The 72,089-nt window shown below is 46.9% G+C and overlaps 1 protein-coding gene across 1 annotated transcript; it reads right to left on the bottom strand.

The window, feature by feature from the left end:
• Positions 1 to 3,712: 3,712 nt before the first annotated feature.
• LOC123111606 (RCC1 and BTB domain-containing protein 1) lies at positions 3,713 to 9,946 on the bottom strand. The gene is made up of 9 exons (XM_044532428.1): positions 9,688 to 9,946; positions 8,684 to 8,942; positions 7,470 to 7,663; positions 7,320 to 7,367; positions 6,440 to 6,512; positions 5,808 to 5,979; positions 4,690 to 5,121; positions 4,391 to 4,582; positions 3,713 to 4,069 (listed from the first exon to the last, which is right to left on the bottom strand). The coding sequence occupies exons 2-9, from the start codon at positions 8,934 to 8,936 to the stop codon at positions 3,991 to 3,993; spliced, it is 1,443 nt and encodes a 480-aa protein (XP_044388363.1). The 5' UTR covers positions 8,937 to 8,942; positions 9,688 to 9,946; the 3' UTR covers positions 3,713 to 3,990.
• Positions 9,947 to 72,089: the final 62,143 nt, after the last annotated feature.

Genomic DNA, 72,089 nt, shown 5'->3' on the forward strand with positions numbered 1-72,089 from the left:
CTGGCGAGTACATCAATACTGGTTATGACGGAGGAATGGGTCTATATGATTTAGGCTACGACCGTGACTGTGATGATCGGGATACTTAAATGGATGATATATCAGAGAAGGAACGTCCTCCTATTGAGTGCAATAAGTCTCTATTCAGGCAATCCTCCCATGACACACCTCTAGATGCCTGCACCCAGGATCAACCAGCCGAGCATCGTGCAATGTTGAGCCCGACCACAGCGGGGGTGGCTGTCAGGACGGATTTGCCAGGATCACTACCCTGTGCCCGCGAAGAAGCAAAGGAGGAGATCGAAGAAAGGCGTTGCTGCCAAACCTTCCAACAGCCAACCGCCTCCAGCAGTCCGGGTTCAGGACATGAGACCGATCTGAAATGCACTGCTGCTCCATAAATCGGGTCGGTCAATTCTACCGCTAGATGCACTTTGTTGTACAACTGAGGGTTTCAGGAGCCTGTTTGACCATGTGTTGTCGAAAGAAATGAGTCTTCTCCGATCAAATGATCTGGTATACCCGCTTTACGCGGTTAAGGTGCCGAAGGGCTTAGGCTTCGTCGACATATCCGCCGCGGACATCTTTTTCCTGCGGTTTGATTACATCTTCGAGATGTATCACATGAGGCGGCTCGATTTTACGTCCGTCCGTCTTTTTGCACTCCATTTATCCTACGTGGTCAGAAAAGAGCAAATCTTGGCCATCGCGGTAGTAGACCCCTACTTCATGTATGAGAACTTCTTGAAGGCCGGCAGAGTGGAAGTGATGATGTGAGTAGGTACCTTGAAGACTTCATGGTGGCGAATAAGGACAGGGAAATGATTCGTGTGCCTTATTATCCCTTGTAAGTCATTCGCTAGCCACTATACACATCCTTTCGTACATTTCAGTAATGCATTTCCATCTATGGAGGTTAATTTATTTTGCATAGTGAGTGATGCATCCTTATCGTTCTGTACCCGCAAGTATGCCACGCTCTCAATTTGGACTCGTCCAAAAACACTGAGAAGAAAGACTACACTCACATGAAGAGTGTTCTGGATACTACTCTCTTAGGCTTCAGAGTTAGGGGAGGCAACGTCAGGCCAAAAAACGCAGGACGGGTGTGCTGTGTTTCGGCCATAACACTAACTTTTGCTGCGTCCAGCAACCAGAAACAAGTAGGAGGGATGAATTATATGTCATCCATCACATGCCGGAGTTCACAAGAGATCATCAAAGACTTCGCATGCCAACTAGAGCCGATTCCCATCTCCGTGAATGGGCCGCAAACTTAGCATCCGAACCTGATGATAAACTCAGAGTTGAGTTCCATCGCATCCAGCAGTCGCTTGCGCCAATCATCTACAAAGATGTTCTCCCAGAGGATGGAATGTTCTTCGCCGACCCACAAACGCGGGATGACATGGAGACTCGCATACAACTACAGGGTCAGGACCTCACGCCTTTCACAAAGCTAGGTGACATTCTCCCGGAAAGGCCGAAGGTGACATGTAAGAAGTGATTGACGATGAAATTAACAGTAATAGTGCAGGGCCCATGCTACAGCTAAGTAGTAGTAGCGTGGGGGCACACCCGTGCTTATAGATTTTTGAGAAGTCAAATTTTAATCAAATTTAACATAACAATTATTTATATCTATAATACCAAACATATATCACCCAAGAAAAAAAAATACCAAACATGTATAATAGTATTTTCTGCGAACCTGGTCAAAGTTTGTAAAGTTTGAGTTCTAAAAAGAATATGTATGCACTACATTGTGAAGTGGAGGAAGTGAGGGTGTGAGCATGTGCAATCCCCATATGTAGCAACTCATTGAAAAAAGGATGTGGCCTATCGCTAGCTCTCCTCTAGACGAGAACAAACTAAATCTCATCCAACTCACAACATATTCTTCTTCCTTCTCCTCTTCTTTCACTTTTATTTTGTCCTCTTATTTACTTTATTTTATTGATTTTTATTGTATGTTACTTTACAAAAAAATACATTTTTGGGCAAGCATGCAAGTGTAGTTGCACGTGGTTGGTGTACATGTAGTTACACACACGTGTGTGGGTGTGCAACTGTTGCTGCGCGCCGCTGGTAGAAATGTAGTTGCACACAGCTGGTGGGCATGCAACTGTTGTTGTGCATAGATGCACAGGTGTGCAACTCTGGTAACGCATGATCGGTGGACATGTAGTTTCACGTACATGGCAGGCATGCAACTACAGTTTGCGGGTGGTCGACAGACATGTCGTTGCAGGCCGGAGTGCAACTACAAATGCATGTTGATAGCCTGGTACGCAAACAATGTGCAACTATATACATGTGCACAATTGTAGTTGCGGTGTGAACGAGCATGTAGTTCCAGTTGCACATGATCGGATAAGCCAAAGGGTTGAGATAAGAAAACAAGATGGACAAATGTAAAGACAAGCATCCACCAAGCGGACGGCTTGGAGAGTATCACCCGGGAAACATGATGACCATGTAAGCAAAGCTTAACAGAAAGAGGCCCTTACTAGACACTTGCTCTTGTAATGTGTTCTCGTAAGGAAGGACGTACTAAATAAGTCCATCACCATCATCATCAATCCCCACCATCTCCGAGGGCGTTCGCTCCAAAGGGCTCCCCGCCGACTTGGGTCCAGCGAAACTTATCAAAGCCCCAGCCTCAAACGTTGAGGGTGGGGCACAATCTCCACCTCACAAAAGCGTCCAAGCACCAAGTGAATAATGCCTCCCATATGCGGCATCAGAAGATCAAGTGCCTTTAGGTCAATGATTGGGGACTTCGTCTTCTCTTCAACCACGGCTTGGTGACCGGAAATTTCCTTTAGGACCACCTCGGCCTCTTTAGCAACAAGTCTCGACTCCACTTTCTTCAAAGGCTTTTGAGGGCTTCACGTTGTCAAAACACAAGCCTAGCACAACTCTAGGAATCACCGACCCAAACCATTTCGATGTCAGAGACATCACTGCGAGCATGGAAGGAGTCGCCAGGTGTGCAAAGCACCCCATGGCGAGGGCACCCTATGGTCCGAGTCGTGGATCATGGTGAGGAGGGAGCACCAACTTGAGACATTTCACCGCTAAACTATGGCACACAATCTTCGCCGCCACCTTTGCCATACCTCATGTATTCCCTCCGTCTCAAAATAAGTGTCTAAACTTTAGTACAAACTAAAGTTGAGACACTTATTTTGGGACGGAGTACTCAGCATGTGTGAAAGGTCCACTCAGCTGCCATCTCATACAGGAACGCTGCTATCAAAGTGAAGGATGAAATATCAGCTCAGCAAGGCTAAGGAATCCAAACGGGAACGCTGCTGCCAACAACACCATCTTCTAACATGTCTCACACACTCCTCTTGCCCCTCACTCAGATGACTACCAAATCTTCCACCCACAGGCAAATGAAGGCTCTGTCCACGACACTTACTTGTGTACCACCAAGGCATCATCCCAAGCAACTGACATGGTTAAGTGAAGACGGGATCTAGGGCAAGAGAGGTAGAACCACGCCGCCTTCCGCTCATTCCATTCGGCTCGTAGGTCTTGGAGCCCATGAATGGGTATTAGTCGACAAACTTAAGACAATGCTTCAAGTACACCGTCCCGAAGATGCTCTCGATCAAGCCATCGGAGACAGTACCACAGTTATCACCACTTGAAAACGAACAACCGCCATATCCTAACATTTGAACAATAAAGCACGAAGTTGTTGAACAATAAAGCACGAAGTTGTGCGGCTTATCGAATTTACCGACCTTCTAGTTTGCAGGTATAGTTTCATGCAGTTCCCAACGTATACATGTTTAGGCTTGGAAGTTCATGATACACGGAGCCTTCACTCCTTTGTTACACACTTGGGAGACCACCAATGAGGTTTCAGGCAAGCAGAAAACAATTGCTACTTCCCGTGAAATAATACAACAGCGCCAATGCTTGAATCAATGTGTATGGCAAATGGAACCAGGACCACATCTATTCACTACGAGTCTACCTGGCTTTGGCCTCGATCTCTTCAACCATGTGCATTTCCATAAGTTCAGAGTCTCCTTGCTCAACCAAATGTTCCCTGCAAAATGCCAATAATAAGAAACGCCGATGCACAAAAATAAATAAATCAGGAGACCGTAAAAGAAAGGCTGTTCCAAAAAACTATGCACTTTAGTAGACAAAAAAGCAACGTCTCATTTCCGTCTGTTCCAGAAACTTATCCTTGGCAGACTATGCACTTTACTAGACATATGCTTGCTCTAGTTCTTGTAAATTGGCTCGCACAAATAGATTGTGCTTAAGTACTCTCACCCCCTTTTTGTACTGGATCGCAGAACAGATTGCATGAGAATTCAGCCACACAAAACACTAATATGAGCCAAAAAGAAAGTGTCCATACCTTAATTTCTCACACAGGCGTGCCAATGCATCAGCCCCGGTTCGTGATGCAACATCTTCTATTAGCCGAGCGTTCGACCTATTTACAGTCTCTGCTAGCTTAAACTCGCATAGTTCTTTTAAGGACGATGCATCAGTTAACACAGCTGAATGCCCGCCACCTGCAGCAAGTCTTCTCACCTCTCCAACACACCTACACCGCAGAAAAAGATTTCAGACTTCGCATAATGTGCTAATCAACTACTAAGAATAGTTACACATTTCACACTCAAAAAAGAGAGATGGAAGTAGGCAGCCTACCAATCAACCGGAGAAGGGTACCAAGCATAAGTAGATTTCTCATTAGCTGCCTGACCATAACTATTATAGCCCCATCCATATATACGTCCATCTTTCATAGATACAAGTGTGTGCGAGTGACCACAAGTAACAAGCCGGACACCTGATGGTATGACCAGGACTGGAATGTTACGAAGTAGCATGTCGGATCCATTAAGAGCGCATGAAAAGAAACCGTTCTGAGGTCCAAGCCCCAGTTGGCCCACATGTCCTCCACCCCAACCGTAGAGGGCTCCACCTTCCGTTACAGCACAAGAGTGAACCCCACCACAAGACACATCCCTAGTTACTATCCCTTCAAGGGCAACAACTCGCCTTGGGATCAGCTCCTTATCTCCAGACTGAAGTGAACGATGCCCAAGCTGCCCCAGGCTTCCAAGTCCCCATGTATACCTGCAAAAACCAAAGGTATTTACAACTAGAAATAAATGGGCCTACAAGATGAAAGGCTGAAGATCAGAAGCTGTTACAACAGACTGACTTCACATGAAGGCTTTCAAAAGAACATGCTCCAACCTGTACTGCAATGTCTCCAAATGATGCCATTTATAATTAAAACATACTCCAGCACGCACTTTTACCATTACTTCTTTCCAATATATATCAGCAGAAGTTATAGAAATTATATTTGAGTAATTTTTTATGACAAGTACTGTTGCCTTTTTCATATGAAAAATCTAAAGCATTCCAAGCATGGTTTATTAAACTATATCTATTTGGAAACGGGGGGGGTACAAGATAAAATCCAAGATAGTTCACACAGAATTCAGTAAACCAATAGACAAGTCATGATGTTATACTTTGCAGCTTCTAGCCATAAAGTATGTGACACATTTATTTTGCTTTAAGATGTGGAGAAGTGCAGTGATTTAAGTAATAGCAAAACTGCTTTTGACCGTATCGATGCCACTTATTAGATCACATGACACTAAGCTAAAAGATAACCATTGTGCAATGTTTGCTTCACAGCTGTTAGTCATGGTTAGCTCATCATAAATCAAGCTCTTCCATTTTGCCAACTGAAGAAACCACACCACTTCCACTAACAGCAGAGAACAGCATCCTTTGAGATGACTTACACCTCCCCGTTTTCTGATATAGCTGCTGCATGGTACTCTCCACATGATACTCTAACAATCTTCACTAGCTCGGGTGTGTCATCAAGGAACCTTGCATAAGCATTTAATACACGAGCTCCCTGCAATCCTTCAGAAGTACAACCTCTGCCAAGCTGACCATACTCATTGTAGCCTGGCTAGTAAGAAAATAGTATATATCTTGTTAATAGTGAGAAATGAAATAACTGAAGAACTGGCTCCCGTTTTGATGGAAGAACTGGCTCATGTTGCATGTTTCAATAAAAGAAATAACAGTCACGATAAGCTATCTTGTATATTAAACCTCGAGTTACGGTCACTAATCAAGGTTGTGAACAGCGATTTTGTTGTACGATTCTACGACTTCACGGTCTAAACTGATTGAACTGATTCTACTACAATTTTACGATTCTAACAGTTATTGATCCTACGATTTGCGATCTTACCATGCAGTTCTGATCTGATTCTGAGAACCTTGGTCACTAGCGATTGACAAAGCTAGCACCAACATCCAAAGTTTCAGTCTAGTATGTAGACCAGTACGTCTTTCCTAAGAATTTACAAGTAAAACATGCGGACAGAAGATGGACAAGACTTTTAACATGAAACATTACCCCATGCTTGCAGCAGGCCATCATCCGATAGGGCCACCACATGAACAGCTCCACAAGAAACCTGCCGAATTACCTGTGAATGTATGACTGATATTTTCAGTGCCACGATATCACCTCAAACATACATTAAAAAACAGTGTCAGTAACATTTAAATCTGCCAACAGTTACTATTATTCATTTTGGGTGCTATTAGAGCATCTCCAGCAGGGACCCTTAAATCTGTCAGCTTATCCCCCAAGTTGATCCCCCCTCCTAGGCAAGTAACACAGGCCATATAATAAATTTGCACCCTGAGCTAAAAAGCAAAGCAATAGTTATTCCCTTGCACCCTCTCTTTACTTTCCTAGCAGTAGATGAATTTTAGGGTTTACCATCATCTGGTTTTCCATAACTGTCAGGTTTATTAAGAAAAAGAAACACTTTCAGGGGCACGTGAAAACAGCATACAAGCATATAACCTGCTAGGTGGGAAGTACAAATTCTACTAGAGATCTAATTTGGCAAACTAGGTGAAGTTTCCAAGTCCACCATAGACATTTGTCACTGGGGGAACAAATAGTTCATGGACAACACGAAAAAATATATCAGCACATGAGTATTGTTTAAACATTTGGTGTTCAGCTTCATACAGGAAATTAAGGATCAAGACCACGGGGGATTTGAATAAATACTTTCCTATATGGTGAAATGTATCTATGCATATAGTTGGCATAACTTATCATGTTTACTTCTGGACAGATGAAACAGGGTAAACTAAGAGGAAACATCAAATAAACAGGACTAAAAAAGAAGGCTGCAATGTTTGAGTACACAAACATTCGGTCTCATGAATCTACTTGAACTGTGCGACATAATTGATCCAGTGTAATTGAACTTTACCGTGTTTGGTGCAAAAGCACCCCAGTATAGGCGAGGGTAATCTGAGCCCTGCAAGGATCATTCAAACACAAATGCTAACTATTTTTGTGTTACAAGTTGGTTCTCAATCTACAAGGGACAGATTCAGCAGTACAATTAATTTAGGCAAACCTGATTTTGTCCCCAAACCCATAACCTGCTTCTCGATATTGAGCCATCATTTTCTCGAGGTTCAGCAATAGCAGCTGTACAGTGTGCACCACAGGACACCGATTTCACAAACTCAGTCGCCAGTGCATTGACCTTTTTAGGTTCCTTTGCACTCTCCTCTGTCCCATCTCCCAACTGGCCAAAGTCATTTGCACCTGTACATTTTAAGTCAAATGTAATCTGCTTTTGGAAGATTTCTAATCATGTTCACATATACTTGGTACTTTCTACCAAATTATAGACACAAAAAGGTTGCACAGTAGGGTGGAATCGGAAAAATATTACATAATAACTATCAGAATGTCATGTTATCAGAGGAGGCACCATGCTTCCAGACCTCCAGCTGAGAGGGCCAAGGAATCCTAGTACTACTCGGTTGCAGCATGATCTAGATGCCTTCAGCTCGAGTCCTTGTCCTATATGGTGTCTTAGTAGCTGCACGTTTAGCATAGGGAAGAGTCCTAAGTCCAACTTTGCTTCTGAGTCATATGAGTAAGGACAACCTCTATATAACGAGGCAGCCACCGTTCTTATTAATCAAGCTACAAAGTCTAATCACCGATCTCTATTTCTCTGCTTCTGCCTCCCATAATTTGGATGCCCTGTCCCTTGTGCAACTTCTGCTATCACAGCTCCGCCGACAGGACACCGCAAGGGTACTGGTCCACGGCCTCCTGCCTATCATGATTATCACCTACACGCAATCCATATCGCGACACAGAAGAACAACCGACAAGCCAGTTAAAAGGAGATAAATAAAATTGGTGAGACTGGTCTCAAAATGCCTAGCGAGTATGATGTGCCAAGTATCCATGAATAGTATAGTCCATTCACTACTAGGCAGGAACTTCTCCAAGCATGTAGCACTGACTAGTGGCAGAGCTTGCACCAAAAAACTGGATGGGCTGGGTGGGCCAGGCTGCAAGAGTACTCAAGGATGGCATTCTACGGCTCATGGTCTGGCTGTAATATGATGAAATGCTCCAGAGCTGGGTGGGCCATGCGCATGTAGCACCGCCACTGGCCCCGATGGTAAAAATCATCAGGGATAATAACTCAACTACAATATTTCAGATCCAAATATAACAGCGATGGCATGGCATTAATGGCAACACTCCCGCTTGATGGTTATCTAACACTCCGCAATATACAAGATTTAGTAAAGATGGACCTACCCCAGGTGAAGAGTGATCCGTCAGAAACTACTGCAGCAGTGTGCGCACGGCCACATGCAATATCAATCCATCTGAGGTTCTCGCCATCCCTACAGGTGAATAGTTTGGGAGGTAGGCTCTTGGGGATCCTCAGGTGGCGCTCCTTGCCCTTGCGTGCAGTCTGGCCACTCTGGTTATATCCCCATGTGTATATAGCACTCTTGGTTGGCATGCCAACAACACGCAAGTTGCAGATCACATCATCTATATCCATTGCTGTCTGTTCATCAAATGCAAAACAGCAAACAAAGTGACAAAGCGATGAGGACGAATCTATTCAGGTTGCTGATGAAGCAGTTTAGCTACAAGCGTCCAACTTTGAACAACACTTCAGTTACCCGGCACAGGAAGCATCAAAATTCACATCCCCTTTCAGGTGCTCAATTACGAAACGATTCAACTGGATAATTTGCAATAATTAAGCAGGAAGGCATTAATTAGAGGTGCCACTATTACAAGTAGGAAGCTTTTTACAAAAACTCCATAGTCCCACACATCAAATCAGTAATTTAATGCAAAAACATTGGTTAGGATGTGTAACCTCTGGTCTAGTTGGCCCCCAAAATAATACTACGATCTTTCGAAGTATTTCGAACCGCAGTACCAACTTTAGCTAAAAGGGCAATTCGAATTGCAAATTCAGCCACCAAGATTTCTATTTTATTTCTAACTGATAGTCAATCCAAGGTTAAAAATGTTCCCAACTTGCATAAAACTGAGACCCAGCCCCGCAGTCTGCCCAAACATTAGGACCTTGCTGAGGGGATTGCACAAGAATCAGATGATCAGGGGATGTGGATTGTTTCAATCAATCAATTGAACCCCCATATTTTTCATGAAAATAAGCCTGCTCCTGTTATTAGTACTATGACCAGTTCGTCAGGGTACATACTAAATAGACATTGGCGGCCGCTGAAATGAGAGCGAGAAGAACATGGATCCAAAGAAAGCTAGGGCTTTCTTACCAACAACAAAAGAAGGAACTACGGCCGGATGGATCTTCACTTGGGGCCGGAGTAGCAATCTCGCTTCCTTGGGCGGATGGGGGTAGGAGGTCGCGGGAGGACGGAGCGAGACTGCGGGGCCGACGAGCAGGGGATTCCCGATTTCTCTAGAATAGCTTCCGGATTCCCAAGTTCCGAGCGACAAGGGAAGGGAGAAAGCGAACGGTTCGCACAAAAAGTCACGTGCCGAACCCAAGGAGGACGGCCGCAGCAAATGGTGTGATTTTTTCTTTTCTGCCCGACAAAAGAAGCGTCCAGCTTTATAAATTACTCCATCGATAAAGAAATATAAGAGCATTTATATCACTATTTTAGTGTTGTTTTCTAGATATTTCAACAAATGACTACATATGAAGCAAAATGAGTGAATCTACACTCTAAAATATGTCTATATATATTCGTATGTGATAGTCAATTTGAAATCTCTAAAAAGACAAATATTTAGAAACGAATAGTACCGAAGTGCTATAGAATGGAGACTACTATAGTTCTATAGCGATTCGGCGCTTATCCGGCCATTCCACCACGAACCCGAATCTTGGAGCAAAGGCACCTACCACGTCACACTTTACAGGTGTCCATTTCAAAGATGGCTTAGCGCGAACGCATGTTGATGAGGAACCACCTTTTCCTTCCACCCCCAATCCCACCCCACAACGTACTGTTCCCATCCGCTTTCTTCCTCTCCATTTTTGCCACTATGCCGCAGGTGGACGACGCGCTGCCTGAGGTTAGTGGAGGTGGCATCAGGAGGCTTGTTGTATGGTAATAAACCCCTATGTGGCTCAATCTTTCACATTTGGAGATGGATCAAAAGAAAAGAAGAACACGCAAGACGGGATCCAAATCACACATCCACTCTCTCCACAAATCCATATAAGTACCACAAGATTCACAATCAACAAGGGAAACAAGTAACAATGTAAAGTTCCTTCCAAATCCACAAGGGAGTTGAGGTCTGTGACGCCCCCGATTCAATCGTACACTAATCATACACGCAAACGTGTACGATCAAGATCAGGGACTCACGGGAAGATATCACAACACAATTCTAAAAATAAAATAAGTCATACAAGCATCATAATACAAGCCAGGGGCCTCGAGGGCTCGAATACAAGTGCTCGATCATAGACGAGTCAGCGGAAGCAACAATATCTGAGTACAGGCATAAGTTAAACAAGTTTGCCTTAAGAAGGCTAGCACAAACTGGGATACAAATCGAAAGAGGCGCAGGCCTCCTGCCTGGGATCCTCCTAACTACTCTTGGTCGTCGTCAGCGGCCTGCACGTAGAAGTAGGCACCTCCAGTGTAGTAGGAATCATCGTCGACGGTGGCGTCTGGCTCCAGGGCTCCAGCATCTGGTTGCGACAACCAGGTAGAAGGGAAAGGGGAAAAGAGGGAGAAAAGCAACCGTGAGTACTCATCCAAAGTACTCGCAAGCAAAGAGCTACACTACATATGCATGGGTATATGTGTAAAGGGCCATATCGGTGGACTGAACTGCAAATGCCAGAATAAAAGGGGGATAGCTAATCCTGTCGAAGACTACGCTTCTGGCAGCCTCCGTCTTGCAGCATGTAAAGAGAGTAGATTGAAGTCCTCCAAGTAGCATCTCCAAGTAGCATCTCCAAGTAGCATCTCCAGTAGCATCGCATAGCATAATCCTACCCGGCGATCCTCCCCTCGTCGCCCTGTGGAAAAGCGATCACCGGGTTGTCTGTGGAACTTAGAAGGGTGTGTTTTATTAAGTATCCGGTTCTAGTTGTCATAAGGTCAAGGTACAACTCCAAGTCGTCCTGTTACCGAAGATCACGGCTATTCGAATAGATTAACTTCCCTGCAGGGGTGCACCACATAACCCAACACGCTCGATCTCATTTGGCCGGACACACTTTCCTGGGTCATGCCCGGCCTCCAAAGATCAACACGTCGTAGCCCCACCTAGGCACAACAGAGAGGTCAGCACGCCGGTCTAAATCCTATGCGCGCAGGGGTCTGGGCCCATCGCCCATTGCACACCTGCACGTTGCGTACGCGGCCGATGAGCAGACCTAGCAACCTCCATTACAAAGGAAGTTGCGTTAACGCAGTCCAACCCGGCGCGCGCCGCTTAGTCGCTGACGTCAAGAAGGCTTCGGCTGATACCACGACGTCGAGTGCCCATAACTTTCCCGCGTAGTTGGTTAGTGCGCATAGGCCAGTAGCCAGACTCAGATCAAATACCAAGATCTCGTTAAGCGTGTTAAGTATCCGCGAACGCCGAACAGGGCCAGGCCCACCTGTCTCCTAGGTGGTCTCAACCTGCCCTATCGCTCCGCCACAAAGTAACAGCCGGGGGCCGTCGGGAACCCAGGCCCACCTCTACCGGGATGGAGCCACCTGTCCTTTCAGCCCCCTCATCAGAATCACTTGCGGGTACTCATCGAGCTGACCCGACTTTAGTCATCATCTGTATAGTATGTATGTATGTATAGTATATACCCGTGATCACCTCCCGAGTGATCGGCCCAATAGTATAGCAAGGCAGACTGACAAGAATGTAGGGCCAATGATGATAAACTAGCATCCTATACTAAGTATTTAGGATTGCAGGTAAGGTATCAACAGATGTAGCAACAATGTCAGGCTATGCATCAGAATAGGATTAACGGAAAGCAGTAACATGCTACACTACTCTAATGCAAGCAGTATAGAGGAGAATAGGCGATATCTGGTGATCAAGGGGGGGGGGGCTTGCCTGGTTGCTGTGGCAAGAAGGACGAGTCACCAACACCGTAGTCGAACTGGGGGTTGCCGGCAGTCTCGGGGTCTATCGGAAAGAAGTAACGGAGAGGGAACACAATAAATAACAGAGCAATCAAAGCATCACAAAGTGTAACAAGACAATACGCTGTGTTCGGTGTGCCCTAATGCGGTAGTAGGTGATACCGGTGAAGGGGGGAAAACATCCGGGAAGTATTCCCGGTGTTTCGTGTTTTCTGACAGATGAACCGGAGGGGGAAAGTTGCGGGTTTGATATGTTAGGGGTGTGTGGTGGACGAACGGGCTGCGTATCCGGGTTTGTCTCGTCGTTTTGAGCAACTTTCATGTTGAAAATATTTTAATCCGAGTTACGGATTAAAAGATATGATTTTCTAAAGATTTTATTAATTTCTGGAATTTAATTAATTATTTAATTAATTCGAAAATGATTTAATGACATCAGCATGATGTCATGCTGACATCAGTAGTCAACAGAGTTGACTGGTCAACCTGACTTGTGGGTCCCATTCGTCATTGACTAATTAGTCTAATTAGGGTTTAATTAAACTATCTACTTAATTAGATTAATTAATCATGATTAATTAACTTAATTAATTCATTAACTATTTTAATTATTAATTAATTAATTGTTTATATATTTATTTTTATTTTGTTTTTTTAATAAAAAACGTTTTGGAGTGGGGCCCATTGTCATAGGGCCACTGGAGCCTATGCGGGCGTGCGGGTTACGGGCGCCACCCGAACGGGCGACGGCCCGAGTGGGCGTGCGGGCAGCGGGCGCAGCGCCCGTCGGGACGGACCCGAGGCGACGCGGCGGGCACTCGGCGTCCCATGGCGAAGATGCGCGGGGCGGAGCGGAGCACGGTCGCGGGCGGCGACGAGCGCCGACGCGGGGCCGTATCAGGGAGGCGACAACGCGAGCAGAGGCGGCGGGAGCAGCGGGTGCACATGGCCGCGGACAGGGTCGGAGGAGGGCGGCCAACCAAGACAGGGGCGCGCCCTGGGCACGCGCACGGGCGAGAGGCGACGACGCATGAGCTAGAGGAGCAGCAAACGGGGCTTGGCCCGAGCGACGGCGCGGTCGGGCGGGACGGACAACGTCCGACGGGGGGGAGCAGAGGGCGTGGCCATGCAGGGAAGAGAGAAGGAGGGGCCTCACCACGGGTCGTGGGGTCTGGGCAGTGGGCGCGGGAAGGTTCGGGGAGGCCGGCGGGGATGACACGGCGGAGCGGGAGGCAGTCCGGCGAGGTGGTCCTGTTCGGCGGCGACGGTCGATCCGGGCGGCGTCGGGGGCGGTTGCCGGCGGGGACAACGAGCGTCGATGGGGCGACGAGGCCCGGGGAGGCTGGCGGGGATGAGGCGAGGCGACGAGGCGGTGCAGGTGGGGGGAGGGGTCGGCGAGTGCCTGGCAACGGCGGAGCGCCGGGGAAGGCAGAGGGCGTCGGGCGTTGAGGTGGTTGCCCGATCCAGAAGGGGATCGAGGAGTGGGGGAGGGAGCGAGAGGAGTGGGGAATTGGGGCTAGGGTTTGCGGGTGGTGGGGGGTTATGCGGGGAGAGGTGGGCTGGCCGGGGTGGGCTGGCCGACAGGGCCGGCCGGTTGGCTAGCTGGGTCGGTCGGCCCGGGGATTTGGGGGTTTCTTTTTTTTTCTTATCTTTTTTTTTGCTTTTATTTATTTCCCTTTTCTGTTTTATTTAATTTAAGGCATCTTAGCATTTTCTAAATATGTGTTTTCTTCACAACAATTACCTATGTAATATTTGGCACTAACCGAACATTTTTATTTTAATGTTTGGAAACTTTTATTGTTTGTCACTTAAATTTGAATTTGAATCGGTTTCGATGCGAGATTAGCGACAGTAACGGAGGTGACGTGGCGTTATTAGCAGAGGTTACTGTAGCTTGATTATCCGGGCGTCACAATTCTCCTCCACTACAAGAAATCTCGTCCCGAGATTTAGGAGGGGAGTAAGGGGGAAGGGATTGGGTTACGAAAAATCTAACGGATCTTCTCGGTCTTGGTTGCTCTACTCGAACAGGTCGATCCATTTTATTGACGTCTTCATTCCTTTGCTTCAGGTCATCATGGTGAAGTCGTCCTTTTCTTAGGGAACTCCAACGTACTTACGAGTAGGTAAGGGGTAACTGCGGAAGAACGGACCTTACAAGGTTGGCTATCTAGCAGATAACTCAGGGAATGTGGTAGAAAGTAACTCTTGATTAGATACTTAAGAAAATATTGAGAGTAAACTAAGAAGGTACCATGATAAGTTTCAAACGGATAGGCAATCGTTCGATGTCTGAAACAACATGCGAAAGGGGTCCAGAGCAACGAGATTGAATATTGCGTCTGTTACCAGAATAGATCACTAGGACGGTGGCCCGTGAATTACATACGAGGCCACATGCGGGGAATAGCTTTGGGAATAGGGGGTGTACAGGAGAATCAGGTTTCGATCCTGTGGAACTGTGGGTTATGGGCCCACCATGTGGTTTTTTTTATAGGAGCAGTGTCATCTTGCACGGTCATGATTGCAAGGCATGTCAGAGAGTACCATGTTAGTTATGTCGGCAACAACAGCGATACCAAGGGCGAGGGACGAAGAGAACCAATTCCTGCTCGTTGAACGAGGCGGGCCAATAGGCCAAGTTCTCGTCCATCGGTGGCTACCGGAATGTCATCAACAATAGTAACAGGGTTACACCAGACAAGATGGTACACCGAGGTGTTTACATAAGCAGGGAATTATTACCGCTCATATAGATCACAAGAAGGTTTAAACAAAACAATGGAAAGGAAAATGTGTTTAAATACATAATTCAGGGGTATATCCTTTCCAAGGGCAAATAGAGCATGATATCCATGACAGGATATAAAGTAGAAAACCCTTTTAGGCAAGGGGAGAGAAATTTCATGACATTACCCATACAGTGGTGTTTGGATAATTGAGCAGGAAACATTTAGCATTGGGCTTCAAATGTTCTTAATGAAAATTGGAGTACCACAGGCATGCTTCGAGATAGCATTGACATGGTCATCGGGTGAAGATCAGACTTTGGAAACACAAAGGATCCATCAGGAACAACTTATAGAATAAGTCTTCCAATTTCCTCACAGAAGAATGACTAACACTGCTAAAAGGAAGAACTATAACAATAGGCCCTCCGGGCAGGTGTGTTAGGATGACATCACCTTATCGGGTTAAAGACCAATGTTATAACCCTTGGAAATATGTTCAAACCATCACATCTGATCGAGGTTCAGGTATGATTGGTGTCATGATACCTTAGGCTCAAGATGCCTGAGAAGAAAGGTGCAACACAAATTGACGGGATAACACTGTAAGATTCTCGGGAAAGGAACTATGAAGTGATTTCCGTCAACAAGAGTTCATCATTATCCCAAGGAGAGGACAAGGAGGTGTCTGGTGAACTCAACGGCAATTCATCGAGATTTCCAAAAGATGGATCTCCACAATTAAGTGAACAAGGAGATAACATTTGTCAGATCAAATGATATAAGGAAGTATGCTCGAGGAAAACATACACAATTAAACGTTGGTTGAAAGGTGCGCCCAAAATATGGGTTGGGTTGCACGACCAATGTCAGAATGGTGATTCAATAAGCCATAGTCGTAGAATGAAACTATAGACCAATAACTTCAAAGCAAGAGGGTTGCTCGAAGTTTAGAATTTACACATCACAGACCATCTGTCGGTATTCCGGTTAGAAATATCACGGGGACCAAGAAAAGAATGGTGATGTTAATAAGTATCACTGGTATCAAGAATTCTTAAGGGTGGTGAATTTCCCACGACATCCTTGACATAAAAGATGGTAATACTCGAAGGCAAAGAAGAACAGATGCTGGATAGTAAGGGTCTCCAGGTATAACACAAAACACGAATAAGTTTGTGTTGAACGGAAGGCAATAAAGTGGTCGATGATAACACAAACCATCGAGGGGCAAGGACGGTATTTCTCATCATGAATTCAATTGATATCCAGGAAGGAGTCAAGATGTTGATGATGATCACGACAAATTTTGTCGAGAGGCTCCACGAAGATGTAATAGATCGGCGATGACATCAAGTCAAAGGAATGATGAAGCGAAAGGTTAATGGAACCGAGGGTACGACACAAACTCGAAATCAAGCTTGCTGTTCAAGGCGAAATGATATGATGAGGAAAATTGACATAAGCTCAGCTCATCGTCGAAATTGGTGCTCCAGGAAGAAGGACCAGGTAGCACCGTTAAAATTTAGCACTTTAAGGATATAGCCGATCTGGCTAGGAATGACTTGAAGGATTATTAAACTCATAAGCAACGAAAATTACTTAGAGTATTGAATCAGAGTGCGGAATCGATTCACTTATCGGTGTTCTCGAGTGACTAATAACTCAAAACCCGGCGGGAAATTGGAATCGACGAGAATAATAGTTGACGAAGAACTCATAAGAAGTTATGTAGTTCTGCGATATTCTCGAGATACCAGAGGGTATACTCAAAGGTAGAGCGGAATAGAGGTTGGATAGGTGTAATGATCTGCAGAAGACAAGTACTTCAACTTGTCCGAGAAAAGGAATCAAAGAATATCAATATGGTCGGAACCAAGATTGCAAAAGACTAGATCCCAAATATAAGATGAACTTATACCAAGGGAATAATTAATTAAGAGTAGCTTCCATGATAGGATCTACATCGTGTCCATGGGCATGAACACAAAGTTCAAGGTCGACTCCCACTTCTCCAATGCATAACCTTTCATTCACTCCTCTAAATAAAAATGATTTCAGTGTCAAAACCTACCTGGTGAATTACCAGAGGAGTATGACCTGTGAAAGCTTTCGGGTTCACACAGATTAAGGAAGGCATAGGTTCAACCCATCGGGGCATCGTGGAAACATATACCACAAGCTTCAATAGTAAATATCACCAGCTCGAAAGTAGAGCATGGTTGGCCAAATCAAGGAATAGTATTTACCAATGTCATTATGTATCAGGGAAAGATCTTCCAAAGTGATTGAATATGAAGGACGTTGTCGGATAAAATACAACAAAGGATCTGATGGTCCTTAAGGGATCTGATGTAAGCATCGATACTCAACCAAAGGAAGAAACAATGCAAAGGCATTGAATTATAGAAACAAACAACTAATTCAAACTTGCAAAGGAATTGTGATTTCCAAATCAAGGGATCAGAAGCAAATGCTCTGATTAAGGGTGGATAAGTTGAGTAGGCTTAGGGATACAATCGATGATAATTTGGTTGGTCGAGATCCAGCTCATGTTTAAATGACGTCTGAGCCGGAAGGATGAATTCTGGGTTGGATTGGTGATTGTGAGCATTCGCAAACATATTGGATCAAAGACTCAAAATGACGATGACAAAGGATACTCGTGAATATTGCTAGACATATGGAAAGTATCCATAATGCAAGCAAACAAGTATTTCAAGAGCAATAGGCTACTCGGGATTTTCGGAAGATCGAATGGCATTTCGAAGACTTTTGTGAAATACATGAATCAACTGGGGATGAGCGGATACTCGATAAGTGCGAGAAATTATCCGTATGGGTATTCAGGTGGTAAGGAACTGCAAGGCAGTAGGCATAAGTATTCTAAGAACAACAACGAGTATTTCGGGGCGTCTTGTAATAAAAAGAACAACCGGGGACTAAGTAAGAATGGTGTATGAATTTATTCATAGGGATATTTCGGTGGTAGTGAATTGCAAAAGCAATGGGCAGTCCCGAAAGAGTATCGGAAAGTAACTTTGAAATCTTCATGTGCAGTCGGCGATCATCTAGACTGAAGGGGCTCTCCAGGAGAAAGTGTTTTCGAGAACCTAAAGTTAGATTTTAGAAAATCATTTAACCCGAATAGAAGAGAGATGAGAGTCCCAGAGTATAGACGAGGAGTAAAAGATCCTAATACCACCCAATGGCGACGTGGGCCCGTAAGGCACACAACCAAGTTAGTAAAAGTTTTGCAATGAATAGACTCAACTTCGGCCAAGGAGTTGGAAAGGGGGATTCCTACAGGCAGTCGGCTCTAATACCAACTTGTGACGCCCCAATTCAATCATACACTAATCATACACGCAAACGTGTACGATCAAGATCAAGGACTCACGGGAAGATATCACAACACAACTCTAAAAATAAAATAAGTCATACAAGCATCATAATACAAGCCAGGGGCCTCGAGGGCTCGAATACAAGTGCTTGATCATAGACGAGTCAGCGGAAGCAACAATATCTGAGTACAGACATAAGTTAAACAAGTTTGCCTTAAGAAGGCTAGCACAAACTGGGATACAGATCGAAAGAGGCGCAGGCCTCCTGCCTGGGATCCTCCTAACTACTCTTGGTCGTCGTCAGCGGCCTGCACGTAGTAGTAGGCACCTCCAGTGTAGTAGGAATCATCATCGATGGTGGCGTCTGGCTCCAGGGCTCCGGCATCTGGTTGCGACAACCAGGTAGAAGGGAAAGGGGAAAAGAGGGAGAAAAGCAACCATGAGTACTCATCCAAAGTACTCGCAAGCAAAGAGCTACACTACATATGCATGGGTATATGTGTAAAGGGCCATATCGGTGGACTGAACTGCAGAATGCCAGAATAAAAGGGGGATAGCTAATCATGTCGAAGACTACGCTTCTGGCAGCCTCCGTCTTGCAGCATGTAAAGAGAGTAGATTGAAGTCCTCCAAGTAGCATCTCCAAGTAGCATCTCCAGTAGCATCGCATAGCATAATCCTACCCGGCGATCCTCCCCTCGTCGCCCTGTGGAAAAGCGATCACCGGGTTGTCTGTGGAACTTGGAAGGGTGTGTTTTATTAAGTATCCGGTTCTAGTTGTCATAAGGTCAAGGTACAACTCCAAGTCGCCCTGTTACCGAAGATCACAGCTATTCGAATAGATTAACTTCCCTGCAGGGGTGCACCACATAACCCAACACGCTCGATCCCATTTGGCCGGACACACTTTCCTGGGTCATGCCCGGCCTCGGAAGATCAACACGTCGCAGCCCCACCTAGGCACAACAGAGAGGTCAGCACGCCGGTCTAAATCCTATGCGCGCAGGGGTCTGGGCCCATCGCCCATTGCACACCTGCACGTTGCGTACGCGGCCGATGAGCAGACCTAGCAACCTCCATTACAAAGGAAGTTGCGTTAACGCAGTCCAACCCAGCGCGCGCCGCTCAGTCGCTGACGTCAAGAAGGCTTCGGCTGATACCACGACGTCGAGTGCCCATAACTTTCCCGCGTAGTTGGTTAGTGCGTATAGGCCAGTAGCCAGACTCAGATCAAATAACAAGATCTCGTTAAGCGTGTTAAGTATCTGCGAACGCCGAACAGGGCCAGGCCCACCTGTCTCCTAGGTGGTCTCAACCTGCCCTGTCGCTCTGCCACAAAGTAACAGTCGGGGGCCGTCGGGAACCCAGGCCCACCTCTACCGGGATGGAGCCACCTGTCCTTTCAGCCCCGTCATCAGAATCACTTGCGGGTACTCATCGAGCTGACCCGACTTTAGTCACCATCTGTATAGTATGTATGTATGTATAGTATATACCCGTGATCACCTCCCGAGTGATCGGCCCAATAGTATAGCAAGGCAGACTGACAAGAATGTAGGGCCAATGATGATAAACTAGCATCCTATACTAAGTATTTAGGATTGCAGGTAAGGTATCAACAGATGTAGCAACAATGTCAGGCTATGCATCAGAATAGGATTAACGGAAAGCAGTAACATGCTACACTACTCTAATGCAAGCAGTATAGAGGAGAATAGGCGATATCTGGTGATCAAGGGGGGGGGGCTTGCCTGGTTGCTCTATCGGAAAGAAGTAACGGAGAGGGAACACAATAAATAACAGAGCAATCAAAGCATCACAAAGCGTAACAAGACAATACGCGGTGTTCGGTGTGCCCTAACGCGGTAGTAGGTGATACCGGTGAAGGGGGGAAAACATCCGGGAAGTATTCCCGGTGTTTCGTGTTTTCTGACAGATGAACCGGAGGGGGAAAGTTGCAGGTTTGATATGTTAGGGGTGTGTGGTGGACGAACGGGCTGCGTATCCGGATTCATCTCGTCGTTTTGAGCAACTTTCATGTTGAAAATATTTTAATCCGAGTTACGGATTAAAAGATATGATTTTCTAAAGATTTTATTAATTTCTGGAATTTAATTAATTATTTAATTAATTCGAAAATGATTTAATGACATCAGCATGATGTCATGCTGACATCAGCAGTCAACAGAGTTGACTGGTCAACCTGACTTGTGGGTCCCATTCGTCATTGACTAATTAGTCTAATTAGGGTTTAATTAAACTATCTACTTAATTAGATTAATTAATCATGATTAATTAACTTAATTAATTCATTAACTATTTTAATTGTTAATGAATTAATTATTAATTAATTAATTGTTTATATATTTATTTTTATTTCGTTTTTTTAATAAAAAACGTTTTGGAGTGGGGCCCATTGTCACAGGGCCACTGGAGCCTATGCGGGCGTGCGGGTTACGGGCGCCACCCGAATGGGCGACGGCCCGAGTGGGCGTGCGGGCAGCGGGCGCAGCGCCCGTCGGGACGGACCCGAGGCGACGCGGCGGGCACTCGGCGTCCCATGGCGAAGATGCGCGGGGCGGAGCGGAGCACGGTCGCGGGCGGCGACGAGCGCCGACGCGGGGCCGTATCAGGGAGGCGACAACGCGAGCAGAGGCGGCGGGAGCAGCGGGTGCACATGGCCGCGGCCAGGGTCGGAGGAGGGCGGCCAACCAAGACAGGGGCGCGCCCTGGGCACGCGCGGGCACGGCGTCGGGCGCGCGCACGGGCGAGAGGCGACGACGCATGAGCTGGAGGACCAGCAAACGGGGCTTGGCCCGAGCGACGGCGGGGTCGGGCGGGACGGACGGCGTCCGACAGGGGGGGCAGAGGGCGTGGCCATGCGGGGAAGAGAGGAGGAGGGGCCTCACCACGGGTCATGGGGTCTGGGCAGTGGGCGCGGGGAGGTTCGGGGAGGCCGACGGGGACGACACGGCGGAGCGGGAGGCAGTCCGGCGAGGTGGTCCTATTCGGTGGCGACGGTCGACCCGGGCGGCGTCGGGGGCGGTTGCCGGCAGGGACGACGAGCGTCGATGGGGCGACGAGGCCCGGGGAGGCTGGCGGGGATGAGGCGAGGCGACGAGGCGGTGCAGGTGGGGGCGGGGGGTCGGCGAGTGCCTGGCAACGGCGGAGCGCCGGGGAAGGCAGAGGGCGTCGGGCGTTGAGGTTGTTGCCCGATACAGAAGGGGATCGGGGAGTGGGGGAGGGAGCGAGAGGTGTGGGGAATCGGGGCTAGGGTTTGCGGGTAGTGGGGGGTTATGCGGGGAGAGGTGGGCTGGCCGGGGTGGGCTGGCCGACAGGGCCGGCCGGTTGGCTAGCTGGGTCGGTTGGCCCGGGGGTTTGGAGGTTTCTTTTTTTTCTTATCTTTTTTTTCCTTTTATTTATTTCCCTTTTCTGTTTTATTTAATTTAAGGCATCTTAGCATTTTCTAAATATGTGTTTTCTTCACAACAATTACCCATGTAATATTTGGTACTAACCGAACATTTTTATTTTAATGTTTGGAAACTTTTATTGTTTGTCACTTAAATTTGAATTTGAATCGGTTTCGACGCGAGATTAGCGACGGTAACGGAGGTGACGTGGCGTTATTAGCAGAGGTTACTGTAGCTTGATTATCCGGGCGTCACAAGGTCTTAAGGGGTAGATAGTCTTCACAAATCGCTAAGACAGATGGGGTCTTGAATCCAAGATGGATCTTCTCCAAGAGGTCTTGGGTACTCAACTGGAGTCTTCTCTTTCAAGGAGGCCTTGATCTCCAAGAGGAGGTGATAGATGAGCAAATCCCTCACGTCCCTATCGAACATTGTCCGCTTTCCATATTGTTAGGATATATTTATGTCTAATCCATGCATTGAAACTTCCAAATAGATTGCAATATAATGGAAATCCAGATTGAATATTGTAATTTCAAACAAATAGGTTTTTGTACATAATAGAATATCGAACGACCTCTATGCAGAAAGATGAATTAAGATCGATGATAACTTTCTGTTTAGTACCATTAGAATGAACACAAGTAGTGTACAAATCCATTGCGCTCTATCACCTTGATGCATCTGATCAATCAATTGCAAGAGAACACCAGGAGGAACTCCAAGATGATGTTGAGTTCACCCTGACTGAAGCTAAACATGAGACTGGAGGAGTACAATCAAGTGTATACACCGTGGCTGAGTTCCTGCATTCACGCATGCATGTCCATATCTTCCACATAAGCCACAACTACTAGTTCGAATTGATCTCCACATATATGTGCAACAGTTCATACATGTGTTTATTCAGTATTCCTCTAATATCACATCCTGCACATATAGCTACACTACCTTTCAATTGTATATTCAGCTTGAAGTGTAGACTATTTAATCATAAAAACACACCTCATAGTCACAATTCATCTATTCTCTCAAAACCAAAGCCCTTTTATAAGGTTGTCAGCACCCTTTTCACCCCATCCATGCGAAATTGATCACAATCATCTTGTGTTTTGTAGTACCAATGTTAAGTTGATGAAGGCACATCAAAAACTAGTCATGGACAATGTTGAGCCAGTCAACATGTAAAGGGTATAATTACATGCTCCATGCCTATTTCTGTAAGGTTTGCAAAGCATGAAAAAATTGTTTCATGTACTAATTTACTAGTAGAACCTTGTCCTTGGAATCTAGAAATCTCAAGTTGCATCTTCAGTAGTATGTACTAGGTGAGTGCTCGTGTGTTTCTATGGGAGCCAAAAAAATTCATGTTTGATAGGAGTATTTAACAAACCAGCTTGTGTCACCTTTTCATGTTTGATATTAAGCAAACCAACTTGTGTCACCTGCCTGGTGTCTTACCTTCGTCAAGCCCGATCTTCCTAGGCATTTAGGCATGCATGTTCCTCAGAAATTGGGTTTTGGTTTTTGAGTAAAATTCGGGACCATTATGTTTCATTAAGAATGAAAGAATGACCGATGAATTACTACAAAGTATAATCTTTGTGTTGGAAATTGTGTTCCATTATTAGACAAGATCAGCAGAATTGCTGGCTACAAGGCCCTTCACAATATCCGAAACATCCTCCTACTAGGCAATGCAAGGATTTTGCTCCAACTTTGCATCATACACCATGATAGCACCAGCCACAGAGCCACCTTATTACAACTTCTCGAATAGAAAGACAATGAAAAGCTAGAAAAACACTAAGACAACATAAATTTTATCTGCCAGGAAAGCACACTATTGGCTGAAAGATCAAACTTCTAACTACCGATGATTCTATCTCCACTCACCGGATCCCCCGGTCTACTACTATCAAATTCTGTCCCAATTCACTGGATCCATCGGTCTACTACTGCATATATACCACTTAAACATGCAACAGCTTCAGTTTGCAAAGCATCAACTGCCTTCTGAATTCATCTGACCCGTAGTCCCTGGAACGTCACCAATCACAAAGCCCCAGCTATATCTGGCCATGGGCCGGGCCGGGCTTGGGCCGGGCCTGAAAAAGCCCAGGGCAGAAAACTGAGGCCCAGGCCCTATCACTGGGCCTACTTTTCAAGCCCAAGCCTGGCCCATCTGGTAAAAAGCCCTAAAAAGCCCTTAGGGCTTAGGGCCGTGGGCGGGCCTCTTCCTTAAAATGCCAATATGTCAAGCCCAAGCCCGTCCAGGCCCTACTGATGGGCTCAAAACTCAGACCCAAGCCTGGCCCATGGGCAAGCCCATCGGGCCTAGGCCCTGGATTTTAGGGTCGGGCCTGGGTGGGCCGACTGGGCCGGGCCTGAGATGGCCAGGACTAGCCCCAGCCTCCAGATTTGCTAGTTGAGTCAAAATACACATCGTTGTTTTTCCTTTGCATGGCAGCAGCGGCTGACGACTTCCATCTCTGCATCATGGTTTGTGTGGTCTTTGTTGGCTGGAGCCAATGTTCTTCACGCTCAAGTGCACTCATGCCAACCATAGCCACAACTTCATCTACTTTTAGGATGCCTTCTCCTGCATTTATCTTGCCCCTCCTCTTCCACCACGTCCATGCCAGAGCTATGATATTGATTGTTGCTTTATGCTCCGTGTGTAGAATGGAGTGATGCATATCTAGTTCCTAAAGGCAAAAGAAAAAGTGATGCATCTTTCATCCAAGTGAGAATTCACATTTGGGTAGGGGGATTACTATTTTAGTCTATACTTCCCGCGAGAATAATATGCAAGGCAATGTAAATGTTGCTCGTTATGTCAGATGATTTTTTTGCCTAGCTTCTATATGCAAACTAAAAAGAATGGATGGAGTACTATGCAATCGAAGCTCACCTTTGTCCACTGCATGTGGTAACAACTGTTGAGATTGATTACTCCATGGAAATCCCCGGTGATCCTGGGGTTGAAGTATAGTATCCTAGGTGGCTCCTCACATACATGACCTTGGTGCCCAACACCTCCTAAAAAGAGTAGGACCAACTAGCTAGAGAAAACAATAATAAAAGGAAGCAAGCTGGAGGATGAGAGGAAAATCGATGGTGCATAAGGGCCTAATGATGTAAAAGCCAGATCAAGAAGCATGGAGAGATTGTAAAATGAAAAGCATGAAGAGAAAGATGCAGAAAATTACAAGCCCAATCACCATCTACAAATGCATCACAAATGCCCAATCACCTGCAGCCCCAATTCCAATCACCAACAGGCAACAACCACAAATCAATTCGCACATGCATGCCCTGAGAAATCCCAGTCTAATTTGAACCATAGATCCTACAAGCATGCATGAGCAACAAGATCATAGGTAAATTAATGTGTGGACTGGTGGGGTGCGGCAACATCGAAGATCAGCTCGTTATGTCCCATTTGGGCAGGCGGGCTGGCTAGCCAAATCAGGTTTTCTTCGACGTGGGCGCCCCCTCCAGTCCATGTAGTCTTCCAAATTCCAATGGTGTGCACTTCTCCAACGCTTGTAGTCTTTCGATGATGTGCGCTTCTTGAGAGAGATGTGGCCCTGGAAACCGGGGCTACAACGTTGTCCGCCTTGTGCCTCCCGTCGTATCTATCTATCTGTGGAGTATCTATTGTCTATCTACTACCCCTATAAAAGATCCAAATGGGGCAGATCCAAATCATAAGGACCGTCTATCTAACAGATCTTAAGGTCTAAAATCTCCCATCGTTGAGCACAACAATGTGAGCCTAAACTATAGAGAAAGCGGAAAATAGACAGGTACCACTAGGTATTGGCACATCCCTAGCCGCTCATTGTTGTTTCAAGATTCATCCGGCACTGTGCAGTATAAAACACTAATCATTTTGCTCCGTGAATACACAACTATATAACATGTAAATACAGTACATGGGTCCCACCAATACCGGCTTTTAGTCAGGTGGTAAAGTAGTTTTGCATGTTGTCCATTCTCTCTCCCAAACTAATTCATCCATTTATTTGACCTTTGCTACTTAAAATCATTCATATCTTTTAAACAAAAAATTTGATTTTGATTTTTTATATATATTTGAACTCATGGCGAAGAGACCTTTAAAATAGAGACCGACTTTGAATATATTTCGAATGAGTTTACAAAAATTGATTTCATAATAACATATTTCACTCATTTCCTAATAACATATTTCACCCATTTAGAAAAGGATTTTATAATAACGTATTTACTCATTTCAGAATAACATATTTCACTCATTTCATAATAACATATTTTGCTCATTTTGAACCAATTTACACATTCCAAAACAGATTTCACCCATTTCAAAAAACAATAATCATAATAACATTTTCATTCATTTCAAAATATATTTCATAATAACATATTTCACTCATTCCAAATAATAAGTTTCACAAGTTGACTTTTCAGTTTCATATTGTTTTTGTTTTCAGAACCTACATTTTATTTTTCACTATCTTGTTTCACAAAACACACATCTATTTCAATTGCACATTTTTGAAATAACATATTTCACTCTTTTGAAATAAATTGTTACACATTTTCAAATAACCGCTTTCACAAATTGACATTTCAGTTCCATATTTGGGGTAAATAGGTTTCTAGTGAAGTGGTTGGTTTCACATGTTTCTAGTGAAAAAAAAAGGTTTGTTCACATTTTTCTAGTGAAATATGTTTGTTTCACATATGGAATGTGAAATGTCAAAAATAAAATATGTTTCAAATGTATCCAGATTTGATCTTGTTCTAAAGGTCTTGACGCCAGGAGTTCAAATATATATAAGAAAACCGGAAACATATTTTTTTAAGAGATATGAATCATCGAAATTATGGAAAAGAAAATTGAAGTGATAGATTCATGATAGAGATAGAGTATGTGCTTGAGTTAGAAAAGAGAGAAAGATGTGTATCATGCATGTGCTCTTTTTTGACTATGGTAGGACCCGCACAGTGATTCGACTCTGAAATGCGTAAAAGATCAAATGCACAATACATCTAGGTGTGCCATAGCTCAAACGGATCTCAGAAAATATGAGCGATGTGAGATCTACCGCTAAGTAGCATTACCGCTTAAAATGACTTCGTGAAACTACAGAGTAGCTAGCTTCCCAGGATTAGATGAAGCAGAGGAAAACAACCTAACCTGCAGCTAGCGGATCACACACACACACACACTCTGAACTGGGATGGCACACTGAACTGCTTGTTGCCTTTGTTTGACACTGGATGGGGATGATTTACTATTGAAGTTTATGCCCCTTTCGAACATCGTGGCTATCACCTGATCAATTTTCTTGATGATTTATGGACGCCAAGACAGGAAGTCAACGGCAGCAAATACCACAATCATGTTGTGCTCACTACTCGAGCAACCTTTTGCTCACACATTGTTTTTTGCCGTTTTAGAGGTACTATGTGTGCATCGATCTTTGTGGTGAAATCGACAGGGAATGACAGTCGAATGATTTGTGACGGCCTCAAAAGGTACAAAATTAAGACGCAGGATGTCTCCGAGGCCACACAAAAAAGATTGCAAGCCAAATCTGAAAGCAGGAGTAAGGCTGGTCATAGTGGAGAGTAACATATACTAGTATCATGCATATGATACTAGTGTATGATACTACAGCCATAGTGCATCGTATCATAAAGTAGTACTCCCTCCATCTCATAATGTAAGACGTTTTTTAACACTAGTGTAGTATCAAAAAAGGTCTTACATTACGGGACAGAGGGAGTATTATATATGGCCTCATTTATTGTCATGCATGACACATAGTAGTATAACATTTATTATGATACGGTATCTACCTATGTTACTATGATCCTCTCTTTCTTCTTTAATTGTCTGTCACATAAGCATGTTTGTGAGTCCCAAGTATATGATACTAGTAATGTTACCCCGTTATGGCCAGCCTAATAGGTAGTACTGTAGGATTATAATTTTTAATGTTGAAACGTTGAAAAGATTGCAGGCTAGGTACTGCCATGAACCAAAAGCAACTACGCATAGCATAACAAATCGCCCATTCATGTTGAAAAGTTACATACTGAAAAATTACAAATGTTATGCACTTACTACTAGAGATAAGGACTCGGTGACATCCATAAGCACTGATGGCCACCCCAACTACACTACTTATCAAGAGAGCAACCCTTACTACTAAGTTTTTGACAAAACTTGAGTACTAGTAATCGAAATCATGACCAAGTCATGCATTAAGAAAAACAAGTTCCTAAAAGCTCCTAGCCAGCATCTCCTGGAACCTCCTGAAGGACGCCTGCTTCTCCAGGACGAACCTCTCATGGCACCTGGCGATGAACCTCTCAGCGAGCCTGTCGATCTCGTTGCAACCGCCCTCCTCCTCCACCCCGTCCGGCTCGGGCCACTCCAGACACCGGCCGGCGATCATCGGCGACAGCTGTTCGGCAGGGATCACCGCGTTCCACGAGGGGTCGTAGTAGTAGGCCACGCCGCCGGTGGCCTCAGTCTCAGTGGGCGATGGCTCCCCTAACGACCACGAAGGCACGGCGCCGTCAGGGAGCAGGTTGAGGTACTGCGTCGGGGTGGCATTGGCACCGCCGCCGCCGGGGCAGCACGGCTCCTTGCTCTTCTTCCTGGCCTTGGTCGACGACGACCTTCTCCTCAGCTTGGTGGCGACGAGGCCGGTCTTGGCGTTGAGGAGACCGAGGAGCGCCGACCTTGCGCCGGCGAGGGCTCCTGCGAGGCGGCCGGCGTGCTTGACGGCGAAGGCATGGAGGAGATGCCTGACCTTGAGGACGGCCTCCGTGGATGCCCTCAGCTTGAGGTTGCCGGTGGAGGTGGAGGGGGCTGGTAGCGGGAGAGGAGGCTTGATGTTGAGTAGGTGATCCATGGAGATGATGCTCATGCAGTACGTGCAGCTGCCATAGCCTGCCCTGATGACAAATATATGTGCTAGCTATAGGACTCTCTGGGTCCGGGGGCCATCCACACAAAAGCACTCACCTAGCTGATTCGTTTAAGAGAATACTTTGTTGGTCTTAATTTTCATCAAACATTTTCCCACCTATACTGTCTAGCTTCGTGATCTTCGTCGGATTCAGTCACGCGCAAATGTGTAGTAATTCATTCGGTTATCTTTTGTCCTCGGGAATATAAATGGCACAAGCTACATATTATTTATTTTTCGAAAAGAGGGAATGATCCTCCGCCTCTGCATCGAGTGATGCACACAGCTATACAAGCTGCGTGTCAATAATGCAGCTAATTTTTTTCTTGAATAAATAATGCAGGTAAAATGAATTTGCTGAGCATCTGTTTCACATGGTTTCATGCTATCTAGGTGCTAAAACTGCCCGTTCATGACTCATGAGTTTCTCATGGCTAGCTGTTACACATGTTTAATTGTTGGGTTTGTCTAAGACACATCTAGATGAGACATAGTTATGTCACATCTAATCTAATGTCCATCCTGTTTGTGGTCTATTTTTTTGTTCTGTTTTTTTTTGTTTCTTGTTGTTGCATTATATGTATGTGGGAGCTTAGATGTGGCATCCTTAAAAAACATCTAGATGTGAATTAAACAAACTGTTAATTGTTTACTAATTTTGTGCTACTTCGATTTCAACTGATGCAGAATAGAGAAGCATATGCCATGCATAGCAAAGAAAAATCTTCTGTCATCTTTCCCACTCTCACTCAGTCTTCCACAGCTTTTCCTTTCTATTTGGTCATACAAAATCAGGGGGGTTCTGCTTTTATTTTCTTGAAAGCTGGGGGATTCCCTTCTGTTCTTTGTTTGAACGAAAGCAACGAGGCGACTCCGCTGGCTTTTCCCGCCAAACTAAGAAGAAACTAAAGGGAGAGTGGGGACAAAAGAAGCTTCTCATATTCACCATGTCCAACAGATCCATGATTAGTTGTGAGAACGGAGAAATTTCATCGAATCCAGTGAGCTGTGGGTGGGTGGGTCAGCCTCAGCCCACTTGCATCACTCCCTCCGTGAAGACCAAGAGGTGCGCAAATCTGAACAGTGAAAAGGGTTTTGCATGATTCTATGTTTCCTGCCTCTAGCTAGCTAGGTCATGAGCGAGGTGCTTAAGTAATCATCAGTGCTAGTAATTGTTTACCACGCTCGGTTCTTCTAGAGATGGAACATGATTCCACACTTCCTCGTAGTCATATTCACCAAACGATGCTTTGTAGTACTGCTGACCAAACAATGCTGGGGGCCATGGCCCCTACATCACTCAGGATGCGGTTGGTTACCTGCATCGTTTTTTGCCTCTTTGCATAGTTGTCCTAGTTGGGCCTGCCTGAACATATGCAGACAAAAAACCAACATCTGCATGTTAATTGGTTGCTTGCATCCCCTCTAGCCTACATGTGCCAAACAAAGGGCCTACTGTTTGGTTGCGGACTTGTTTCAGGGGAAACACAAGTTCGGTTGTTTGGTTACATCCAGGGCAGTTGTGTAGTAACCTGCTCCAGTGCTCCTCGATGTGGTGAGATTACCAGAGGCACACATGGACAACTAAGAACTAAACTAGAGCAACAGAACAAACTTAGGCACAAACACAAGTCTTAACTACGCATCACAAGTTTTAAGTATGATAAGTTTTAAACGAAATCCAAGTCTTAAACAAACAAACAACAAGGAAGGGGCAACAGGACCTCTGGCGGTAACGGCGAAGGCGTTGTCGTGCTCCTTGCACTTGGTGACCACCTCCACGCCCTCGTCGTTCAAGACGATCACCTTCATGGTGTCGGGGGTCAGCATCTTGAACGTCAGCATGTACCCGATCATGATCTGGTGAACGGCGGAGAAGGTGGCCCAACCCTGATCAAGGGTGACTGTCGGTGTCAAAACCGGCGGATCTCGGGTAGGGGGTCCCGAACTGTGCGTCTAGGCGGATGGTAACAGGAGACAAGGGACACGATGTTTTTACCCAGGTTCGGGCCCTCTCGATGGAGGTAAAACCCTACTCCTGCTTGATTAATATTGATGATATGGGTAGTACAAGAGTAGATCTACCACGAGATCAGAGAGGCTAAACCCTAGAAGCTAGCCTATGGTATGATTGTTGTTCGTCCTACGGACTAAAACCCTCCGGTTTATATAGGCACCGAAGAGGGTTAGGGTTACACAGAGTCGGTTACAATGGTAGAAGATCTACATATCCGTATCGCCAAGCTTGCCTTCCACGCCAAGGAAGGTCCCATCCGGACACGGGACAAAGTCTTCAATCTTGTATCTTCATAGTCCAGGAGTCCGGCCAAAGGTGATAGTTCGGCTATCCGGACACCCCCTAATCCAGGACTCCCTCAGTAGCCCCCGAACCAGGCTTCAGTGACGATGAGTCCGGCGCGTAGATTGTCTTCGGCATTGCAAGGCGGGTTCTTCTCCAAATCCTATGTACCTGTTTGAATAGCATCCGGCTTCTTGTAAATATTGCGCTCCTTGGCCTCCACGCCCAATGATGGCCATCTTCCATGTGTCGAACGAATGCGAAAAGCTAGGGTATTTTTACATTTTACCCCCCTAGCTGCGCAAATGAGCTGCCTATAAAGGAGACGAGGATCTAGATCCGAATCACAGCATCCTACCTTCGCGAGCATTCATCAGAGCGCATCTGACAGAAACCCATTCCATCATGGACAGTCGACGCGACTCCTCCTCTCAGCCTCCCAGCCCCCAGCCTGGAGATTGGGAGAGATGCTCCGTCCCGCACAGCAAGTTAGTGACGCTCCAAACCAAGGGATTTCTTCCCCCAGCCTTCATGGTTCCGGTTCGAGCCGGACTCACCACCTATAAGGGTGGAAAGCAAGCGGAGAGCATCCCCAGCCCCTCCAAAGGAGAGCGGGTATGCCTTGTCTCTTATTTGATAAGAGGGCTCAGATTTCCAATTCATCCGTTTCTCCGGGGGCTCCTGGAGTTCTACGGCCTCCAGTTGCACAACCTTACGCCTGCCTCCATTTTGCATATTGCGGGCTTCGTGGCCCTTTGCGAGTTGTTTTTGGGCATCGAGGCTCATTTTGCGCTGTGGAAGAAGCTGTTCTGCCTTGTGCCCCGTTCTCAAGAGGGGTCTGTTGGGGAACGTTGCATAAAATAAAAAATTTCCTACGTTCACCAAGATCAATCTATGAGTTCATCTAGCAACGAGAGAGGAGAGTATATCTACATACCCTTGTAGATCGCGAGCGGAAGCGTTCAAGAGAACGAGGTTGAGGGAGTCGTACTCGTCGTGATCCGAATCACCGGAGATCCTAGCGCCGAACGGACGACACCTCCGCGTTCAACACACGTACGGTCAGCGTGACGTCTCCTCCTCTTGATCCAGCAAGGGGGAAGGGGAGGTTGATGAAGATCCAGCAGCACGACGGCGTGGTGGTGAATGCAGCAGGGATCCCGGCAGGGCTTCGCCAAGCGTCTGCGGGAGGGAGAGGTGTAGCGGGGGGAAAGGGAGGAGCCAAGTGCAAGGGTGCGGCTGCCCTCCCTCCCCCTCTATATATATAGGGTCCCTAGGGGGGCGCCGGCCCTAGGAGATGGGATCTCCTAGGGGGGCGCCGGCCAAGGGGGTACCTTGCCCCCCAAGGCAAGTGGAGGCGCCCCCTCCCCTAGGGTTCCCAACCCTAGGCGCAGGAGGGCCAAGGGGGCGCACCAGCCCACCAGGGGCTGGTTCCCCTCCCACTTCAGCCCATGGGGCCCTCCGGGATAGGTGGCCCCACCCGGTGGACCCCCGGGACCCTTCCGGTGACCCCCAAAACTTTCCCGATGGGTGAAACTCGACTTCCCATATATAATTCTTTACCTCCGGACCATTCCGGAACTCCTCGTGACGTCTGGGATGTCATCCGGGACTCCAAACAACTTTCGGTTTGCTGCATACTTATATCTCTACAACCCTAGCGTCACCGAACCTTAAGTGTGTAGACCCTACGGGTTCGGGAAACACGTAGACATGACCGAGACAGCTCTCCGGCCAATAAGCAACAGCAGGATCTGGATACCCATGTTGGCTCCCACATGCTCCTCGATGATCTCATCGGATGAACCACAATGTCGAGGATTCAAGCAACCCCGTATACAATTCCCTTTGTCAATTGGTATGTTACTTGCCCAAGATTCGATCGTCGGTATCCCAATACCTCGTTCAATCTCGTTACCGGCAAGTCACTTTACTCATACCGTAATGCATGATCCCGTGACCAGAAACTTGGTCACTTTGAGCTCGTTATGATGATGTATTACCGAGTGGGCCCAGAGATACCTCTCCGTCATACAGAGTGACAAATCCTAGTCTCGATCAGTGTCAACCCAACAGACACTTACGGAGATACCCGTAGTATACCTTTATAGTCACCCAGTTACGTTGTGACGTTTGGTACACCCAAAGCACTCCTACGGTATCCGGGAGTTACACGATCTCATGGTCTAAGGAAAAGATACTTGACATTGAAAAAGCTCTAGCAAACGAACTACACGATCTTGTGCTATGCTTAGGATTGGGTCTTGTCCATCACATCATTCTCCTAATGATGTGATCTCGTTATCAATGATATCCAATGTCCATAGTCAGGAAACCATGAATATCTGTTGATTAACGAGCTAGTCAACTAGAGGCTCACTAGGGACATGTTGTGGTCTATGTATTCACACGTGTATTACGATTTCCGGATAATACAATTATAGCATGAATAAAAGAAAATTATCATGAACAAGGAAATATAATAATAATCCTTTTATTATTGCCTCTAGGGCATATTTCCAACAGGGTCAATATATCAAGTGGGCGGAGTCGAACTATGGCGCATCGCCGGGACCGGATATCTATCTGGAACCCCGAAGAAGGCATCCGAAGACTGGCCTTCGGAGTGGTTTTAAATAGAAGATGTCCCCCTGCCGGACCCTGTTCGGATTGGCCTCCCTGAGTTCAATAATGCTCCTTTGAAGAAACGCCTAAGCTGGCGTCCACGGAGCCCTCAGAAGGAAAATGACAGGGACGTCCTTTACCTGATGATCCGGATAAGGTTGTTGGCTCATTTCGGACTGACCATGATCAGGGTCACGGCCACATGCATTATGCGGGGGGTGAAGTCGCTCCAGTATAGAGGCCACCCCATGTGGGATTTCAACGGGGAGGATGATGCCACCCGCTGCGGCCATAAGGGGCCGGGATCGGTCGCCGATCTGACGAACATCTTGTCCGCGTTGTACAAGGGAGAAGAGGAGGAATTTCTCCGTGTCAATCCACAGGATGCATTTTCTATGTACAATCCTCCAAGCTGGGTAAGCGGACATTTATTTTTTCCTATCCGATCCATACTCCCATAGTCAAGTATCCCATTTTGTGATTTCGGCGCAGGAACTGCGCCAGGCCGTAAAGGACATAAACAACCCGCCTCCACAACCCGAGGATCCGGAACGGTTCCTTGATCCGACCTCCCAAGAGGATCCGGACATATCAGTGGAGCTGATTGATGGGGTATTTCACCAACTGAGCATTGATAATGCCTTAGTCGCCATTACGGCTGATTACCCCGGAATACTTCTAGCCTCACAGGTAATTGAGATCAAAGTCCCAATACTTTGGAAATGACCCATCCGTGCTTATTTTTGATCACCGTATACCGATGACGTTTCGCAGGGGGCGCCCTTGAGGCGGAAGGCCGAGCCCGCGGCGGCTAGCCAACAAGGGGCAGCACAGCCCAGCAGGCTAAAAAGAAGTGCGGTCCGGATTGAAACTCCAGCGCAACGGTATGGCGTGCCACCTTACTCTCAGGCTTTATTCCTAGGAGACATACTGACGCTCATGTTTTTTCAGGAAAAAGAGCGTTCGCCGGACTGTATCCGGAGAGGTTGCCAATCGATCCTCCGCTCGCCAGGCTCCAAAGCCAGGTCTAGAAGCGGAGGCGAACACGAGGCATGCGTCAGATGCTCCTCCGATAGAGGATGCCGACAGGTTATCTGCCACCAATTCCGAGGTGGAGAATGCCATGAATCGCAGGCGTCGCCGGACAGTTCTTCGTGACGCGTGTTTCTCCCCAGAGGCATTGGATGCCTTTAATTCGGGAGATGCGCACCTCCGTGCCGCTCAAAATGGTCTAGCCAGAGCCACGGAGCAGTATGTAAAAGACATACGGGTGAGAAAATTTGACAGTTATATATGCCAGTAGCCCCCGAGACTTGAAATAGTTAGAATAACTGATTTAAGGATCATTTATTATGCAGGATCTTACAGAAAAGAATACCCAACTGTCCCAGGAGCTGGAGGAGTGCAAGGCCCAACTTGAGGCCGCACTAGCCGCAGCGGGGGAAGCCAAAGAGACCCCCTCTGGTAATACTCCCTCCGTTCCTCAATATAAGGTGTATTATTTTTCCAAAAAGTCAAACTTCTCTAAGTTTGACCAAGTTTATAGACGAAAATATCAATATCTAAAATACCAAATCATTATCACTAGATTCTTCATGAACTATATTTTTACATTTTATATATTTATTATTATAAATCTTTGTATATTTTGCTGTAAAGTTGGTCAAACATAGACAACAGTTGACTTTTTGAAAACTAATACACCTTATATTTAGGAACGGAGGGAGTATATGCTTCAAAAGATAAGTAACTTGTGAAGTGCGGCGTGTGTAGAGGTCTGACAATAATATTGCAGATGGCGCAGGGATAGATCCGGAGAAGCAACATCTCATGCGCCGGTTAAAGGCCGACGAGAATGTGCTTACAAGGGTGAGGCAAGAGAAAAATAATCTCCAAGATGCCAACACCCAGTTGGGTGAGGAACTAAAGGATGTTCGTGCCTAGCTGTCTGACTCCATTAAGGAGAATCGGCGGCTTCGACGCGGCATTTTTAGTAAGTGCTTGAACGAACTTTTGAAAAAAAGTTCGGCGAGGAAGTCAACTAACAGAGTTATATCTGTAGGTATGCTCACAGGCCGTCCTGCAGAGGAAATGCCCGGTTCTACGGGTGACCTTCTTCCCGAGCTCTTACAACTGCACGAACGAGTTCAGCAGGTGATGAAAGGCGTCGCCCAGGCCTTGTGGCCCTGTCTCTCCCCGCCCGAAGGCCTTGGAGAGCTTGCAGAGAGGCTTCAGGGAGCGCGGCGGCGCTTCCGATTATGGAAGATATCGGCCTGCCATCAGGGCGCCAGGGAAGCCTGGGCCATGGTGAAGACGCGGTACATGAAGGCTGACCCAAACCACATGGCCGAGGTCGGACCTGCGGGGCCCGATGGGAAGGAGATCCCTGTGAGCTTAGTGTACGGCCAAGTAAAGTTGGCCGCAAAGTATTCCCAGCAGGACTGTAAACTAGACAGCCTATTAGATGGCATTGAAGAGGAATACAATCAGTCGGATTGACTATGTAATTAAAGATGACATGTAAGATGCCTTCTAGCCGGATTGTAGATCATTTGTCATAGCGGACCTTTTCGCTTCAACCTCGGGACCCAATAGTCCGGAGTGTGTCCGAATACCCTCACGGTTATGTAAGAACTGGGGCATGCGTGGATACCAGGCGTAGGGGTCATTAGTGCTTTATCAGACAAGTGCCCAACTAGTTATGTTATATTACATGGTTAGTAAGAAACATCTTCCAGGGAGAATAGTTCCGTTAGGGGTTCCTTTCCCTTGGAGGCATGCCCTAAAGTGCATGTCCGGACTGAGAAAAGAGCAGAAAAACATCTGGGGGCAGATAAATAAATAGATAAAAAATCGTCTTTTAGTTCACCGATCGAATATTCTCTTAAGAACGCTAGCTTTCGGCTTCACCCAGTCTGAGGTACACATCCGGCTGACCCGGCAGTAACAATTGCAGAGGTGCTATCTTTACCGCCTAGCCGAACAATCGGGAACGTAGGGGTAAGCACAGGAGCCAGGCAACCTAGCTTGGCCAAAACTTAAGTCATATCGATGCATATAATGGTGAATAAAAGGTACATGCGGAAGTGTGACACATGTGTTGGGCATGAAGCCCGTATAAATAAACTTCTGTTAAAGAAGCCCCCAGGTATAATGAGCGCGGATAGCACGTCAAGTGTTTGCGAACGATGCGCGAACAAGCTTTCAAAGGCTGCAATAGAAAAGGAGGGAGAAGGAGAGAAACATAAGACAACTAATATGTAAAATGTAGACGGAGGAAGGAGACGAACTCAGAATCCGGCGCTAGGCGTAGAATCTTCAGAGACGGGCTGCGTTCCATGGGTTCGGCTCGAGTCGGTTATCCGACGCATCTCGCAGACGGTACGCACCACCGGTCAGGACTTGGTCGATGATAAAGGGACCTTCCCATTTGGGCTTGAGTTTGTCCTTTTTCCTGTCCGGCAGGCGTAGAACTAATTCGCCAAAGTTGTAAGTTTTGGCCCGTACTTCTCTGCTTTGATATCTTCGAGCTTGTTGTTGATAGAATGCGGAACGGGCTTTTGCCATGTCCCGCTCCTCCTCCAATGCGTCCAAATTGTCCTGCCGATCGAGCTCGACTTCTCTTTCTTCGTACATGCGCACGTGAGGTGAGTCATGAATTATGTCACAGGGCAGAACTGCCTCTGCGCCGTATACCATAAAGAATGGTGTAAATCCGGTGGTGCGATTTGGAGTGGTCCACAGCCCCCAGAGTACGGAGTCGAGCTCCTCTACCCAGTGCGTGTTAGATTCCTTAAGGGACCGCACTAATCTGGGTTTGATGCCGCTCATGATTAGACCATTTGCTCGCTCGACTTGACCGTTAGTTTGAGGGTGATAGACTGAAGCATAGTCGAGCTTGATGCCCATGTTTTTGCACCAGAGTTTGACCTCGTCGGCCGTAAAGTTCGTGCCGTTATCAGTGATGATTCTATGGGGGACACCGTAACGATGTATGACCCCTGATATGAAGTCTATCACCGGTCCGGATTCGGCCGTCTTAACAGGTTTGGCCTTTATCCATTTGGTGAATTTATCCACCATGACCAGTAGGTATTTTTGCTTGTGGGTTCCTCCTTTAAGGGGTCCAACCATGTCAAGCCCCCAGACCGCGAAGGGCTAGGTGATGGGTATAGTTTTGAGGGCGGTGGGTGGCATGTGGCTTTGATTAGCAAAGAGCTGGCAACGGACGCATCGTTGGACTAAGTCCTGAGCATCTGTGTCAGGACCCCGACTCAATGCCACATCGATCTAGCATGTAACACCTCATATCACTTTGCGGCCTCAGGCACGGTATTCCCACGGGTGTCGCCTTACCTTTACCCGGGACCGTTTGCGCCTTTTGGCACACGTATATGATAGTGTCGCTAGCATCCATATGATAAGGAGCCCGGGCTGACATGGCTAGTCGTAAACCCAAAGTGGCACAAACTTACAGGGACAGGCATCCATGACCCAGCATCGATCGTGTCGCTCATCAGCGAGTGAATCCAGGCTGTAGCACTGGGCTAGCAGGACTCCGGTGAACCGGGCTGTAGCGGGCTAACAGGACTCCGGTATTCATCGTGTGACATTTCCCCGAAGGGACAGACACAGGAACGAAGAAGGACACATGCCGGCCAGCCTAAGTGTTCCGGAGCAGTAGCAAGCTACCATGGCTCGGTGGAGACACTAGGAGACATTTCCCGGTAAGAGAGGCTACTAAAGATAAACAACTAGATAGTCAGATCCCACACATACCAAGCATTTCAATAACATACACACAATATGCCGGATATGTGCAAATACAACATGGCATCACAATATGACTCTACGACTCAAGTATTTATTCAATAGGCTCCGAGGAGCGAGATATTACAAACAGGGGCCTCATGACCCAACATTCAGAGCATACAAATCAAAACACAAGCGGAAGCTATCATGTCTGAGTACAGACATCTATAAATGAAAAAGGCTGAGAAGCCTGACTATCTACCAGATCATGCCGAGGGCACAAGATCGTAGCTGAGGTAACAAGCTAAACGTCGAAGTCCACGTGGAACTACTAGCGAGACCGAAGTCTCTCTGCAAAACATAAAATAGGCAAACGTGAGTACAAATGTACCCAGCAAGACTTACATCAGAACTAACTACATATGCATCATTATCAACAAAGGGGATGGTGGGGTTTAACTGCAGCAAGCCAGCTTTGACTCGGTGGCTATCCTGAACTACAACTGCAAGTAACTCTTTTGAGGTGGCGCACACGAGTCCACATATTCACCAACCAATACACCACTATGGAACCGCTCCCGTCTCCCTACGAGAACGCCATCCATAGCACTCACGCTTATCTTGCGTATTTTAGAGTATCCACTTTCACTTGTCTATGAACTGATATAAGCAACCCAGAAGTCCTTTTCCGCGGACACGGCTATTCGAATAGATAATGTTAACCCTGCAGGGGTGTACTTCTTCATACATGTTTCCACCACTTAGCGTCTGCACACGACATGTGCTCGGCAGACTTCAAGCGAAAGCCGACGTGGGTGTAGACCACGACCTACCTAAACACTCAAGGCTCTAGCCCAGGTTTATCGCCTATTCGGGTTCCATCCATGAGGAGATCCGGCCGGAGTTTCGCTCACAGCCCCAAACGATGTGAACAGGGTTCCCGAGACACCAAACGGGCGCCCGGTACACCGTGCCACGTGCCTACCGCATCACAGCCCACCCCTCCGGTCAGCGCTTCCCACGGCCTCCAGCATACTACAAACACCAGAAACTACTTGCAACTCCTGGACAGAGGACAAGGGTGAATAAGAAGTCGAGCGGGGTCATATTTCAGGGCCCAATGTATGGTAGTAGCTGAATCATGGATCACAAACACAGAGCTTAGTTCCTGAGGACGGCTTCAATGAGACAACCCACCATGTACTCCTACATGGCCTCTCACCGCTACCTTTACCAAATCGTGTTCACACACTTAGCTCACACACAGTAGGACATGTTCACACACCTCTGATTCATCCCCGATGAATCAGACCTGACTCAACTCTAAGCAGTAGCAGGCATGACAAACAAACATGAATGAGTAGGCACAACAGGGCTCAAACAACTCCTACTCATACTAGTGGGTTTCATCTATTTACTGTGGAATGACAGGTCATGCAAAGGATAAAGGGGTTCAGCTACCACAGCAAGTAACAGATGAATCGTTGTTGTCCTAATGCAGTAAAAGAGAGCAGGAGCGAGAGAGTGGGATTTTATCGGAATGAACAAGGGGGTTTTGCTTGCCTGGCACTTCTGAAGATAACATTGAGTCTTCATCAGTGTCAACGATCACAACGTCGGAACATCGTCTACCGGGAGGGAACAGATACCGGCAACAAAGAAGAAATACAATCAATGCAATGAACAATATGATGCATGCTCATTACATGGCAATATGAATGTGTTTTGAGCTAATGCAACTAGCAACAGATTAAATGAAGTTGGTTTGAATACAAGATTCAAATTCCAACTCCATATATGGTTATTTAAATGCCCTTTAATTGTTTTGTCCAAAACAGATGACAAACATTGTTCAAACATGCATGAAAATGGTACAGATGGATTCCTTGAATTTTTCTGATAATTTTTCATATATAATTTATTTAATTTGGAGTTACGGTTGAATTTCTATGAATTTTAGAAGTTTTAGCTATTTTCCGAAATAAATAAATAATTTAGGATTTATTTAAATTCCAGAAAAGAATTATTACGTCAGCATGACCTCATAGTGACGTCAGCAGGTCAACGGGCTGGTCTAGGTCAAACTGACCTGTGGGCCCTGCGTGTCAGTGTCTGGACTAACTAACCTAATTAAAATTAACCCTAACTAACTTGGTTAGCCGGGCGGGGCCCGCATGTCAGTGGGAGAGAGGGGAGAGTCAAACCGGGCAGTGGGGCCAACCCACGCCGGTCAAGGGTCAACGGTCGCCGGCGTTTAGCCGCCGGCGAGCCCGACGCGGCGGCGAGAGTGGTTTTGGCCGTTATGGCAACCAAACGAGCCGCGGAGGGTGGCTATGGGTAGCTGGGAACATGCCCCAACTTCTGGTGGAGTCGGTTGGGGTCGGGGCGGCCAGAATCGGCGCCGGCGACGAGCTCGGCGGCAGCCGAAGCTTGGGTGCAAGTGGGGATGGGGCTGCGGTGCGCAACCGAGCGCGGCGAGGTGCCATGGAGGCTCTACGCGATGCGGGGAGCGCGTTGGGCGCATGCCCGGGACCAAATGGTCACCGGAGCATCACCGGCGATGAGTGCGGGCGGCGGCGCATGCGGTTGGATGTGGTGCGGCAGCTACAGCATGCGAGAAAGGGAGCGGAGAGGGAGAGCAGGAGCAGGAGCTCACGGCGATGACGACGGAACGCTCGGCGAGGTCGGGGACGGTCCGGAGCCGACGAATTTGACGGTGATGGCCGGCGGGTCCGAGGTAGAAGACGAGCCCGGTGAGGTCGTTCGGGGGCTTCTGGAGGGGCGTGGCTCGGTGAGGTGGGTCGAGGACGGAGTGGCGGAGCTTGTGGGCTAGTCGGGGAAGCGAGGGAGGCCCGGTGGCCGTGGTGGCAGTGGACGGCGGCGACGACTCCGTTCGGTCGCGGGAGGGAGAGAGAGCAGAGGGGGATAGGGACGGAGGGAGAGACACGGGAGAGTGAGAGAGGGTCGAGGGGGCTGCGTGGCGTCACCGGGGCGTCGAGGAGGAGCCAAGCAGGCTGGGAGGGAGGAGGTGGCCGGGGCGCGTGGCCGCGCGCGCCGGGCGCGTGCCCGTCCTCCTGGCAGAGGAGGAAGGCGACAGGGGGGGGGGGGTAGCGGTGGCGGGCTGGGCCATCCAGCTGCAGTGCTGGGCCGGTTTGGCTACCAGGTGAGCGCCAGGTAAGTCCTTCTCTCTTTCTCTCTTTTAATTTTATTTAATTCTGTTTTCTATTTTCTGAAGTTTGTTTTGATTTAGTTTTAGACACTAAATCATTTTTATTGCTTCTGATAATTATGGTAGGGACTAGTAGGATTATTCCAAAGCCCTTCATCAAAGATCAGAATTATTGGACATATATTAATTAATTAAGAAATATATATCCAATGCAAATAGTTATTTATTTAATTCAAAGGCCCAAAATAATTAACTCTGAGATACCAAAAATATTGTTTTGAGTTTTACCTCTTTGCAATATTTTCAGAGACTAAGAGGAACATTTTCTTGGACTTCTTTGAGAAGATTTTAATGTTGATCATTTTTAGAGGGTTTCTGAGGCTTTTGAAAATTCCTCAATTCAAATTTCATTTGAATTTAAACATGATGCACTCATGAGGGTCTAGCCTAGTGCATAACAGAACCAGGGATGTGACAACTCACCCCCACTAAACAAAAATCTCGTCCCGAGATTCAAGCGTAGGGTAAGGTGAAGGGGGAACGCAAACTAGCACAATCTTCACGATCCAGATTGCACTTCAAATGAACGTTGATTCGATCATCATCTTGTCTCGACGTCTTGCTCTGGGAACTCCAACCAACATGACAACGAGAGGAGAAGGGATCTCTAGAAGGATCAATCTTCTCGACGGTCGAACAACTCAGGATTAACTCTCGGAATGAGACGTAGCAACATCTCTCGAGCTGAGAGACGAAGCACACCTCTAGAGGAATGAAGTGGAACAAATGATGAGGGTTCACTAGGTAGACAACAATTCCAGACTTAAGAATGTGGTGATCGGTTGTCAACGTAGTGAGGAGTTGAATTGCCATGATACCATAACGATGCACCTTAGGGAAGGTGACTCGTAGAAATATCCCCTTAAGTGGCAAAAAGAATTACCTTTGATTCAAAGATCATTGAAACTCTTTATACCAGCTTAAGGCAATCATAATTGATCATTTAGAGGGGTTCGGTAGAATGGCATACCCGGATTAGAATGGATGATGTGGATTACCTTGTTGAAGACAACGCAATGGATGAATTTGCTTATCACCGGAAATGGAAGAGACCCATGGTAGAATGGCACATTGGCGGTGCAAGCTGGAACAAAATGCAAATGCTGGGAATGATTCTGGTTACTGGGGAAGAACCCAGCAATGGAGAGTGAATTCACTGTTTGGAGGTCATAGCATTGCCGAGGAAACTGAGAGGAATCCCAGTTAGTGCCGATGAAAACACGTAGCGCTTGTGCGTGCTCTCAAGAACTTGAGCATTTCCACAATCATCAAGGTTTTACCAACATCCGTGTCAAGGGTGCTGACAACACAACATACTACCATGATGAATAGCGATGGATGATGCAGATGCAAAGGAGGATAACACTTTCTCAGATTTCACCTTAGCGAGACCAAGGGGACAAAATCTGGATGATTGACCAAGAGACATTTAGCACTCCGCTTCTAATGTTCTCCTTGATGTACTAGCGTATCCCATTCCTTGAAATGGTCTGGTATCTAGAACATCAGGTAAAGGTCGTACTTCGGAAACACTAAAATCATAAGGCATAGCTAGGGGGTAAATCCTACGAAGTCCTTATGGGGAGGTGGCCAACTTCCTCAAACAAGATACTATAATAATAGGTCTACCGGATGGGTGTGTTGGCCACGACATCCACCTTGCCGGTTATCGAGAGACCAATATTATAGTTCTTGGGAAATGTTCCAACCATCACATCTGCCTGAGATTCAGATCTGGTTGGTGTCAGGATATCCCAGACTCATCAAGTCTAGAAAGAAAAATGAAAGTTTGCAACACAAATCGACGAGATAATGTTGCGGGATTCTCGGGGAGTGAGCTACGGTAGCAAGCTCCAAAACATGAGCTGGTTCTGCTACAACATGTGAACATGTTGTCCGAGACAAGCATGACCACACAGTAGTCTTATAATAAAACACTACCGAGTTCAGGAGGGAAACCATCATCGAGGATATCGAAGTCCTTGCATAAGTCTTGCTCTTAAGAAGGAACTCCTTCTCCTTGAACAAATCAATCAATGGCTTGATGTGCTAGGGGATACATATGGAATGAGGATGATCAGTCTATCAGACCATAGAATACTTCGCACATGCATGACTGACTTGGGATGATTCCAGAGGAGCAAAAACAAACTTTCTCGAATTCACGGTGGCAACTTACATCAAATGCACATGAATTAAAAGAAGTCACTACCTTCATCCAAACATATGCTTCATAACGAAACACGAAGAAATGCTTACACAAGTTTCCAACACTAGGTTGATGTTCAACATGACTCATGGGGGAGACAAAATGCTGCTGATGGGCTCAACAACAACTCATCAGAATTTCCATATCACTGGACTTCCACCATCATGTGAACACGGTGATAGTATTGGTCATACCAAAGGATGTAATGGTATATGCTCGAGGGATCAACCACGAGTAAGACAACATTACGAGCATCGTTGGTACTGATTTGATTTGACGATAGCCCACACTCAAATCAAGGATTGATAAGACAATAGTTCCAGCAACTGATCACAGGGACCAATCGATGAAGATATCATCTTTCTTCAACACACACTACACAAGAATATCCCTTTGGAACGAACTAAGTTAGGCAAGCTTTTATCTTCCAATTCTCGAAGTTGTTGTCTATCTTAACCAACTAGCTCCGGGATATCCAACACAGATTCTTGGAGAAAGGGTGGTTCACAAGAAACCGACTTGATCACGAGCTCAACATAACAGTCAGGGGACAACCTAGTAATACTTCCGAGAAGATATTCGGAAAATCACGAACCACCGGTATGTTACTAAGCTTGAGAACAATCTTGCTTTTTAGGGCAAGACGATATGATCAACAGAGCAAGGTATTGACACAATCCTAACTCATTGATCAGAGGGTGCACCAGAAATAAGGACTAGGTAGCACGATCAATCTTAGAATGATGACTCAATAATCAGCACGCTGGGAATGAGGTTGTTGTCCATTTAACTACCAAGCAACAGAGTTGCTAGCAGTATTGATTTCACACATCACAATCCATTTGTCGGCATTCCGGTTACAATAACACAGGAACCGAGGAATGACTAATGATGGTGAGAAGTATCACTGTACCAAGAGTTCATAGGATGGTGTGCAATTCCCATGACATTCTTGATATAAAGATGGTAATACTCCAAGGTAGAACAGAACAAAAACTGGATTAGTATTTTGATCTGCGGAGTACAACTGTTAAGACCCAATCCTGGGAATGGACAAGGTACTGGAGTTTGTTTCTCCTAGTCATTCCGGAATAGAATGGCTTGACGGACCACAAGAGTAATAGGTATCGATGAACGATTGCACGCATACTCTTGACTATCAATTGATAAACGAGGGTCAGAGGACAACTAAAGAGGGACAACTCAAAGAAACATACGATTTTCTGAGTTGTGGATGCATGGTTTAGCATGTCGAACGAAGTTCAACATATTTCTTCCGGATAAGCCATGCAGAGAGGTAGGACTGGCAGAGTCACGATTTATGAATGGAGAACTCATCAAGAGTACTCTGGTTGTGATCTTTTGGTGCAAAATAACTCCTGCCAAGAATGGTTCATGGTATTTGGAAGAACGATATACCACAGACCTCGAGGACTATCGCAAAGGTTACTAATATCCTAAAGGAACTAGCAAACACTATCAACATGAAGTAAGTAGAGTGAATCTCGGGTTCAAAAACCCAGGAATAGAATACCTACTACTAAGTAGCATCACGGGATGCTTTCGAGAATAAAGGCCAGAATCATCACACTGGAAACACAGATCATGGCTAGACCACTAGATGATCCCCTAAGACACCTAGGGTCATAATACTAGCTCCAACATATATGTCAAGGCAATAAAGTACCTCAACGCACTGATTTGTGTGATTAATCTGACCAAAAGGACATCGGGAACGGAAGGAAGGGACTTGCAAATGCATCCGACTATTTAGAAACCTGGGATGACTCGGACAGCATAACGGCTGTAAATGCTCAGAAAAGATTTGAGACATTCACAAAAATGGTGGCATAACCACTCAGAAGCACAATACCAAGGTTTCGAGATCAACAGTTAACATACAGAAGTCGTAGGAGCTGAACTCAAGCTTAGATCCAACAATCTTATAAGTCTACGGGTTAGTAACACGTGATCCTGATAGAAAGAAGAGAAAGCCTAGTTCCTTAACCCCGTAGGAAAGATAAGATGACTCAGATCAGAAGGGCATAAGGTATAAGGAGTAAAAAGAGCCTTACGTTCCATCCCACAATCAATTCCCTTATATAACTAAAGAATTTCTAGACTCAACTTCGACCAGTTTGGCTTGGTAAACCTACAGGCAGTCAAGCTCTGATACCAACGCTGTCAGGACCCCGACTCAATGCCACATCGATCTAGCATGTAACACCTCATATCACTTTGCGGCCTCACGCACGGTATTCCCACGGGTGTCGCCTTACCTTTACCCGGGACCGTTGGCGCCTTTTGGCACACGTATATGATAGTGTCGCTAGCATCCATATGATAAGGAGCCCGGGCTGACATGGCTAGTCGTAAACCCAGAGTGGCACAAACTTATAGGGACAGGCATCCATGACCCAGCATCGATCGTGTCGGTCATCAGCGAGTGAATCAAGGCTGTAGCACTGGGCTAGCAGGACTCTGGTGAACCGGGCTATAGCGGGCTAACAGGACTCCGGTATTCATCGCGTGACATTTCCCCGAAGGGACAGACACAGGAACGAAGAAGGACACATGCCGGCCAGCCTAAGTGTTCCGGAGCAGTAGCAAGCTACCATGGCTCGGTGGAGACACTAGGAGACATTTCCCGGTAAGAGAGGCTACTAAAGATAAACAACTAGATAGTCAGATCCCACACATACCAAGCATTTCAATAACATACACACAATATGCCGGATATGTGCAAATACAACATGGCATCACAATATGACTCTACGACTCAAGTATTTATTCAATAGGCTCCGAGGAGCGAGATATTACAAACAGGGGCCTCATGACCCAACATTCAGAGCATACAAATCAAAACACAAGCGGAAGCTATCATGTCTGAGTACAGACATCTATAAATGAAAAAGGCTGAGAAGCCTGACTATCTACCAGATCCTGCCGAGGGCACAAGATCGTAGCTGAGGTAACAAGCTAAACGTCGAAGTCCACGTGGAACTACTAGCGAGACTGAAGTCTCTCTACAAAACATAAAATAGGCAAACGTGAGTACAAATGTACCCAGCAAGACTTACATCAGAACTAACTACATATGCATCATTATCAACAAAGGGGATGGTGGGGTTTAACTGCAGCAAGCCAGCTTTGACTCGGTGGCTATCCTGAACTACAACTGCAAGTAACTCTTTTGAGGTGGCGCACACGAGTCCACATATTCACCAACCAATACACCACTATGGAACCGCTCCCGTCTCCCTACGAGAACGCCATCCATAGCACTCACGCTTATCTTGTGTATTTTAGAGTATCCACTTTCACTTGTCTATGAACTGATATAAGCAACCCAGAAGTCCTTTTCCGCGGACACGGCTATTCGAATAGATAATGTTAACCCTGCAGGGGTGTACTTCTTCATACATGTTTCCACCACTTAGCGTCTGCACACGACATGTGCTCGGCAGACTTCAAGCGAAAGACGACGTGGGTGTAGACCACGACCTACCTAAACACTCAAGGCTCTAGCCCAGGTTTATCGCCTATTCGGGTTCCATCCATGAGGAGATCCGGCCGGAGTTTCGCTCACAGCCCCAAACGATGTGAACAGGGTTCCTGAGACACCAAACGGGCGCCCGGTACACCGTGCCACGTGCCTACCGCATCACAGCCCACCCCTCCGGTCAGCGCTGCCCACGGCCTCCAGCATACTACAAACACCAGAAACTACTTGCAACTCCTGGACAGAGGACAAGGGTGAATAAGAAGTCGAGCGGGGTCATATTTCAGGGCCCAATGTATGGTAGTAGCTGAATCATGGATCACAAACACAGAGCTCAGTTCCTGAGGACGGCTTCAATGAGACAACCCACCATGTACTCCTACATGGCCTCTCACCGCTACCTTTACCAAATCGTGTTCACACACTTAGCTCACACACAGTAGGACATGTTCACACACCTCTGATTCATCCCCGATGAATCAGACCTGACTCAATTCTAAGCAGTAGGAGGCATGACAAACAAACATGAATGAGTAGGCACAACAGGGCTCAAACAACTCCTACTCATACTAGTGGGTTTCATCTATTTACTGTGGAATGACAGGTCATGCAAAGGATAAAGGGGTTCAGCTACCGCAGCAAGTAACAGATGAATCGTTGTTGTCCTAATGCAGTAAAAGAGAGCGGGAGCGAGAGAGTGGGATTTTATCGGAATGAACAAGGGGGTTTTGCTTGCCTGGCACTTCTGAAGATAACATTGAGTCTTCATCAGTGTCAATGATCAGAACGTCGGAACATCGTCTACCGGGAGGGAACAGATACCGGCAACAAAGAAGAAATACAATTAATGCAATGCACAATATGATGCATGCTCATGACATGGCAATATGAATGTGTTTTGAGCTAATGCAACTAGCAACAGATTAAATGAAGTTGGTTTGAATACAAGATTCAAATTCCAACTCCATATATGGTTATTTAAATGCCCTTTATTTGTTTTGTCTAAAACAGAGGACAAACATTGTTCAAACATGCATGAAAATGGTACAGATGGATTCCTTGAATTTTTCTGATAATTTTTCATATATAATTTATTTAATTTGGAGTTACGGTTGAATTTCTATGAATTTTAGAAGTTTTAGCTATTTTCTGAAATAAATAAATCATTTAGGATTTATTTAAATTCCAGAAAAGAATTATTACGTCAGCATGACCTCATAGTGACGTCAGCAGGTCAACGGGCTGGTCTAGGTCAAACTGACCTGTGGGCCCTGCGTGTCAGTGTCTGTACTAACTAACCTAATTAAAATTAACCCTAACTAACTTGGTTAGCCGGGTGGGACCCGCATGTCAGTGGGAGAGAGGGGAGAGTCAAACCGGGCAGTGGGGTCAACCCACGCCGGTCAAGGGTCAACGGTCGCCGGCGTTTAGCCGCCGGCGAGCCCTACGCGGCGGCGAGAGTGGTTTTGGCCGTTTCGGCAACCAAACGAGCCGCGGAGGGTGGCTATGGGTAGCTGGGAACATGCCGCAACTTCTGGTGGAGTCGGTTGGGGTCGGGGCGGCCGGAATCGGCGCTGGCGACGAGCTCGGCGGCGGCCGAAGCTCGGGTGCAAGTGGGGATGGGGCTGCGGTGTGCAACCGAGCGCGGCAAGGTGCCACGGAGGCTCTACGCGATGCGGGGAGCGCGTTGGGCGCATGCCCGGGGCCAAATGGTCACCGGAGCATCACCGGCGACGAGTGCGGGCGGCGGCGCATGCGGTTGGATGTGGTGCGGCAGCTACAACGTGCGAGAGAGGGAGCGGAGAGGGGGAGCAGGAGCAGGAGCTCACGACGATGACGACGGAACGCTCGGCGAGGTCGGGGACGGTCCGGAGCCGACGAATTTGACGGTGATGGCCGGCGGGTCCGAGGTAGAAGACGAGCCCGTTGAGGTCGTTTGGGGGCTTCTGGAGGGGCGTGGCTCGGTGAGGTGGGTCGAGGACGGAGTGGCGGAGCTTGTGGGCTAGTCGGGGAAGCGAGGGAGGCCCGGTGGCCGTGGTGGCAGTGGACGGCGGCGACGACTCCGTTCGGTCGCGGGAGGGAGAGAGAGCAGAGGGGGATAGGGACGGAGGGAGAGACACGGGAGAGTGAGAGAGGGTCGAGGGGGCCGCGTGGCATCACCGGGGCGTCGAGGAGGAGCCAAGCAGGCTGGGAGGGAGGAGGTGGCCGGGGCGCGTGGCCGCGCGCGCCGGGCGCGTGCCCGTCCTCCTGGCAGAGGAGGAAGGCGACAGGGGGGGGGTAGCAGTGGCGGGCTGGGCCGGCCAGCTGCAGTGCTTGGCCGGTTTGGCTACCAGGTGAGCGCCAGGTAAGTCCTTCTCTCTTTCTCTCTTTTAATTTTATTTAATTCTGTTTTCTATTTTCTGAAGTTTGTTTTGATTTAGTTTTAGACACTAAATCATTTTTATTGCTTCTGATAATTATGGTAGGGGCTAGTAGGATTATTCCAAAGCCCTTCATCAAAGATCAGAATTATTGGACATATATTAATTAATTAAGAAATATATATCCAATGCAAATAGTTATTTATTTAATTCAAAGGCCCAAAATAATTAACTCTGAGATACCAAAAATATTGTTTTGAGTTTTACCTCTTTGCAATATTTTCAGAGACTAAGAGGAACATTTTCTTGGACTTCTTTGAGAAGATTTTAATGTTGATCATTTTTAGAGGGTTTCTGAGGCTTTTGAAAATTCCTCAATTCAAATTTCATTTGAATTTAAACATGATGCACTCATGAGGGTCTAGCCTAGTGCATAACAGAACCAGGGATGTGACAATCTGCCCGGGCCGTCGGCCAATAAAATCCTGTACGGAAGGCCTTGCCTACAAGGGTCCGGGCTGCGGCGTGATGCCCGCCGAGTCCCGCATGAATTTCAGCCAGAAGGTTCCGCCCTTCCTCTTCGAAGATACACCTTTGAAGGACTCCGGTTGTGCTTTTCTTGTAAAGCTCTCCCTCATGGACCGTATAGGCTTTAGATCGCCGCACTATGCAGCGGGCCTCGTTTTGGTCCTCGGGAAGTTCCTGCCTGGTTAGGTAGGCTAGGAATGATTTTGTCCACGGGGCAATGACTGCCATTATTACGTGGGCTGAAGATGTTACTTCGTTGGCAGAACCACCAATTGTGTCAGAATGTTTGGCATCGGGCAGTGCGGTTGGGTCCGGGTTGTTATTTCCGGATTCTCCCTCCCATAGTACGGATGGCTTGAACAGCCTCTCTAGGAAGATGTTGGGAGGGACGGCATCGCGCTTTGCGCCAATGCGCGCCAATACGTCTGCTGCCTGGTTGTTATCCCGGGCTATATGGTGAAATTCGAGCCCTTCAAACCGAGCTGACATTTTTAGGACGGCGTTGCGATAAGCTGCCATTTTCGGATCCTTGGCATTGAAGTCTCCATTTATTTGGGATATCGCGAGGTTCGAATCCCCGCGCACCTCTAGGCGTTGAATGCCCATGGAGACTGCCATCCGGAGGCCGTGTAGAAGGGCCTCGTATTCGGCTGCGTTGTTGGAGTCCGTATACATTATCTGGAGTACGTATTGAACCGTATCTCCGGTTGGGGACGTCAAAACGACACCATCCCCCAGACCAGCCAACATTTTGGAGTCGTCGGAGTGCATTATCCAGTTGGAATATGCGACGTACTCTTTAGGGAGTTTGGCTTCAGTCCATTCGATGACGAAGTCGGCCAAAACTTGCGACTTAATAGCTCGCCGTGGCTTATAGGTTATGTCGAACGGGAGGAGCTCAATGGCCCATTTGGCAATCCGGCCCGTCGCGTTGCGGTTGTTTATAATGTCGTTAAGAGGTACTTCGGAGGCTACTATTATCGAACACTCTTGAAAGTAGTATCGCAGCTTCCGGGATGCCATGAACACCGCGTACGCTATCTTTTGATAATGCGGGTACCGTGAATTGCATGGAGTTAGGACAGTGGACACGTAGTAAACTGGTTTTTGAAGGGGGAACTTGTGTCCGCCCGTTTCTCGTTCGACAACGAGCACTACGCTCACAACTTGATGAGTTGCCACGATATATAATAGCATTGGTTCGCCCATGTTGGGCGCGGCCAGGACCGGGTTTGTTGCCAATATGGCTTTTATTTCTTCGAGTCCGGCTGTGGCGGCATCCGTCCACTCGAAGTGTTCGGTGCGTCGGAGGAGGCGATAAAGAGGTAACGCCTTTTCTCCTAAACGGGAGATAAAGCGGCTTAGAGCACACGTGGAGAACTCAAACCGATGCACTAAATGCAATGGCAAGGGCACACGGAGTGCCCAAGTCCTTCTCTCCCAAATCCCACCAAAGCAACTAATGCTAGGGAGGAAAATGAGAGGAAGAACAAGAAGGAGAACACCAAGAACTCCAAGATCTAGATCCAAGGGGTTCCCCTCACTTAGAGGAGAAAGTGATTGGTGGAAACGTGGATCTAGATCTCCTCTCTCTTTCTTGTCTAAGTGAGGGGAACCCCTTGGATCTAGATCTTGGAGTTCTTGGTGTTCTCCTTCTTGTTCTTCCTCTCATTTTCCTCCCTAGCATTAGTTGCTTTGGTGGGATTTGGGAGAGCAGGACTTGGGCACTCTGTGTGCCCTTGCCATTGCATTTGGCGCATCGGTTTGAGTTCTCCACGTGATACGTGGAAGTTACAAGTTGAGAAGCTTATTACTCTTGGGCGCTTGGTGCCCTTGAGCTTGTTCCTCTTGGGTGCTTGGGCGCCCTAGACGATTGGTGGTGTTCGGAGCTCAATCATTGTGGTGTAAAGCTCCGGGCAAGCGTCGGGGTCTCCAATTAGGTTGTGGAGATCGCCCCGAGCAATTTGACGGGTACATGTGACCGCCCCCAAGGGTTGCCAAAGTGTACAGGTCCCGTGACCGCCCCCAAGGGTCGCCATTTGTACGGGTTCGGTGACCGCCCTCAAGGGTCCCTTAGTGGAATCACGGCATCTTGCATTGTGCAAGGGCGTGAGGAGATTACGGTGGCCCTAGTGGCTTCTTGGGGAGCATTGTGCCTCCACACCGCTCCAAACGGAGATTAGCATCCGCAAGGGTGTGAACTTCGGGATACATCATCGTCTCCGTGTGCCTCGGTTATCTCTTACCCGAGCCCCTTTACTTATGCACTTTACTTTGTGATAGACATATTGTTCTTTGTCATATATCTTGCTATCACATAGTTGCTTATCTTGCTTAGCATAAGTTGTTGCTGCACATAGGTGAGCCTAGTTGTTGTAAGTTTTGTGCTTGACAAATTAACCGCTAGGTTTATTCCGCATTTGTTCAAGCCTAAACTGTAATTATTTTAAAGCTCCTATTCACCCCCCCCCCTCTAGGGGACATCCTCGATCTTTCAATCATGTTCATCAAATGACAACACATGTCTATGGCTAGGAAACTTAACCATCTTTGATCAACGAGCTAGTCAAGTAGAGGCATACTAGGGACACGGTGTTTTGTCTATGTATTCACACATGTATCAAGTTTCCGGTTAATACAATTCTAGCATGAATAATAAACATTTATCATGAATAAGGAAATATAAAATAACAACTTTATTATTGCCTCTAGGGCATATTTCCTTCAGTCTCCCACTTGCACTAGAGTCAATAATCTAGATTACAAAGTAATGATTATAACACCCATGGAGTCTTGGTGCCGATCATGTTTTGCTCCTGGAAGAGACTTAGTCAACGGGTATACCACATTCAGATCTGTATGTATTTTGCAAATCTCTATGTCTCCCTCCTTGACTAAATCTCGGATAGAGTTGAAGCGTCTCTTGATGTGTTTAGTCTTTTTGTGAAATCTAGATTCCTTCACCAAGGCAATTGCTCCAGTATTGTCACAAAATATTGTCGCACTAGGTATTAGACCTAGATCGGATATGAACTCCTTCATCCAGACTCCTTCATTTGTTGCTTACAAAGCAGCTATGTACTCCGCTTCACACGTAGATCCCATCACGACGCTTTGCTTGAAACTGCACCAACTGACAGCTCCACCATTCAATATAAATATGTATCCAGTTTGTGTCTTAGAGTCATCTGGATCAATGTCAAAACTAGCATCGACGTAACCATTTATGATGAGCTCTTTGTCACTTCCATAAACGAGAAACATATCCCTAGTCCTTTTTAGGTACTTTAGGATGTTCTTGACCGCTGTCTAGTGATCCACTCCTGGATTACTTTGGTACCTCCCTGCTAAACTTATAGCAAGGCACGCATCAGGTCTGGTACACAGCATATCATACATGATAGAACCTATGGCTGAGGCATAGGGAATGACTTTCATTCTCTCTATCTTCTGCAGTGGTCGGGCATTGAGTCTGACTCAACTTCACACCTTGTAACACATGCAAGAACCCTTTCTTTGACTAATCCATTTTGAACTTCTTCAAAACTTTATCAAGGTATGTGCTTTGTGAAATTCCTATCAAGCGTCTTGATCTATCTCTATAGATCTTGATGCCCAATATATATGCAGCTTCACTGAGGTCTTTCATTGAAAAACTTTTATTCAAGTATCCTTTTATGCTATCCAGAAATTCTATATCATTTGCAATCAACAATATGTCATCCACATATAATATTAGAAATGCTATAGAGCTCCCACTCACTTTCTTGTAAACACGGGCTTCTCTGAAAGTCTGTATAAAACCATATGCTTTGATCACCTCATCAAAGCGTATATTCCAACTCCGAGATGCTTGCACCAGTCCATAAATGGATCGGTGGACCTTGCACACTTTGTTAGCACCTTTAAGATCGACAAAACCTTCTGGTTGCATCATATACAACTCTTCTTTATGAAATCCATTAAGGAATGCAGTTTTGACGTCCATTTGCCAGATTTCGTAATCATAAAATGCGGCAATTGCTAACATGATTCGGACAGTCTTAAGCATCACTATGGGTGAGAAAGTCTCATCGTAGTCAACTCCTTGAACTTGTCGAAAACCTTTTGCAACAAGTCGAGCTTTATAGACAGTAACATTAACATCAGCGTCAGTCTTATTCTTGAAGATCCATTTATTCTATATGGGTCGCCGATCATCGGGCAAATCCACCAAAGTCCACACTTTGTTGTCATACATGGATCCTATCACAGATTTCATGGCCTCAAGCCATTTATCGGAATCCAGGCTCATCATAGCTTCTTTATAGTTCGTTGGTTCATCATGGTCAAGTAACATGACTTCCAGAACAGGATTACCGTACCACTCTGGTGCGGATCATGCTCTGGTTGATCTACGAGGTTCTGTAGTAACTTGATCATGAGTTTCATGTTCATTATCATTAGCTTCCTTTCTAGTTGGTGTAGGCATCACGGGATCAGATTTCTCGGATGAGCTACTTTCCAAATTGAGAGAAGGTACAATTACCTCATCAAGTTCTACTTTCCTCCCACTCACTTGTTTTGAGAGAAACTCCTTCTTTAGAAAGGTTCCATTCTTGGGAACAAAGATCTTGCCTTCGGACTGTGGTAGAAGGTGTACCCAATTGTTTCCTTAGGGTATCCTATGAAGACACACTTCTCCGATTTGGGTTCGAGCTTATTAGGCTGAAGCCTTTTTACATAAGCATCACATCCCCAAATTTTAAGCAACAACCATAAGGCTCCTGCCAGTTCTCGATAACTTTTACAAAACATGATCATCTCACACGACAACGTATATCACATCATGTCTTGACCATATCGCATCACAACATGCCCTGCAAAAACAAGTTAGACGTCCTCTACTTTGTTGTTGCAAGTTTTACGTGGCTGCTACGGGCTTCTAGCAAGAACCGTTCTTACCTACGGCACAAAACCACAATGATGATTTATGAAATTTGTTGTTTTAACCTTCAACAAGGACCGGTCGCAGTTAAATTTGATTCAACTGAAGTTGGAGAAACAGACACCCGCCAGCCACCTTTACGCAAAACTAGTTGCATGTCTGTTGATGGAACCGGTCTCATGAACGTGGTCATGTAAGGTTGGTCCAGGCCACTTCATCTAACAATACCGCCGAATCAAAATAAGACATTGGTGGTAAGCAGTATGACAATCATCGCCCACAACTCTTTTTGTTCTACTCGTGCATATCATCAACGCATAAACATGGCTCTGATGCCACTTTTGGGAAACGTAGCATGCAATGTCAACAGCTTTCCTACGCTCATGCACGATCTATCTAGGAGATGCACAGCAACGAGAGGGGAGAGTGTGTCCACGTACCCTTGTAGACCGAAAGCGGAAGCGTTTGCCAACGCGGTTGATGTAGTCGAACTTCTTCTCGTTTCGGTCGATCAAGTACTGAACGTACGGCACCTCCGAGTTCTGCACAAGTTCAACGCGATGACGTCCCTCGAGCTCTTGATCCAGCAGAGTGTCGAGGAAGTAGATGAGTTCCGTCAGCACGATGGCATGGTGATGGTGATGGTGAAGTGATCCGTGCAGGGCTTCACCTAAGCACCGCGAGAATATGACCGGAGGCATAAACTATGGAGTGGGGGCGCCGCACACAACTAGGATAGTTGATGTGTGTTCTAGGCACCCCCTCCCCACGTATATAAAGGAGGGAGAGGGAGGGAGGCAGCCCTAGGTGTGCCCAAGTAGGAGGAATCCTACTTGGGCTCCCAGTAGGATTCCCCCCCCCCCTTCCTTTTCCCGGAAGGGAAAAGAGGGGAAGAGAAGGGGGGAGAAGGAAAGAGGGGGGCGCTGCCCCCTCCTCCTAATCCTATTTGGCCTCCTTCCTTGGGGGCACCCCTCTGTGGGCTGGTGTACTCCCTCCTAAGGCCCATATGGCCCATATCTTCCCCCAGGGGGTTCCAGTAACCCCCCGGTCCTCCGATATGTACCCGATGCATTCCGGAACACTTCCGGTGTCCGAATACTATCATCCAATATATAAATCTTTACCTCTCGACCATTTCAAGACTTCTCATCATGTTCGTGATCTCATCCGGGACACCGAACAACATTCGGTCACCAAATCACATAACTCATATAATACAAATCGTCATCGAACATTAAGCGTGCGGACCCTATGGGTTCGAGAACTATGTAGACATGACCGAGACACCTCTCCGCTCAATAACCAATAGTGGAACCTTGATGCTCATATTGGCTCCCACATATTCTATGAAGATCTTTATCGGTCGAACCGTTATGACAACATACGTTATTCCCTTTGTCATCGGTATGTTACTTGCCCGAGATTCGATCGTCGGTATCTTCATACCTAGTTCAATCTCGTTACCGGAAAGTCTCTTTACTCATTTCGTAATGCATCATCCCGCAACTAACTCATTAGTCACATTGCTTCCAAGGCTTCTTATGATGTGCATTACCGAGAGGGCCCAGAGATACCTCTCTGATACTCGGAGTGACAAATTCTAATCTTGATCTATGCCAAACCCAACAAAAACCTTCGAAGATACCTATAGAGCATCTTTATAATCACCTAGTTATGTTGTGACGTTTGATAGCACACAGGACATTTCTCCGGTATTCGGGAGTTTCATAATCTCATAGTCGGAGGAATATGTATTTGACATGAAGAAAGCAGTAGCAATAAAACTGAACGATCATTATGCTAAGCTACGGATGAGTCTTGTCCATCACATCATTCTCCTAATGATGTGATCCCGTTCATCAAATGACAACATATGTTTATGGCTAGGAAACTTAACCATCTTTGATCAACGAGCTAGTCAAGTAGAGGCATACTAGGGACACGGTGTCTTGTCTATGTATTCACACATGTATCAAGTTTCCGGTTAATATAATTCTAGCATGATTAAAAAACATTTATCATGAATAAGGAAATATAAAATAAAAACTTTATTATTGCCTCTAGGGCATATTTCCTTTAGATACACTCAGGTGGAGGTATGCAGTCGCCCCGGTGGTAGCCGCCGTCTTGGATCGTCCTATTGTCGCTCCGGTGGTCGCAGCTGCCGGTGTGAGTGGCGAAGAGGGGAGAGAGCTGTGAGGAAGGAAGGTGAGGGTATTTTATGACGAATCTTCAGGAAACAATGCGACTTCTCGAGACCGCATCCACGTGTGCAACCGCCCATGCCCACGTGCTTAGGGTTGCACCGCTCGGGCTCCACAAAAACGGCCAATTTGACTGTTCCTATGGATGCAGGCCCAGAGGTGCTTTAATGTTCATGCTTTGTAGGCTCAACAGTGAATACGGGTAACCAAATGGGCAATTTTCTTCCCGCGGACCTGGCTGTGGTATATGCAGGCTACCAAATGCATCCTCAATGTAGCTCCACCCCTTTCACGAGGCATTATACAGATATTTAAATTCATTATGCTCCTCAAGTTTAGAGCTCGCATAATCAATTGAGGTGTTCGATTAGAGAATTTTTTTCCCATGATTTTGACTGGGTCATCAGCTTGGTGGGTCCACTTGGTCAGCACATGTTATTTTGACTATAGCTCCATCGACGATGAAGTGAGCCGCAAGATGGTGCTCTAGCTACTCTTCGAGTTCGCATCTAGGTATGCGCTCTTCCATGCCTATTACATTGACATGATTGGGCATAGCGTGGACGTCGTCCGCTCCTTTGTGTTGGACCTCAACTATTTTAGCATGGTCGTCAAGCTCGATGGGTTCACCCCCTTCTTTTTTGTCGTCAGCGGTGTAATGGCGCCATGATGAATGAATGATGGCATGGCTTGGTGGGTGCCGATTTTGGTGGTGCGGGTACCATGACAGATGAGCTGAGGAACTTCCTTAAGTTCAGTTTGCCAAAGATGAAGGGGTGGAAGAAGACCAAGTTCATTGTCGGCATCATGGAGCCCAAGGTTGGGTTCCACATTGTTGGAATTTAGTCTATTTTGGGACAGCCAATTAACTATTTCAGAAATTCCTAATAAATCCTACAGGCCCACTTAGCCCATTCGCGCAAGGCAAGGGATACTGCTAAAGTTTAGTCCCACATTGCTAGTTTAGTGGGAGTTGGACCTCCTTATAAGGGAGGTTATTTCCCCACATGTATGAGCATGAGAACAAGAGGGACATCCACGCGCGCTCCTCCTCCGCTGCCTCGCCACGATGCGCCGCAGCACGGCGCGCCGCAGGTTGCAGGAATATGATCTTCTCCTGTGCCTATAAAAGGGGAGGTCACATTGCATGACTTGCTTTATATCTGATATATTAGTCATGCTTTATTTAGTATTTACATTAATAAAATTATTCGGTACATTGCTCATATTTCCAACACACATCACCCAAGCCACCAAGAATCACTTGCCAGTCATGTGTAGAAACTACTTCGTGCCATGCCACTGCAATTCGATTAGTTCATTGACCAACTCGAATGTTTCTCCTCCTTTTACTTTTTGTTTGGCGATAGGGCAGCAGGAGGGATCATGTTATGTTGAATCCCGAGATTTGATGTTGACGTGGGTGTTTAGTCGATGGGTTTTGGGCAGCGTGTTTCTGTTCTAATTTGGTGGACTTTTGGTTTTTCAATGTTGCACTGGTGCATAAGTGCTACAGTTCATTCTTGCATTGGGGAGAGCGTTGTGGTCTATCTATTTAGTATGGGCACTGCATCATGGTTCTGTCTATTGTTGTTATTGCTCTATGTTGATTCGTTAGAATCCTTCAGTTTCATTTTTTCTCTCGTTATTGCTCTATGTTCATTCGTTAGAATCCTTTAGTTTCATTGTTCCTCTGTTGCATATGCCTTTGTTCTTGTGTATGTGACTGGACCATGTTCTGCCGGTACAAGAAACCCTGACGTATCCTTAGGACGATCTTAGAAACAATAGCGAAAATATTTTTTAGACACACAAAACAAGCAACTACTAGAGAGACACTCGGAGGCGCCGGTGGTAGATGTGCACTATGGCAAGGCTTTTGGCACTGTGGAGCCACGGAGATACTCACTGAATCTCCATGAGATGGACCTGTCGCGTTTGGACTTATCGCAGTTGGAGGAGGCCTTCACCATGGAAGAAGCGGAAAGCGTGATTAAGGGTATGCCTCCGGATAAGGCGCCGAGGCCGGATGGGTTCACGGGCCGATTTTATGCCACTTGTTGGGACATCATTAAGGTGGATTTCATGAAGGCCATGGATTACTTCTACAAGGGAGACATGAGGGGTATGGCTGCTATCAATAAATCTTTGGTCACCCTCTTGCCCAAGTTGGATGGTGCCTTGGAGGTGGGTGACTTTAGGCCGATCAACCTTGTGCATGGGGCTATCACATTTTTTGAGAAGGTTCTTGCTTGCCGGTTGGTGGTGCAACTCCCTATGTTGGTAGGAAACCACCAGAGCGCCTTCGTGAAAGGCAGATCGCTACATGACAACTTCATGTTGGTTCAAAGTACGGCTCACAGGCTGAATGCCCTCGGGATTCCCATTGTGTTACTGAAGCTAGATATTTTGAAGGCGTTAGACTCCGTACAGTGGTCGTTTCTTCTTGAGGTGATGCAACAAATGGGGTTTGGACCTCGGTGGAGATCTTGGATCTGTTGAATCCTTGTGACTTCCACCACCAAAGTCATGGTGAATGGTGATCCCGGAGATACTATATACAACTGCAAGGGGCTTGGACAAGGGGACCCGATATCACCGATGTTATTCATCCTTACTATGGAACCGTTTCAAAGGTTGTTTCAGCGGGCCACGACTAGAGGCGTGTTGGAGCCTTTGGCGCATACAGGCATGCGGCAGCGTTTGTCCATTTTTGCGGATGATGTGGTGGTGTTCATCAAACCCAAGCCTAGGGAACTGGACATATGCAAGGGCATACTGGAGATGTTTGGTGAAGCTTCGGGCTTGCTGATTAACATGACCAAATCAGCGGCACTACTGATAAGATGCAACGACCAGGAAGTGCATATGGCGTGTGAGGAGCTGGGATGCTCGAGAGGGGCCTTTCCAATCAAGTACCTTGGACTGTCGCTGTCCTTGAGGAAGCAGTCAACGACGCAGATACAGTTTCTAGTGGATCAGATGGCGATGTCTGCCAAAGTAGAAAGCGGCTCTAATGCCGAAGAGCAGACGCCTTACTTTGGTGCAGTTTGTGCTCTGTGCCATGCCCATCCATGCCATGATGGCATTAGACCTACCAAAGAACACTATAGCTGTGATGAACAAGGTTTGCAGAGGGTTCTTATGGTGCAGATGAGCCAACGCAAATGGAGGAAATTGTGCGGTGGCCTGGGATTCAGTATGCGCACCAAAATGGGCTGGTGGCCTAGGGATTCCTAACCTTCATTGGCTGAATGTGTCCATTGATACGTCTCCAACGTATCTATAATTTATGAAGCATTCATGCTATTTTATTATCTGTTTTGAATGATTACGGGCTTTATTATACACTTTTATATTACTTCTGGGACTAACCTATTAACCGGAGGCCCAGCCCATATTGTTGTTTTATTGCCTGTTTCAGTATTTCGAAGAAAAGGAATATCAAACGGAGTCCAAACGGAATGAAACCTTCGCCAGCGTGATTTTTGGAACGAACGTGATCCGGGAGACTTGGAGTACAAGCCAGGGAAGCTTCAAGGAGACCAGGAGATAGGAGGGCGCGCCCACCCCCCTGGGCATGCCCCCCTGTCTCGTTGCCCCCTCGAGCCTCCCCCGACTGACTTCTTTCGCCTATATATTCCCATATACCCTAAAACCATCGAATTGGAAGAAAAATCGGGAGTTCCACCGTCGCAAGCCTCTGTAACCACCCAAAACCTCTCGGGAGCCCGTTCCGACACCCTGCCGGAGGGGGGATCCCTCACCGGTGGCCATCCCGGCGCTCTCCATGACGAGGAGGGAGTAGTTCACCCTCGGGGCTGAGGGTATGTACAAGTAGCTATGTGTTTGATCTCTCTCTCTCGTGTTCTCTCTATGGCATGATCTTGATGTATCGCGAGCTTTGCTATTATAGTTGGATCTTATGATGTTTCTCTCCCTCTACTCTCTTGTGATGAATTGAGTTTTCCTCTTGAAGTTATCTTGTCAGATTGAGTCTTTAAGGATTTGAGAACACTTGATGTATGTCTTGCTGTGCTTATCTGTGGTGACAATGGGATATCACGTGATCCACTTGATGTATGTTTTGGTGATCAACTTGTGGGTTCCGCCCATGAACCTATGCATAGGGGTTGGCACACGTTTTCATCTTGACTCTCCGGTAGAAACTTCGGGGCACTCTTTGAAGTACTTTGTGTTGGTTGAATAGATAAATCTGAGATTGTGTGATGCATATCGTATAATCATGCCCACAGATACTTGAGGTGACAATGGAGTATCTAGGTGACATTAGGGTTTTGGTTGATTTGTGTCTTAAGGTGTTATTCTAGTACGAACTCTTGAATAGATCACTACTAGGAAAAGGGCTATAGATAGGATTGACACTAATGGCGCATCAGGGTTGTAGTGCACCACTACTATATACTAATGGCACACTAGTTTGTGATGCGCCATCAGTGTGGAAGACACTAATGGCGCACCAGAAAAACGGTGCGCCACTAGTAATAAAGTTTTTTTTTCATTTTTACATACATACTAATGGCGCATCCGACCGAAGTGCGCCATTACTAGTTCTAACTAGTAATGGCGCACTAGACAGACAGTGCGCCATTAGTATATATTTTTTTACTTTTTTGCAAAACTAATAATGGCGCACCACCTGCAGGTGTGCCATTAGTAAGCAGGCATACTAATGGCGCATTTGCTAGTTGTGCGCCATTAGTAACCTGGGACCCCAACAAGATATTTTGGACAGCCACACCTACCCACTCACTTTCCCCACTTCATTCCCTCCACCTCCTTCTCCAAACTTTCGGCTGCCTCCTCCTCCTCACCTCATTTGCACCATAGATTCATCAAAATTAAGTGATGAAATTACCTTTTTTTTATAGGTAAGTAAGGGGAAAGTTATCTTCATGTTGTAGATCTACTTTTTTTCTCCCTAGCTCGCTCCAACAACGTGCACATGCACTTTTTGTGGCCTAGCTAGATCTATGTATGTTTGTGATGTTGCATATGTTTGTGGTGTTGCATATATGTTTCTGTTTGCAGGTACCGGTATTTGAAATGCGATAGTTGCCAATATTTTGCCGGAATGTTGATTCATTTCCGTTTCGGCGAGAATTTTGGCACTATGCATTCTTTTTGGTCCTATTTTTAGGGAATGTCATGCCAAAAAATTTCTTGGTTCTAAAATATCGTTTTGCTCTACCCCGAAGGCGACCATGGTCCGCACAATGACCGAAGGCATCGTGAATAGGTTTTTGAGCTCCGCGAAGGCCGAGATGCTTCAAAAGAACGAGACGGAGATAAGATGTCTGTGTCGAAGATGCAAGCTGAAGAGCCTTATTGCGGACCCGGATTCCGGGCAGGTGCGGGACCACCTGCTCTTGTGTGGTTTCATGGATCGCTATCGGTGGCAAGGTGATGAAGATGACTATGAAGTCATCCATGGGGGCCGGGAAAGAAATGAGGAAGGGCAACAAGACAACCACCATGGTGAGGGCGGGCGAGAAGACGAAGAATCTCCAGGACATGATCACGACGGTGATGCTGTGCACAGTCATCATGTAGAAGATGTCGTACATGATGATGACGAAGATCAAGACGAAGGGCATGATCATGAAGATGAAGATGCCAGAGAAGACGACGATGGAGGCTGGGTGCAGGACCCTCATATTCAAGAGTTGCTTCTCAAGCAGACGGATAACACAAGAGCTGCCGCCCGAGAGAAAGCCAAGCTGGATCAACTGGAGATAGACGTGGTTACTCCATTGTATGAAGGATGTAGGCCCGAGGATACGCGCCTGAAAGTAACGCTCATGGCTCTGGAGATGAAGGTAAAACACAAAATGACCAACGCATGCTTCGACGAGAACATGTCATTCTCGCACGAACGTCTTCCCAAGGGGAACAAGTGCCCGACTAGTTTCGAGGAGGCGAAGAAAATCGTGTGTCCTCTGGATTTACCGCACATGAAATACCATCTGTGCATGAACAATTGCATCATTTATCGGGACGAGCACGCGGAGTCTACCATATATCCGGTGTGCGGCGTCACTGGATACAAGAAGAGGAAGAAAGCTCCTCGAAAATCAGTGTGGTACTTTCCGATCACTCCTCGTCTGTAGTGGTATTTCACGGACCCTAAGGTAGCAAAGCTCATGTGTCGGCACGCGGATAGGGAGGAGAAGAAGAGGGAAGATGACGGAAATGATCCGGAGATAAATAAAAAAGACAAGATGCTGAGTCACCCTAAGGATGCGAGCCAGTGGCAAGCGTTGAACTTCGAATACCCAGAATTTGGGAAGGATCCAAGGAACATCGTGCTGGGAGCGAGCACCGATGGAGTCAATCCGTTTGGCAGCCAGAGAAGCACACATAGCACCTGGCCTGTGTTTGTGTGGATGTACAACCTTGAAATCAATGGGCATCAGGCAGGAGCTTCACGCTAATGATGATGATGATGATGATGATGAGGCGAAGCAGGACACAGAAAGTCGTCGCAAAGGCAAAAAGGCCAAGAAGACCGGAAATGACTACCCTCCCGCGTGCTTCACTCTAAGTCAGGAGGAGATCGAGCAGTTTTTCACCTGCCTCCTAGGAGTAAAACTTCCTTACGGTTACGCGGGGAAGATAAGCAGATACCTAGACCCAGCGAAGCAGAAGTTCATCGGGATGAAGTCTCATGACTGTCATGTGCTGATGACGCAGATACTTCTAGTTGCAATCCGTGGGATCATGGACGCGCACGTCCGTGAAACGCTATTTGGTCTATGCAACTTTTTCGACGTCATCTCTCGGAAGTCGATTGGCGTGAGGCAACTTAGAAGGCTATAGGAAGAGATCGTGGTGATACTATGCGAGCTTGAGATGTACTTCCCGCCCGCATTCTTCGATGCTATGGTGCATCTGCTAGTCCATATCGTGGAGGATATCATCCAACTCGGGCCAACGTTCCTGCACAGCATGATGCCGTTCGAAAGGATGAATGGTGTCATCAAAGGATACGTTCACAACATGTCACGTCCAAAGGGAAGTATAGCCAGGGGCTTTCTGACCGAAGAGTGCATCTCCTACTGCACGAATTATCTAGGCATCGAGAACCCCGTTGGTCTGCCCGTCAACAGGCACCTCGGCAGGCTCGCTCGATGGGGTCACCGTGAGGGTCGCCGCGAAATGCATGTCGACTTCGAGGGTCGACTCGCCGACTTTGAAAGAGCAAACCTAGTCGCGCTACAACACATAGACGTGGTCGATCCTTGGGTGGTAGAGCACAAAACCTTTATTGAGAAGACGTACAATGACCGAGGCCAACAGAGGACGGATGGAGATATAATCAAAGAGCACAACTCATGTTTCACGCGTTAGTTCAAGCAGAAGCTTCTGTTGTACCCTTTACATGAGGATTCTTCCGCGGAAGAACAACTCATATTCGCCTTGTCACAGGGCGCCGAGCACAACCTGATGACCTATGAGGCGTACGATATCAACGGCTACACATTCTACACCGAGAACAAGGACATGAAGAGCGATGGTTATCAGAACTCCGGGGTAACGATGGAATCCTACACCGGCAACGACAAGGACAGATACTACGGAAGGATCGAGGAGATCTGGGAGCTGAGCTACGCTGGAGAGAAGGTCTCGATGTTCCGTGTCAGATGGGCCAAGAGCATCCTAAAAGAAGACCAGTATTTCACCACCATGGTTATACCCGAAGCCAAATCCAAGACCGCGGGCGCAAACGTCACCGCGAAAAATGAGCCATGGGTACTGGCTTCCCAAGTGGACCAATGCTTCTTCATTACCGACCCGCCAAAGCCCAGTCGTGTTGTCGTGAGGAGAGGTAAAAGGAAGATCATCGGAATGGATGGAGTAGACAATGAGCAAGACTTCGACAAGTACGGCGACCCGAAGATCGAACATGACGACGACGATGAAGTAGCAGCACACACCACAAGAAGAAGCAGGACCACCCTACCTAAAGGACGTTCGTTCCACAGAAGAACTCCATTTGCGAAAAAGAAGGGCAAGAAGATTGTGAACAGATAGCTAGCTAAGATCGATTGTATTTAAATTGTAGCCTTCATTTCTCGGGCACTTTTTCATATCATGAATATTTTTAAATTTCATGGGCACTTTTTGAATTCATGAATATTTTTTCAAATTTGATGATATTTTTTCATATTCAATATGAAAAAATATTGAATATTCATGAGAACACTCAATCTCGATCCCCCTCCCTCTCGATAGCTATCCCCCTCGCCAGATCCCCCTCGCCGACGAGCACCCCCCGCACCCTCCCCCTGCTCCACCGCCGCCGACGACCCCCCGCACCCTCCCCCGCTCCACCGCCGCTGACGAACAACCGCACCCTCCCCCGCTCCACCGCCGTCGACGACCCACCGCACCCTCCCCCGCTCCACCGCCGCCGCCGACACCCCGCACCCTCCCCCGGCCCGCTCCACCGCCGCCGCCGACACCCGCACCCTTCCCCACTTTTTGAAGATATTTTTAAATAACAAATTTGATGATATTTTCAAATAAGAAATTTGATGATATCTTCAAATAACAAATTTGATGATATTTTCAATTAAAAATAAAAAAACAAATTTGATGATATTTTCAAAAAAAAATTGATGATATTTGATGATATCTTCTGTTCTAGTCCTCATGAAAATAACAAATTTGATAAAAAAACAAATTATTAGATGCAACAAGAAATAATGAAAAAAAATGTTACTAATGGCGCACCAGAGGAGGGTGCGCCATTGCTGTCAAAAAAAAGTTACTAATGGCGCACCAGAGGAGGGTGGGCCATTGCTATAGCTGGATACCCCTTCGCCCGATCCCCCCTTCCCTCTCCCTCGCCAGATCCCCCTTCCCTCCCCCGCCACACCCGCTCCGACGACCCCCGACCCGCTCCAACGACCCCCGCGCCCGCTCCACACCCGCTCTGGCTCCCCGCGCCCGCTCCGACGACCCCCGCGACCGCTCCACACCCTAGCACCTCCCCACTTCCCCTCCCCTCGCGCTGCTTCACCCGACTAGGTCGTCCGCGTCGACACCACATCGTCCCCACGCCCACCTTCGTCCCCTCACCCCACCAAGGAGTCCAGGAGCTCTGTAGTGTTCTTCTACGTCATCTACGGCCAGCCGTTCGAGCTCGACGACTCTGCATCATGCGGATCGAGGTCTTCTTCCACCTCCGGCCACCGCGGCCTCACCGTCGATCCGCGTCACCTCATCAACCCTGACCTCGCACGAGCTCGCCATTGTCTTCCTCTCGGTGAGTTGCACCGGTTCCCTTCCCCCCCCCCTTCGATTTCGTCGCCGTAGACTGTCGCACCACCGCGCCCCAGCTCCTGGTTGCCGCCCCCCGTGGCCGTGCTCCCCTCGGCCCCTGGCCGCGCCCTGGCCCCGCCCAAGCACGCTCACCGCACCGCGACCGTGCCTCCACTACGCTCGGGCCGCGCCCTGTCCCCGCCCTGGCCTCACTATCATGTGCTGCCGTGACTTGCTAACCAAATTGGTTTGTGTCAATTTCACAAACTTGCAGGCTTATAGAATTAGAAATACTACTGTATTAGATACCCTCACTATCATGGGCTTTCTATTATTAGTCAAGTAGTATGCTTAGAATCTTGTTGGGAGAGTAAAGCTTTGCTTTCAGTTTTTTCTTGTATGTGGGGATTGCTACAGCTCATACAGGAGAAAATTGATAACTACTATGTCATTGTGTACTCCCTCCGTGCCAAGTGTAATGTCAAGTTTAGATTGGTCAATATGGTTCTCGTTTTTAAATTTTTTACATGCTCTCATTTTTTTGTGTGGGTAATGTTTTATATGCTCTTTATCTCTTCCCTTGACAGACATTCGACGAGGCAGTGGGCGATATAGCTTTCTAGATCCTTAGGGGGGTTGTTCCTCTTTACAGGTGTGTTAAACAGGGTTTTATGTGGTCATATGGAGTTTATTAGGTAGAGAAAGTACCTTGTGATTTTTCTAATTTTGGACATATATCAAGTCTCACCAAGACATCTTCATTACAACACTCAGCTTATCCAAGACATCTTCATTACATTCTAGACAGGATAGAAGCCTACTTTGTTTAGAAATAGAGTCAGAATTTGAAAAGGAAAACCCTTAAGCCAAACATACAACAAGCATTGACAACATAAGTGGCAACACTAATTTTCTCTGACTTGTGGAGGCTCTAATCCTCAGGGATCATGGCTAAAATAATTTTCCATGCCTGATTAGTGATTATCTGAATCAGTTTGTAAACTGTAGAGGTGGTTAGGCTCTGGTTAATAATAAAAACAACAATAGAAGTTTTGTATTTTCTAAGTAAAAAACCCCACATATGCACCAGGATGTGATCTGTCAGAACCAAAGTAGACCTAGCTCTGCATTAGTTGTTTTGTGCTTCAAGTGTCCCAGTCAAGGACCAACTGAGTGGTTGCAAAATAATATTATGTGGTCAATGTGGATTTACTATTTTCTGGTGATAGTTCTGAACTGGTAAATAAGTTAACATGCGTAAGTGAGACTTGGCATTTTAAAGCTTAGGATCTTCAACTTCAACTATGAATTGGGATGATAATATTATTTTTCCTTCTTAACAGAATGGTGTCATAATCAGAACAAAGTTGCTGCAAATGCATACCTTTTTTTTACAAGTGCATCTGCACCTTCTGATCCATTTAGAGTTATCATAAAAATATTTCCAAGGTTTTTTTCATTTCACTGTAGAGTCTTTGCTTCTGGACTCAATGCACATTCATCAGTCATAAGAGATAAATACTAGTAAGTCAAGGGCACCAGAATTTGATCATGCCTCTTTTGAGAAGTATGTCTATTGATTCAAAATTGCCATGGCAAAAATATGTTTCAGAAAATGACATGGACTAAAATGTTCTATAGATCATGATCCATAGACAAAAAAATGCCATGATCCATACAGTATAAATTCCATGATGCATACGCTATATTTGCCATGGGAGATGGCAATTTTGTTGGATCATGATCCAGAGATTAAAAAAATGCATAGACTTTAATTTACTGGCATGATCCATAGAATAAAAATGTAGAATAAAAAATGCCATGATCCATACACTATAAATTTCATGATGCATAGACTATATTTGCCATGGCCCAGTGCAAAAGAAATTTGCCATGTTGCAAAAAGAAAAGAAATTTGCAATGGTACATATAGTAAAAACAATGCCATGATCTGTAAAATACATTTGTCATGCTCCATGAAAGTAAATTGCCATGGTCCAAATGTAGCAGAAGTTTCAAGTAGTGTTTTGTTTCTGTGTTTGAATAGGCAGCAAACTTTCTATTCTTTCTGTGTTTGTACAGACACTATTGATGATTTTTTGTTGGGTGACCTATTATATCTGGAATGGAAGCTCACATAAATTGAGCTGATTTTTGTCCATATGAAAGCAGAGGACCATATGGTCTGTGGCTGGGTTTTGTCTCCGACCATTGTGTCGTGATGATTTTGCAGGTACCCCGAGAGGCCCTTGAGTTTGCCGGAATGTCGATTAACTTCCGTTCCGGCAAATTCGGGTACTCCATATGTCCTATTTTCAGCAAAGGTCATGCTGAAATTTTCCGTGAATTTTAGCATGACTTTGCTAAAAATCGGACATATGAGGTACTTGCTACTAATGCATGGGCCGGGGTATCTTAGTACTTAATTAAGTAGGATCAACTGCCCCTTTATTCTTGCTGCATTAAACCATAGGTGGCAATAGAGCCAAGTGATTAGACCCAACTTAGAATTCTCTTCAGCATCGATAAACCCTAGATGATAAACCCAACATATGTGGCAATAGAGCCAAGTGATTAGTGCCAAGTGATTAGGCCCAACCTATGGTGCCTCGGCATCGATAAACCTTAAATGATGAAAACTTAACTTAGCATTTAGGGTGCCTCGGCGTCGACAAACCCTAAATGATGAAACCTTGGCTTTTAGGGTGCCTCGGTGTCGATGAGAATCTAAATGATGTACGCTTAGGCTTATAGGGTGCCTCAGCGTCGACAAACCCTAAATGATAAAAGCTTAGCTTTTAGGATGCCTCGGTGTCGACAAACCCTAAATGATGAGACCATGATCTTGTTCCTTGACAATAACCAACTTTTTGACCAAACTGTTTTCCTATTTAGAGCGAAACATGGCCAACAATGATGAGGCCGGCGGTTCGGGCGGCAAGCAATTCTGGGAGCTGTCCCAGGAGATGGAGGAACAACCTCACCGCTATGAGGACGCCGCAGAAGACACCGATCCTGACTACACAACCCCTAGTGGCGTCAGGGATGACACCATTGATGGTGCCGCCGAGGATGCCACCACTGATGATCGTGGCGCACACAGAGATGGCAGCCAACCGAAGAAGCAAAGGAAGGACCGGCGCCCGAATGCGCTTAGCACCCTCAAGGAGGAATTTACTAAAGTGGACTCCGACGGGCATCCAACAGAGCCCAAACATATAGTCAAGGGGTACTCGCTTCAGCTCGGGTGCATTCTCCGGAGCACCGTCTCGATCAACACCGAGAACCTTAGGCATAAGGACCGAGGGAATTTGTGCAACCTCCTCTTCACGAAGCTGCACGAACGATACAAGTTCCCCGCCGATTTTGAAAACACACGCCTCTCAGGGAATAAAGTGAACAGTGCCGCCCTCACGAGGATGAGCACGGCCCTGTCTACTTGGAGAAGCGCGGTGAAGAGAATGATTGATAAAGGTGATAGTTATGAGAAGATCAAGGCGAAATATTCTTCGATCAGCGAAGATGACTACAAGGAGTTCAAGATCAAGTGCGAGAGCAGCGCAACCTCCGAATCAAGTCAGTGGGGGAAAGAAATGCGGGAGTTGAACTTAGGGGAACACAAACTCGGTCCCGGCGGTTACAGAGTGGCGGAGCCTATATGGGACAAGGAGGACGCGGAGCGTGCCGAGCAAGGCCTACCGCCCCGCTTCGAGAAATACAGCGGTGACAAGCAGACCAGGAACTTTGTCAGGGCCCGGTACAAGGAGGACCCGATAACAAAGGAGCTTACCACGGATCCGAAGACCAGGGCGCTTGAGCTTGTTCTGGTAAGGAATACACCCCCGCGTAATTAGCTCCATATGGTTGCACTCTAATTAATCCCCAATATTTCTAAATGGTTCACGTTCCTTCCGCAGGAAACTGAAAGCAGTAGCGCGGGGTCGTCTCAGAGCTCCCCTTTCGACACCCCTTTAAATAGGGCGTTGAACATAATGAAAAACAAGGATAAGCTCACTAAGCCGACGTCAGCTGGTCGTGTGGCCGACAAAGGCTTGTCCACAAAATGGGGGTCATACTATACCGCTGGTGTGCGGAAGGAGAAAAAGACCAGCTCGGAAAGCCAGACGCGCGAGGTTGAAGCACTCAAGGCACAAGTGGTGCGGATTCCAGAGCTTGTCCAAGAGCAAGTGGAACAACAACTGGGAACGAAGCTCAACGCCATGGTGCCTACGTTGATTCATGGGCTGACGACGTGGATTGCGGGCGGCCAACAGGGGCCTCCCCCGGTTCCCAGCTTCATGGCCAGCAACTCGCACAGCGCGCAGGCGGCGCCATTGGTGTCTCCGGCGGCGCTATTGGTGTCTCCGGCGGAGGCAGTATTCGTGTCTCCGGCGCTGGCACGGGCATTGGAGCTTAATGCACCCGGGTGTACGCCGGCAGGCACCTCGCCAGCAAGCGCCCCCTCCGTCAGTTGCACGCCCGCCATTGGTGGTGCCTCAACATTAGCCGAGCTCGACGGCATCACGGTAACTAAGCCTCTCGGCCGATGACTTCATCTCCTTGCCTTTGACTGGGCATCCCTGACGCCCTACATGTTTTCGCATGGCGCCGCCGACGTTCCTTGCACTCTTCTGCACTTCGTGGGCGGCGAGTTGGTCGATGTCTCCAAGGGAAGAATCATTCAACCGGGCAACCGCATGTTCCATGGTAATCGATGGCATCCATAGTGTATAGGGTTGAAGTGGTTCAGGTGCTGCCAGGCTGCGACGAGCTGTTACCTCCGATTCGACCCGCTGGGGCCGACGAAGAAGATGAGATGACCCTCAGCGCCTGCGTAAACTGGCCCCTGCTTTGGCCGAAGAGCCAGATTCGTTTGGGGGCGGGGGACACCACCCCACAGACAAGACCGCCAGTCGTGCCGGCGCCAAGCCATGGCAAGAACGCCGCAACGCTACCGGACCTGCCGGGCATCCCTAGGCCGGACATCCCTATGGCATAGGATACGGACATCCCTATGGCACAGGATCCGGACGACGACGACAACGACGACGGTACATTTACCAATGTCGATAAGTACTTTGCCGAACATGGGTACGCTGACGAGTTCTGCGGGCCTCTTTCTCAAGAACCCAACCAAGACGACCGCAATCTAGCTAGTACGGCGGAGAAATCCAATTGCAACAGGCGTCGTCTGGCGTTCAGTTCTCAGGA

The sequence above is a fragment of the Triticum aestivum genome, chromosome 5B (genome assembly GCF_018294505.1).
Source record: "Triticum aestivum cultivar Chinese Spring chromosome 5B, IWGSC CS RefSeq v2.1, whole genome shotgun sequence".
NCBI classification, from domain to species: domain Eukaryota; kingdom Viridiplantae; phylum Streptophyta; class Magnoliopsida; order Poales; family Poaceae; genus Triticum; species Triticum aestivum.

Excerpts from the sequence above, each read along its gene's own strand:
- LOC123111606 (XM_044532428.1), bottom strand. The coding sequence starts at position 8,936 with ATGGATATAGATGATGTGATCTGCAACTTGCGTGTTGTTGGCATGCCA. Across the intron at positions 5,980-6,439 it reads TGGCCTGCTGCAAGCATGGG|GCTACAATGAGTATGGTCAG; the intron begins GTAATGTTTCAT and ends CTTACTAGCCAG. Across the intron at positions 4,583-4,689 it reads TACCCTTCTCCGGTTGATTG|GTGTGTTGGAGAGGTGAGAA; the intron begins GTAGGCTGCCTA and ends TCTGCGGTGTAG.